This window comes from Perca flavescens, chromosome 3 (genome assembly GCF_004354835.1).
Source record: "Perca flavescens isolate YP-PL-M2 chromosome 3, PFLA_1.0, whole genome shotgun sequence".
Classification (NCBI taxonomy): Eukaryota; Metazoa; Chordata; class Actinopteri; order Perciformes; family Percidae; genus Perca; species Perca flavescens.
In genome coordinates, this window is record NC_041333.1 from 42360604 (window position 1) to 42432692 (window position 72089).

Below are 72089 nucleotides of genomic sequence, written 5' to 3' on the forward strand. Positions count from 1 at the left end.
CCATCGTGGGGGCTGTTCATCAGTGGAGTCAGTGATAGGGCACGGCAACACAGCGCTCTCTCCCAGTGAGCCGTAGATTCTCTCAAACCTGTTAACCTCCAGGTCCAAATTTACATCGTAACTGCTAACACACTGCTGTTGGTCCATCACCAGACAGTTGTACCATGTAAAGTCTGTTGCTGTGACGTTGGAAATACGAAGAGCTGATGTGTTTGTCACCACTTGGTATCTTCCTCTAACATTGTCCATCACTGATGTCGTCTTGTCCCCAAAAACTCTGCTCCATGTTCCATAATCATCATATCTAGAGTCCAGTTTGATCCACTGGACATCCAGATTATCAGCTGCTCCCTCACATGGCAGGTCCACTGGTTCTCCAAGTCTCGCTGTGATAAATGTCCAATCTGTTGAAGAACAAACAGTAATAGTGAAGTTGTTGTCATGCGTCACGTTGCCCTCAGTCCAACACTCCTCTCGGTACCGGCCGGAGTCTGAATGGGTCAGGTGGAGGATGGTGTAAGAAGAAGTTTCCACCGAGCTGTCAAGTCGTTGTTTCAGGTGTTGAGGTACTGAGGGCTGTTGGACCAGAGGTCAGAGGTGTTCCACAGGACAAGCTTCTCCTCACCAACACATCTGGAGATCAGGCAGGAGTTGGTGTTCTCGGGGAGGTAGAAGGTGTGAGAGTCTCCTTCCTCTCCGATGATGATCCGTTCTTGAGCATGGATGTAGTTGATGAGAGCAAACAGCAGGAAGGAGAGCTCTGTGACTGCAGCCATTCTGCTCCGAGGTCGACAAACACTGACACCACTCAGCTCATATACTCTCTACACCTCTAACCCTCATCAGCTGCTGCTCTTTATCTGGTATCACACATGACTTCTTTATCTCATCATGAGAGGAAATGTTCCAGCATCAGCTCTCTATCCAGTAATCAATGTCCTCTACATGACTCTAAAACCACAGAGGCTGACTGGTCCTCATACACACATTATTCAGAGATAAGTGTGCTTGTCTGTTTCTGTGTCTGTGTGTGTATCTGTGTGTGTCTGTGTGTGTCCTTGTGTGTGTGTCTGTTTCTGTGTCTGTCTGTGTGTGTGTGTGTGTGTCTGTGTATATGTGTATGCATGTGTGTATATGTGTATACATGTGTGTATATGTGTATGCATGTGTGTATATGTGTATACATGTATGTATATGTGTGTGCATGTGTGTATATGTGTATACATGTGTGTATGTGTATGCATGTGTGTATATGTGTTTACAAGTGTGTACATGTATATACATGTGTGTATGTGTATACATGGGGCTGTGGCTCAGTGGTAGAGATGTTGCTTGCCAGTTGGAAGGTTGGTGGTTCAATCCCTTGTATGGCACCCTTGGCCACAGTGTGTGAATGGTTCCTGTACTATGTAAAATCACTCTTTTCTAGTCGTTATATATGTGTGTATAGAAGTATGTATATGTGTGTGCGTATTCCAGTTTTTTACAACCCTAAATCTTTACATAGTGAGAGGTTTCAAAAGTCATGTTAGGCCTACACCCCCCAATCTCCTAAACCAGGAGTTATTTATCATACTGTCACTCAGTTTTCAATCGCATCAAACACTTTTTTTTAATTAATTATCAAATAACAATTCTCTACCTAAGACACAAAAATCTAACAAGAAGTGATTTGCTTTCCTTCTCCAACACAGCCAATCACAATGCAGCACTTATTCACCAGGTCACCCCTCCCCCACTCCTAGAGATGGGAGATATGGCTGACGTTAGTTCGTGGTTAGTTTCAGTTCCAATGAAATGTTATCACATCAGCTCATTCAAGGCCGTCAGATCACCATGCCAACCGTCATCAGCAGCTTATCTTTTTCTTTTTTTAACAAACATGACTTCTTTATTTCATCACCAGAGGAAACGTTGCAGCATCAGCTCTCTATCCAGTAATCTATGTCCTGTACTAAATCCTACCAGAAATACCAGGAGGAGAAGAGAAACAGGCCCTTTTTGGACAGCTGCTGTCCTCACATTTCTTACACAACACACACCATTCTTACACAGGATGTTCAGCAGGGTGTTATGATATCTGTCACAGTATTGAAGATTAAACGATAGGAGTTAGGGTTTTTGAGCCAGAAGCAGGACTATCTAAGGTGCGCTAGAGTCTCATCTCTGTGAAAACAGTGAGGCCTGAAGTCGGTTAGGAGTCAGTCAGTTGGTCAGTTAGTCCATCATGACATCATGTTAGCTGACAACATCTCTTCTCTTTTCTTTATCTCCTCTCCTCATCCTTTCTTCCTCATCTCTTCTTCTTCTGTGGCAGTATGTGTTGCTAAAGTGATTTGTGCACTGAAGGAGTGGAGGAGGGAGGGGGAGACTGTATGTTTGACAGGTCAAAAATGTCCATTTAATGATGATTATACCTCTGAAGTTCGTTCTTTAATTCAAAAAATGGGAAAAATATTATCACCAGAGAGATAAAATTCTGGTGAACGCATTGATTTAGTTTTTATGTTTGTGGTTTTAAATATATGGGACACAGAGCAGGTAACAAACAGGGCACCGTCTGCGTCCTTCCAGATATTTCTTTTCAATGTTTCTATCGGCAGTTGGTATGAACAGAGCAAAAAGTTTAGGTCCGGTGGATTCCATAGTTAAATGTCTGTGACAGCACTATATTTCCTACATTTTGACCAACCATGATGTATGAAGAGTGAAAACTGTAGTGGAGAGAGCAATTTGTTTGGAAATATTTCAGAGAATCATAATGCAGCTTCACCCTTTGTGCTCCCCTCTAGCTCTCAACATTCTGGCCACATACACACACATTGGAAAATCTGAACCGGTCTGAAAACTGGACGATACATAACCTGTGATTTGGTAGAAACCGTGCTTGATATCAGAATGCCCATTCAGCCCAATAAAGGCCAAAGTCTTGTCTTTGGTTTAAACTTTTAATTTTTTTTACATTAAAGTATGGCGATACAGTATGGCCCCAAAGAGGGGTTGTTTTGCGCTATCACTGCACGAAAAGTGGGATTTCCGTCAGTAAGCGGCACTGTAGATTGTCGTGGAACTTCAGGTTTACGACTGTAAACGGCAATTTACAGGCAACACCGAAAACTGCTGTGAATTGTCGGAAATTGACGTGGGCCTTGCTTGGCAGTTGTCCCCCAGTGACCCCCCCTCCCACTAATTCTAGGGGAGGCTTTCACATGTAAATGAAAATGCTGTGAGCTATACAAATGCAAATCTGGGTAGCAGCAGGGGGAGTTTTACCCCAGGTGTCATTTTTCTAAAAGGTGTTAACTTAATTTTAAGAAAATCTCTTATAATAGATCTTTTTATTGTAGATTCTTACATTTTAGCTTGAATTGATTTATTTAATGAAAGTATGCCAGATTAATTACTGTGTATGTTATTAGCAATGACTAATGTTATGTAAAAAAGATACACAAAATAATTTATTTCAACAATTAGTTTTAATCAGGCTTTGCCACAAAGATAAAATGTGCATTCCATGATTCATTCACAGTCTCCCCGAGCTCAACCACTGTGCATAGTGACATGACTACAGTGACATTTCTTTGGTCTTGCTCATCCAACATTGTCTGGTGGAATGGAGACAGAGGCTCCACTGGACAGTTTTCTAAGAGAAGTCTTTCTGATGACACCAGAAGACTGGGCTTCACATAAAGCATATCAGCTGTGTCATTGCATGACAAGGTCCCAACCATTTGTCTTCTTAAAATACTGGCAAATTCAGCACCATATTCACATGTCCATGGCATATGAAGCTGTTGGCTCTGCTGAAATGGCGTCATAATCCAGACTTCAATTGTCCTATTGTTATTAAGCTTTCCCAGTATTCCATTAAAATAAAAAAATGTAATTCACCTCCACAGCAGTGTGTGCGCTGTCTGCGCCCTGCTGGTTGATCTGCTCCTCTTTGTCTTTCTCTATCACTCTGCCCCTCCATATCACCTCCGGGGCTCCGTAAAGATGCGCCCACAGAAAAGGAAAATACAACATAAGTATATGATTATTAATGAAACGGTGAGCTAGTCTGATCTGGGTCTTGGGTGCAGCTGTCGCTACACCCTGCTACGCTCTGCGATTCCCTGCAATGTCCGGCTACATCCTGCCGCGTCCACTGCCCCCACCCACGCTCTGCTGGGCCACGCTACATCCCGTAACGCCCTGCTGTGCCCGGCTATGACATGAACTACTACGACTACCATTGTAGTCACTGTTCCATTATCTTTATTATGACTATTACGCCACTGTTCATCATAACCCCAACCGGCCCCGTCAGACACCGCCTACCGAGAGTCTGGGTCTACCGCCTGAGTTTCTCCTCGCCACTGTTGCAATAGCCACTGCTAATGCTTGCTCTTGGGAGAATTATTGGAATTGTTGGGGTTTTGTAAATTATAGAGTGTGGTCTAGACCTACTCTATCTGTAAAGTGTCTCGAGATAACTGTTGTTATGATTTGATACTATAAATAAAATTGAATTGAATTGAACATCTACCAACAGATAGTGTTGTGGACGGGACATGAAGTGAGACTCAGTGGTGAGTGCTGATTGGCTGATACTCGTCTAACATCTACCAACCAGATAGTGTTGTGGGCGGGACATGAAGTGAGACTCAGTGGTGAGGTAAATGGGAGCAGAGGGAGAGACTCAGAGCTGTAGCTGAGACAAAGTACAACACCTTTTATTTCATTAACTTTATAATAAAACAGATATAGATCATCTGCAAACTGCCAAATATGGACAGAGCCTTTCAGCTGCTGCTCCACGACGGTGGAAGCTGCTGCCTTCACATATCAGATGTGCTCCCTCCATTTCTGTTTTTATATCTGGGATAAAGAGCCATTATAACTCTCTAATCTCTCAATCTGGTCTCATCATGAATATCATTCTGGGTTTGGGAACTGCTGCTTGTTGTTGGCGTTGGGATCTTCTTTTTGGGTTTTGATATTTACATTTTAATGTTCTTTTATACAGCACTTTGGTCAGATTAATGTTTAAATGTACTATAAAAATGAACTTTACTTACTGAAAGTTACCATAAGAAACATTTTACAGACCAAAAGATATGTTGCTTACAATAATTAATCAGAAATCACAATCAAAAAAGTTATTATTAATGATGTTTATTATACAGACGATAGATTATAGATATAGATCAAGAAATAATAACAAGTTTAAAACACTGACAACACAGCAAGATACAACTATTATAAATGCATTAAAGACAATTCATATTCCTTCATATATAATATACAACATCATATAATCTTTAGATTTAAAATACAACATCTGGAACACACAAACACAAACACACATACACACACACACACACACACACACACACACACACACACACACACACACACACACACACACACACACACACACAAACACAGTCAAGAAAAGATCAACCAACTCAATATTTATACAATACATTTACACATATGCACATATTTATGCAATATCATATATATATAAATATATAAAGTCAGTGTATACCAGGCTGTATTAAAGCCAATGATGAAATGATCATATATACATATTAAGTGTGTGTGTGAGGTGAAAGCTGAGCTCCTCTCCGTGTCCTCAGGTTCACAGCGACTACAGCAGCACAGAGCATCAGCAGCAGGACACTGAGCACTGAGCATCGCACTTTGAAGAAGGTGGAGTAAATCCCAAAGGGCTCCATGTACACTAACACAGTTCTCTCGTTTGACACACACTGAAGATCATCTGGGTCATAAACTACACACCAGTACTCCCCTGCGTCTCCCACTGAGATATTAGAGATAACCAGGATACCTTTAGACCAGCTCACTCTGCTCATGCTCTGATCAGACTCTACACTAAAGATTCTTCCCTCTGTTCGGTGTGACTTGATAAACCAAACATGCCAAAAACCCTTTCTCCAATCTCTGCATCTGAGAGTGACTTCTTCTCCCTCTGAGAAGAGCTCTACAGCAGGGGGGCCAAATTTGGGGCACACAAACAGATTATACTGTTGCATTATTGTAGAGGCTTTACAGTAGTATCGACCTGAGTGATTTAACATTAGAGATGAAAACACCAGCGAGTAGTTTTGGTCTACTGAAGGAACAGTCTGGTTTAGTTGTCCTAGGTCAGTGATGGAGATCTGATTATACCATCGTGGGGGCTGTTCATCAGTGGAGTCAGCAGCAGTGCACGGCAACACAGCGCTCTCTCCCACTGAGCCGTAGATTCTCTCAACCTGTAGTCTCAACCTGTACAACAAACTGATAAAACACTTCTGTTCGATCATCACCAGACAGATGTAGTCTGTAAAGTCTGTTGCTGTGACGTTGGAAACACGAAGAGCTGATGTGTTTGTCACCACTTGGTATCTTCCTCTAACATTGTCCATCACTGATGTTGTCTTGTCCCCAAAAACTCTGATCCATGTTTCTTGCTCATATCTAGAGTCCAGTTTGAGCCACTGGATATCCAGATTATCAGCTGCTCCCCAACATGGCAGGTCCACTGTTTCTCCAAGTCTCGCTTTGATATCGCTATCATCTATTGAAGAACAAACAGTAATAGTGAAGTTGTTGTCATGCGTCACGTTGCCCTCAGTCCAACACTCCTCTCGGTACCGGCCGGAGTCTGAATGGGTCAGGTGGAGGATGGTGTAAGAAGAAGTTTCCACCGAGCTGACAAGTCGTTGTTTCAGGTGTTGAGGTACTGAGGGGCTGTTGGACCAGAGGTCAGAGGTGTTCCACAGGACAAGCTTCTCCTCACCAACACATCTGGAGATCAGGCAGGAGGTGGTGTTCTCGGGAGGTATGAAGGTGTGAGAGTCTCCTTCCTCTCCGATGATGATCCGTTCTTGAGCATGGATGTAGTTGATGAGAGCAAACAGCAGGAAGGAGAGCTCTGTGACTGCAGCCATTCTGCTCCGAGGTCGACAAACACTGACACCACTCAGCTCATATACGCTCTACACCAACACTCATCAGATCACCATGACAACCCTCATCAGCTGCTGCTCTTTTTCATTTTTTATCAAACATGACTTCTCAAACCACAGAGGCTGACATGTCTTCACACCTTATTCAAAGAGGAGAGAGAGGGTGTGTGTGGAGAGATCAGAGATAAGAGGGGGGGTTCTGTGTGTTTATTTGTATGTGTGTGTGTCTGTACTTTGTACTTTTTAATGCACATGACAATATACTTTAACTTGTTATGGTCTGTTTCTGCCTGTTTAGGTATTAGAGTTTCCTAAACAACTCATTAAAGGAGCGCTCTAGATTTCGGGGGACTGGCCCGGAGCCTGAGACTCTTCTGCTTGAGGCTGCTGCATGTCATGGTGAGTGTTGATTGGCTGATACTTGTCTAACATCATTTTATATAAAAGTCAAGGTTTCCTTAGGGGGTAAGCGAGCCTCCACAAAGCGTAGCTCCTAAGGCACCATTTTAATGCTAACAAGCCATCACCCCCCCGTTAGCATCCCATTGACTGCCATTCATTTTGGCTCCACTTTGACAGCGAATAACTTTACATCTGAAGCGTTGAAAGTAGTGCTGTCAGTTAAACGCGTTATTAACGGCGTTAATGCAAACCCATTTTAACAGCGTCAATGTTGTTTATCGCGAGATTAACGTTCTTTATGGCCTAGCAAACTTTGTAGTTTTTTCACATGCTGTTGCAACAACTATTAACGTTAGAAAAACTACAACACCACACCAGATCTAGATAGACCGGAAACACAACAGGCACGCCGCACACACTTGTTTGGGCTTGTGAGCCAGCCAAAGAGTAGTACAAACCTGCAAACTAGTCGCTAACTATGGCATTAATGCGATTAATCGCGATTAAATGTTTTTATTGTTTGACAGCACTACTATTTTGTCTTTAAATGTAAGAGGAATGCATGACGCTGTGAAGAGGAAAGCATAATTTTTATTTTGTAATAGAAGCAAAGCAGACATTGTAATGCTCCAAGAGACTCCAGCAACTGAACTGGATGTCAAATTTTGGAGATCACCGTGGGGGAGTAGTATACTACATCCATGGAAGTAATAATTCAGCAGGGGTTGCTATACCTTTTCACAAATTCAAAGGAGAAGTTTTAGAAACCGTGAAATCCTCTGAAGGAAGATGGGTGAAGACAGTCATAAAGCAGGAAAATGGCAATTTTATTATTTTCAATGTTTATGTTTACAACTGACATTCGTCCAACAAATCTTTATTCGCCCAGATATCAAACAATGCCAAATTATTTCTCGACAAATATATTGACTCCTATATTGTCTTTGGGGGTGACTTCAATGAATGTGTAGATTCCAGTGTCGATAGATTCCTCCCAAAATTGAGTCAGGGTCCTAGTGCCAATAATAATAATAAACCCTGGTTGCAAAGAGATTGAAGAATGTTTGGTAGAAGTCTCTTGGTCAAGGCAGGTCTCTCCTATTTTGTTTGTTTACCCCTCTCTCTCATTATTTATCAATGATAAAACACTTAGAGATTAATCAATTTTTTTCTCAACTTCATCTAGAAAAATAAACCTCACGAACTTATAAAGGAGGTTCTTTCTGACTGTAAAGCACAGGGTGGTTTAGACTTTTTGGACTTCACAGACACTGTAAAATCATTTAGAATTGGCTGGATCAGGAGATGTCGTATATATTGCAATTCCATGTGTTTTTTATTCCTAATCATATATTTAACCGAGTTGCTGGTCTTTCCTTCCTTTGATAATGTGACTATGCTCCCACCTAATTACCTGTCAAGTTATAGTTAACAGTGTCTTCTTGTTTGGAAACTCTGTTTCATTCACAACTTCTCGCCTCATAAAACACTTATTTGGAACAATGAAGATATTATAGTTAAAAACAAATCCCTGTTTTTCTCTATATGGTTTGAAAGTTGCATCCATAATATTGTTTCTTTATTTGATAGTTCTGGGGCTATTTTAACATATGAAAATTTTTCATCACGTCATGGCATCCCAGTCCCATTTAGGGAAATTTAACAGACTGATTAAATACTGTGGTAAAGTTGGTTTTATATTGGACATTGGATATTCGACACATTTGAAAAATCTATTATGCAGCTTGCCCTTTTGACCCATTCATGTCAATCCACTTTTGGTGAACTCAGCTAACTCCCCTACACATTGCACAAAGCTTCTTTTTGCAAAAAAAAAAACATCCTTTGATTTTAATCAAAGGGTGTGTTTTTTGAAGAAGAAAAAAAATGTGTGCAATGTGTAGGGGAGTTATCTGAGTTCACCAAAAGTGGACTGACATGAATGGGTCAAAAGGTCAAGCTGCATAATAGATTTTTTGAATGTGTTGAATATCCAACGTAAAATATATAAAACCAACTTCACCACGGTTGATTAAAGCTATCCCCTTAGGGGTTAATCCATCTCATGAAAAGTCACCTGTCTTTTGGTTTGGACAATGTATCACAGCATAAATACATTTTGAATGGGATTGGTGTGATAGACAACAAAAGGGATAATAAACATATTTGTCAGATCTTTCAATTCAGAAAAAGAATAACTCCTAAAGCAGGGGGGTCAAACTCATTTTCCCAGAGGGCCACACTGGAAAATGAGAATCACACCGAGGGCCAGACATGCAGAGATTATTGACGTGCTTTTGTTACTGCATGTCACTTTTTTTTACATTTTGGTAGCTTTTTTCCTCATTTTTGTTTGTTGGTGTTCCGACTTATTTGTGTCTTTCTCAGACATTTCTCAACTTTTTGTAAATTTGTTGCTTTTCCCAACATTTTTGTTGACATGAAGCCCTACAAAAGTCATCAAAAGAGTTCCTTAGCCATCATAGAATTTAATAAATCAAGCAAAACAATCTGTTTCTCAGCCTGAATATGAAAACTCTCTCTCTGCTTCTGGGGGAATATCTGAGTCTCAGAGTCGGCAAATCTGCCATATGTCTGCTATGAATGTCTGGTAATTGCAGTTTAAAAAACACGTTTCTGTGTTTTTGGTTTGGCGCACAACTAGGTGGGCCAAAATGTATTTTAAACACAAATTGATATCTGAGATCTAAATCTGCAAGTGTCCGGATTTGGCCCGCGGGCCTTGAGTTTGACACGTGTCCTAGAGGGAAATTCTACTGGGGCTCTATAATTCCTGATATTAACTGGAAAAGAGCTTGGTTATTACTTAGTAAATACTGCATTACAAATAAAGTGAAGGAGGTTCAATTCAAAATTCTTCATAAAATATACCCCATGAATGTTACTGTAGCCAAATATAATAATAATAATAAGGAGTGCCTATTCCTTCTGTGGTGATGTGGATGAAACACTATCACACCTATTTTTTACACACCACTTAAATAGTCACCTTTTTGATCCACCTTACTCTCTTAGCGTAAAAGATTTTCTTTGTTATAATGATAATCATGATAATAACACTTTGGAATCTGTAGTTAATCATTTTGTTTTGCAAGCTAAGTTTTTTATTCATGAACATAAATGGCGAAAGGGACAGCCTTCCTTCCAGGTATTTAACTTAGAAATAGATTTGCTCCTTAAATCACTTCATATAATTAAAAATAACCAATAAAATGTCTGTGTCTCCTCTACACAGTCTGGAAATCCTGAACAGGTTTCCTCTTTGTTTTGTTTTGTATGGGATTTGTTTTTTTATTGTTGTATGTATCTTGTTTTTGTATGGACAACTGTATTCATACAATGACAGTGTATGATGTTTTGTGTATTTCTACCTATTAATTAAAAAAAATAAAAACAAAACACAAATCTAACTGGCATGCATTGGGTGGCGATCGCCAGTGATCTATTCTGCGGAGATCTGGCTCATCTCGAATGAGCATAATGCCAGCGTAGTTAAGGAGGCGGACTGGGGGTGTGTCTGTGATGCAAGACATGTAGGATCAAAACATATGTACATCCATACATACATACATATGTATATATACATATACATATATATATATATATATATATATATATATATATATATATATATATATATATATACACATGTAGGACCAAACATACATATACATGTAGGACCAAAACATGTATATATGTATATATATATATATATATATATATATATATATATATATATATACATCCGGCTGTGACTGACTGCCTTTGTGCCACTCTTGTGGCCATTTTGTGTATTGTGTTGTGTTTTGTCCTTGTTGCTGTGTTCCATGTGTTCTGTGGTTACCTGTCTGTCATCTGTCTTTGTCTCCGCCCATCCCCTCTGCACTTCCTGTCTTGTTAAATTCCCTCCAGTTCTGTTCTCACCTGTTCCCAATTGTGTCGTTAGTTTCCCTCCGTTTCTACTCTCACCTGTTGCTCGTTACTGTCTTTCTGTTCATTGGTCTGAGTATTTCTACACCTGTGTGTTCCTTTGTCTCGTGTCGGTTCGTCTCTCTCTGTTTGTCCTGTGAGAGTCCTGTTCGGTTGTAGTTGAGAGTTTCTAAGTTGTTGAGTCAATATAAAGTGTGTTTGTTCTGCACTTCTGCTGGAAGAGTCTTGCATTTGGTAGTGGTGGGCAGATCGAGGCTTCGTGAAACAATGAAACTGTTGAAGCAAATGTGCCATATTGTGTCGAGGCTTCGAAACAATCCGACACCCGTCTCAACGAGGACACCTAGTGGTCACTTGCAGGTGTTGATCTGAAACAACCTTGACAACGAGCCATTAAAAAAAAAAAAAAAAAAAAAAAAATATATATATATATATATTATTGTATTTTTCTAATATGTGAAGCTTGTAAGGCTTGTAGGCTCCTCACTGTGCATAATGTTATTTTGGTCATGAAAAATGAACATTAATAAAAGAAATCAAGCCACAATGTCTCACTTTTTTATAGATTTTTATTCCAAAATATGAATTTCTCTGCTGTGGAAGGACTTAGCCTACTTCTTTTTTTACAGATAATTTCTCCAGCCTTTGAAAAAATCCTCTCACAAGGGACACTTGTTGCTGGCATGCAAAGATATCTTTTTAGCAAGGACATACAAATGAGGAAAGATTACTGCTCTCTCTTTCCAGTAAGTTAGGGGATCATGAGTTCTGGGCAAAAAACGCATAGTTGAGGTATTTCTTCACTTCCACTGTGGCATCAGCTGTAGCATTGTGTATCATCTGGGTTTCAGGGATACGATCATCCCATAAACTGTCCTGTGTTTCTACTGGTGTTGATGTTGATTATGAAGGGCCTGATGTTGACATTTGTGGCTCTGAATGAAAATGAAAACGGAGCTTCCATATTTATCTATCTATCTATCTATCTATCTATCTATCTATCTATCTATCTATCTATGTGTCACTGTATGTATACTCTGTCTCTAGCCTGTCAGTCAATGTGTAAATTTAAATGTAAACCCAAATATAACTAAACAAATCGCACTATAGCCTAAATGTCACTATATCACCAAAAATCTGCTATCTCAAAATCAAACTCCTCTCACAAAAACCCAAGAGGTCAACCTGTATTGACTTCACTTTTATACACATGTGCGATTGTGTGATCTGTTCCCTGTCAATCAAACTCTGATTCAGCCATCCCTAGCATTTGGGTCCACCTGCTGAAACCCTTACGGTTACTGTTACTGTTACTGTGCCTAGTAATGGGAACGCTGGTGAGATTGATGCCGCTCCGTCTGGCTTGTTTCTATTCAGTAATTTTACTTTTTCTCGCAAAAATGCACCGACTATTTTGTTTGATTTTTCATGCTGTGTTCATTGGCAAGGTTCAGTGGTTATATGTAGCTGAGCATTTTGTCATCTCTCCGTCGTGTTTTGTTTTGTACGGGGTTGGAGTCTGGCGTGGTGCCTGGTGAGCGCGGGATGCAAGTTAAGACTACTTACCAACAGCAACTTCATGTAAAGGTTACATATGCTGGAGGAAGGATGAAGGAATATAAGTGAACTTTACCGGCTATGGGGGAGCTGTGCACCTTCTGCAGAGCTTCTGTGCCAACACCAACAAATTCTACATGGCTCGCTAGGATGGCAAAATACTCCCGTCTCTGGACTGGTGATCACGGTCATTTGAAGCCTGATCAACGAGTTGACCATACTGTGCTTGCCTGTCTGCCCAGATCGGATATGCAGTCAGTCAACATAATATAAGATCCATCACCGGCGGGGCTTCTCTCGTCGGCAACTTCGTTGTGGGCCGTGGACTGGACTTTCTGTGTCTCGTGGAGGCGTGTCAGCAGAGCAATGATTTCTTCCACCTGAACCAAGCAGGCCCGCATACATGGATTTGTTAACATCTGTAAACCCCGCTCATCCAGGAGGGGAGGTGGTCCCACACTGCTCTATCGTGAGAACTGGAAATTTACAGCCCTGCCCGCTAACTGAGATCCTCCTCAACAGGCCTACTGCAGGTCCCTAGTGGGAACCTCAGCACCTTTTATGAGATGACTATCATTTGAATGTCATTTTTTTGTAAAGTGACCTTGGGTGTCATAAAAGGTGCTTTAAATAAAATGTATTATTATTATTATTATTATTATTATACGTGTATACATGTATACATGTGTGTATATGTGTGTGTCTCTTATAATTTATTTTTATCACGCATGATTTTTGCTTAATTCTTTCCTTGCTTGCTTTTATTTCGCTGTACATTAAGTAGATGAGGATGGATCCACTTATCCAACATTAGATCAGCTGTCAGGGCTGTGTGACGTCACTCAGGCCTGCTGTGTGATTCATATGCAGTTTTCTCTCCGCTAACACACAGTGGAGGAAGGGACGCGTCCCATTCCGCTCACCTGCTGCCTCACTGAGAAAGTCTGTAAATCCTTATTGTTAAAAAAGGAAATCCCCATCACCAAACCCACCAGACTCCATGTAAATAATCAGGAATTTTAGCATCGTAAAACACACTTCACTCAAAAGCCGTCTTGGTTCATCTTTCCACTGTTCCAACAATCACCACTCTGGTTTGGTTGAAATAATCCCTTAATTCACCCATTTACATGTGGAGATATGCTGGCTCTATACACGCTAAAAGTCCTGATTATTTACATGGAGTCTGGTGGAGATATGCTGGCTCTATACACGCTAAAAGTCCTGATTATTTACATGGAGTCTGGTGGAGATATGCTGGCTCTATACACGCTAAAAGTCCTGATTATTTACATGGAGTCTGGTGGAGATATGCTGGCTCTATTCACGCTAAAAGTTCTGATTATTTACATGGAGTCTGGTGGAGATATGCTGGCTCTATACACGCTAAAAGTCCTGATTATTTACATGGAGTCTGGTGGAGTTTGGTGATGGTGATTTCGGGGCTGTTTCATGTTAAACTAAAAGGATCTTACTCTTTAACTAAAAGCTCTATCTCTGTAGGGATCCATCCCATAATGTTGTCAGACACTTAGACACAGACACATGCAGAAATAGGGTCCAGGTCACCCTTTAAAATCCCATATATATTATATTATATATTAGTGCAGCAGGAGGAATCAGGGTGAAGGAGGGCTGTTGATCTGAATGGGACGCGGCAGGGCCGGGCTGCCGTCAGCTGACACTCCGCTCCATCCACCGACATCTTGGCTCAGTCCGGAGGAACCGGAGGACACCGGAGGAACCGGAGGACACCGGAGAGCCCGCTTTTTCACGGTCAAACGTCCGGATGGAGTGACTGCGGGGCGCTCAGCCGGAGATACACAGCCGGTAAGAAGCTAAGCACACCAGTATTTGTGTTTGTTTGTGTCTGCATGCCTGCCTTCCTGTCTCTCTCTCTCTGTCTCTCAGTCTGTCTTTCTGTCTCTCAGCCTGTCTCTCTGTCTGTCTGTCTGCCTGTCTCTCTGTCTGTCTGTCTGTCTGTCTGTCTATCTATCTATATGTCTCTCTCTCGGTCTCTCAGTCTGTCTTTCTGTCTCTCAGTCTGCCTGCCTGTGTGTCTGCACTGCAGCAGCGGAGTCGTCACCGTCTGGTCTTGCAAATAATATTATTCGTCCCTGCGAACGCTGATATTTTAACGATGTAAAGCTGATCAATACCGGAGCTTCCTGTGCAGCTTGTGATTTGTTATCTGTTATTAATCAATAAGGACCACCTTTCAATTCAGCGCATACTAACAGCAGCTGTGTTAAATGTATTGTTATGTTTCATCGATAAATAAGGTTGTTTTTATAGCATTAACGTTACAGCGTAATGTATGTCACTGGGCGGTAACTTCAGCCTCAGTGAAACGTTAAACGTTTAAATCTTAGCGGAATAAGATGTCATGTTTTTTAACTTGTGTCCCGAAAGTACCAGAAGACCCAATATTTACCAACCGGTCAGTGTCCTGTAAGGTTTTAAAAAGTTAAAACCATGCTTATGTTTTGAAAACAATGTACGTTTGGCTTTATCTAGCATGCAGCTAGATCTAATCAACTAACTACACTTAATCAGCATTTGTCTGGCTCACACCTTCTCAAGTTTCTAAAGAATTATTCAATTCAATTCAATTTTATTTATAGTATTAAATCATAACAAGAGTTATCTCGAGACACTTTACAGATTAGGTCTAGACCACACTCTATAATTTATAAAGTTCCAACAATTCTAATAATTCCCCCAAGAGCAAGCAGTGTGACAGTGGCGAGGAAAAACTCCATATTAGGAAGAAACCTTGGACAGACCCAGGCTCTTGGTAGGTCTGACGGTGCCGGTTGGGGGTGTGATGAACAGTGGCAATAATAGTCACTCTAAAGATAAGGAACAGTGACTTCAAATGGTAGTCGTAGTAGTTCATGTCATATCAGGGTGCTGCAGGGCGTTACAGGATGTAGTGTAGCCCAGCAGAGCATGGATGGACGTAGCAGGAAGCAGCAGGGTTCAGCAGGAAGCTGCAGGGTTCAGCAGGAAGCAGCAGGGTTCAGCAGGAAGCTGCAGGGTTCAGCAGGAAGCTGCAGGGTTCAGCAGGAAGCAGCAGGGTTCAGCAGGAAGCTGCAGGGTTCAGCAGGAAGCTGTAGGGTTCAGCAGGAAGCTGCAGGGTTAAGCAGGAAGCAGCAGGGTTCAGCAGGAAGCAGCATGACATTGCAGGGCACCGCTGAGCTCAGCAGGGAGTGCAGCAGGACCACGGCGACAGCTGGAACCAGGATCTTGGTGCCAACGTTCTCCAAGGAAATATGCTGGGGGAAACTTGGAGGACTCCCCTGGGAGGACTCCGGGGAGTAAACTCCTCAGAGCTAGGTTAGTAACAAGCATTTCTGGGACTGGAGCAGCTCAGTGTGTCAATTATCAGGTCATGTCTGTCATTTAGCATAAACGTAGAAGCTCCTTGTCCCCACACAAGGAGACCTATCGTTCAAACAGCTTTGAGAGCCATCCCCTGCTGGGCCAGACTTGATTAGAACAAAAGAAATAAATGCATATCTCTGTAAAGTTGAATAGAATCAGCACTACCATGATAAACGACCTTTGTCTGTGACTTGGAGTAAACCTGAATTCAGAGGTGTGGACTGATACTGGGAGAGTTTTTCATTCAAGGAAACACCCACAATTCTAAAGGAATATAATGCTGAAACGGAGGTTTTTTCGGGGCTGCAAACTATGACCCGACAGGGGAAACATGCTTGCAGGCCGCTGTTTACAGTGTATTGTTTTGTCATGTCACGGGTAAGAGTAGCATTTATATATATTTATATAAAAAAACAATGTAGCTGACGTGTTTCTGTGAGTTAGCTAAATGTTAGTAACGTTATGGCCGTTCATTTCGTCTAATTTGCCCCTTTAACATTACAGCAGCTAGTTAGCAAGTTAGCTTAGATGCCAGCCCTCTATATATTAAATTCAACATGCAAAAAGAGTAATGCTAACATACATACAGCTAACGTTTCTCTCTGACGCTACAGCTTGTGATCGGCATTCAGAACTCCATTAATAAATCAGACATTTTAATGTGTTTTGACTTAACTACACACATAACCGTGAGGACACTGAATATTGGGTAAAGGTCGGTTCTTCTGGTACTTTCGGCTGACAAGTTATCAAACATTACATCTCATATTGCTCATAAACTCTCTTAATATATGTGTGTGTAGTGACGGGATGAAGGCGACATTATCACGTTAAATGTGAATGTTTTTACATTGACTCTGGTGTGGCATCACAGAACCAGATGAAAAGGAGTTTAGTGTTGGAGCTCTTATATATATATATATATATATATATATATATATATATATATATATATATATATATATATATATAACCCTCCTCTTAACAATGTGTGTTATGACGGGATGTAGGCAACATTAGAGGGGTGTGCTCCGTTAACATTCACTGATGGGTATCTTTATGAAAAGATATAGATTTTAAGCGGAGGGATTTACATATCGGCTATTTGTCAGCTTCTTCATCCGTGTGTTGCCAATACGCACATCAGTTAGAATTATGTTTTGATATTTTTTTATTTTCTCTCCCAGCTTACCACTGCTGGAGAGAGAGAGAGAGAGAGAGAGAGAGAGGGGGGGGAGAGAGAGAGAGCTGAATCTGGGGGAGGAGGGGGGGCATATCATAGTGGGGGGGCCTGGGTGTCCTCCCCCAGGGAAGTTTTAAGCATCAACGACTTCATTTCCTGCATTCCGATTTTATGCACCAATTTACGTTAAAAAATAATACCTTTATTCAGCCTATGGATGTTAAGAAAAAAGCAAGGATGACAATTCAAAATGTATCAAAAATATAATGGAAAGTATGTTGTTACTTGTCATTGGGCATTTTTAAGTGGGTATATAGAAATCCTGGAGCTTACTATCACGTAGACTACACCACTAGAAGTGATATTGATAGGATAAGTGTTGTGATTTACGTAAAAAAAGCGTCTGCTTTTTTGCCAGCTTTCCTTCCTGCATTTTGCCTGTAAAACCGTGTTTTTGTTCTTCATATTTATGTAGAATTATAGTTTGCTCTTCTTGTTTAAAATATGCGGCTCTGGTAGATGTTTGCGATTGGTCGTGGTATGCAAACACCGCCTCTTTTATGTGAATGCACGCGCCGCTGGATTGGGAAACACTGGGTTGATTGAACTAGTTGTTAACCATCGTCGTGACACAGGTAATGCTGGATCGCGGTTGTTAGGCTTAGTTAAGCCGGGAAACTGAAAGAAATCCAGGACATGTTGATCTTGATTCGTAGTACGGGCCTCGGATAACGGCGAGTTGTCAAGATACCACTAATCACAACGGAAAGAGCATTTGCTGGCGGTGAGTATAACTGTCATTTAAATCACCATTTCACCATGACGTGCACGTCAGCATTTGTCAACAAGACCCGGGGCCTGTTGCACAAAAGTAGAATAAAGAAATCCAGGATAACTGAAACAGCGCAGCTTGACTTAGTGTGATCCACTCATCGAGGCTTTATCGGTTGCATGTTTGCCGAGCCAGGATAAGTAGGTGAAGCTATGTCAGCCAGGAGTAGATAGCTGGGATAAGTACACGATCACGGATTTCTTAAATAGACCACGGTATCGATCACACATTTACTGATGCAGAGATGGAGAAGACGTGTGCAGCATAGGTTTCACCCGCTGAGCAGCAGCTTCTAATGGAAATTTACGAGGAGGTGAAACATATAATATGCAAAAAGGGAAATACGGCTGTTGTTATCAGAGAGAAAAAGCCCGACAGACAATAGCGGACCGACTGAATATGTATGGATTTAAAAAGATTTACTTACTAGTCACTCCACATTTTTACAAAGTTGTACATTCTGTAATTGCTTTAATATGCTTGTTTTATGTGTTGGTTTTATTGTTGTATCTGTTTTTATGTGCTAAATGTGCTGGTTTTACTGTAAAGTGTCTTTGAGTAGCCTGTAAAGCAAAAATAAATAAAATCATTATTTAGCCTACTTCATAAAAGTGAGCAGAGGGAATTAATGTTCCTCGGGAAATTTACCCTAAGGACTATAGGCTTAATATCAAACCCTTATTCATAATGCGAGAATATGTTTTACAACCATATGCACAAATCTCTATAAGCTATGTCAAATTCTAAATATCTTTCTACAATTAATGTTCATACGGAACAAACATGACTGGACAAAAACTAGAAAAAGAAGTAGCCTAAGTGACTTCAGTACACACATTTATTTATTAAGAAGCTTTGTGGCATTCCAACACATTCCCACTCTCATCTCGTAAAATACAGACAGTTGGTCGGGTGCCATTGTCATCGTTATTGACGCTAAAAGTCTAATTTAGAGTCCGCTGCACGGTGTGGGAGGATCGCCCTGACCCCCCACCTCTCCACGTTGCATGGGGAAAATTTGACGGGGAGAGCAGTGGAGGAAATGCATTGTCCAACTTATCTCCAGTGCAACCATTTCTTACCATGTAAAGAACTGCAATAGTAGGATTTAAGTCAAACTCGTGACAGCAATAGTGACAAGTAATGCATGTTAATACAAATAAAGCAGAACACATTCCGAAGACAACGGAATAACTGTTAAACACGTTTATTTTGGATCAGAGCGGCAGCTGATTTAACACATCAGACTCAGGATTAAGTTTAGCCTGGCTGTTGTTCATCCAGGATAACTTGAATATCCTGGCTTAATCCCTTATCCTGGTTTTGTGCAACAGGCCCCCGGTGAGTGGACTTACCGGAGCATTGTCATACGGCAGGCAGAGAAAAGGTAAAAGGAGATGTCTGTTTGTGCCATTCTGTTCTTCACATCAATGAGGCTTCTTCTCTTGTTTCAATGAAGTGAATATGACGAAGTGACTGGAACTATCCGTCACCTCTCGCACGTGGATTCTCAACATCCCAGCTGTTGCCTGGTGTTGAGACCTCGCTGTTGTCTGTTTGTTTTAATCACTACACGCGGTTCACAACACACGGTTAGTCAGCGTAGTTGACACTACACACAGTGAAATTACATGTCCTGTTTTTATTTCACGCATACTATATCTGCTTTGAGAGAGCGAAGCTATGGGCTGAGCTCTGTTATCTCAGAGCTGTTTGTTTGGAGAAGAGTTGTCAGGCGAAGTGGAAGTGAGCGTGTCACTGAGGATAATGGGGGCAATGCCAGTAAAACTGTTATAGGACTTTTTTTTTTAAATAGGTTAATGAGCTTAAAATTGCACATTGCAGCATTTATTGAGAATGTTGTTATTTGTAAATAATATCTATATATAATCAATATTTAGTGTATTAGTGGGTGTAGTATATAACAGAGTAACACCTGTTGCCTGAGTGCAGTCTGTTGTCAATACCTTAAACCATTTCACATGATGGTAAAACACAATTTGCAGATCTCACTCAGATTTTCATCAAAAATCTAAACACATTCTGCACTCTAATGCACATGTGGCAACAATCAAATACAAACAGAGAACACATGTCATTAATTGAACACAACCACTCAAAATTGATTTCACTTGTTTCAAATGATGTGACACAACCAATATACTCATGAGTTTATGAACCCATGCTAAAGTTGAATGAAAAGAGGAATAAAAAAAAAAAAACATCTTTGGAAATTGATCTTAATGCCTTAATTAAAATAAATGAGGACAAATCCAACCTTTAAGGACACCAATTTTCTTTGTGAATGAATAATGTTTCGTAAACAAATAAATGTTCTTCCTTAAAATACAGGGGGCATAAGTCAGTACAGCCCTATGTTAAATTACCATAGAGGCAGGCAGATGTTTTATTTTTAAAGGCCAGTTATTTGGAATTAAATTAGCCCCACATCATCACATCCCCTTCACCATACCTAGAGATTGGCATGGTTTTCCTAATAGCTGGTCTGAGTTGCATTGAAAGATTATCTTATGGAAAGTACACCATGCCAGTCTCTAGGTATGTTGAAGGGTATGTTCAGAGAGCAAAACAGGTTGTTGAGGGTGGGACAATATTGCTTGTGATGATGACGAAGTGCTCTGGCCTGACCCAGCCCAAAGACGAGAAGAAGCACATTGATCACATGTCATGTCAGGGTTGCAGCAGGTGGACCCAAATGCAAGACTCGTCCAGCGAATGTGCAGAACAAACTCTTTATTTTGACTCACACAACTAACAATCTCAAAACTACAAATAACCAGGACTCACACAGGACAGACAGGGAAAGACGAACCGACAAGAGACAAAGGAAACAGAGAGACTAAATACACAGGGTAACGAGGACTAACAAGGAACAGGAGACACAACAGGTGAAACAAATCAGACAATCACAAGGGCGGAAAACCAAAAGACAGGAAGTAAAACCAGACAAGACAGAAAACCAGACTTTCAAAATAAAACGGGGAACAGAGCAAAACAGACAAACAAGACTACCACAATAAGACAGAACGTGGAACAAAGTATAAAGCACGAAACACAACAAAACACACAAAAAGGCCACAAGAGTGGCACAAAGGCAATAAGTTTCAGCCGGATCCTGACAGTAGAACAGTACATTGTAGGCTGTATACTGTACAATTAAATAATTGTATGGCCCTGAAGATTGTGCTTTCCATTTGTTACTATAACAGTACTGACTGCTAAATTTTGACTGGTTGCAGGTTCATATCAACAAATAAGAATTACAGTAACACAGAGACAAAGGACCAGTTTGTGAGATGCAGAGTCCAGTACTGTAAAAATAGGGGTACCAGGAGGAGTAGTAATTTCTAATCAATTTTGAGCCACTATGATAGAACATGTTTTCGTTCATCTAAAGACAATGATGGAAAAATATGAGATTTGTTTTGAGATTAAAAATGTTCTTCTCCCTGAGAACTATATATGTTTTGAACAATGTGTTTTCTATTTTTTGGTGTATTGTTTACGGACTGCTTGATAGTGCATATATCATTTTGATCACTTTGTTTATGATTTGAGAGCAGTATTGGATTTTGAACACAGGTCAAATTGTTTTGAGGCGAAAGTTTCATTTTGCAAGAGGTTTTGTAAATAGTGCTTGAAGATGAGGTTTTGTGTTTAATGTTTTCAGAAAATGGAGCAAGTTTTCAGAAATTGTGTTTTAGCAATTGAGGAAAACTGGAAACCATCCAGCCTGAGGGATTGGGAGGAGATTGGCTCTGGGGGTTTTGGACAAATCTACAAAGCCAGGCATCATCAGTGGGGCGAGGACGTGGCCATTAAACTGCTTCGTCATGACAACGGGTAAGTGCTTACAAAGGGTTTCCTGTGTATAACTACATACAGTTGTGTGAATTACTCATAATGCAAACAAACACACATAGGAACGAGAAGTCTTTGCTGCATGAGATCAAGATGATGTGTCAAGCCACCAGCCCGCATATTATGGCCGTCCGAGGGATCTTCAAGGGTCGGATGCCCTCCTCTGGCAGGTCAAGACATCTTGGTCTGGTCATGGATCTCATGAAGAGAGGATCATTGGCCTCCCTACAGGTAACCAGGGGTGGAACAACTACTCATATCTTTTACTTAGAGTAGCAATACTCTGTAAAAAATACTCATGCTACAAGTTAAAGTCTTGCATTAACAATTAAAAAAAACATAGAATAAATAAATAATATATAATACATTTGTTATCTGAGTTATATTGTTCTATGTTCAAATAGTCATTATTAAAGAAAAGAAGAACATTAATATAACAGCATATTCGGCTATATGTGTAGCTCACTATCTCCACTATTTGTGGATCTGAAACCATCTTACAGGAAGCATTGAACGGAACTCCACCCTGGCCGCTGGTCTTCAGTCTGGCTCACCAAGTGGCTCTGGGTATAAATTTCCTCCACAGTCTGGGTGTGCTCCACCAGGACCTGAAGCCCCAAAACATACTGCTGGACGACTTTCTCAATGCCAAGGTGAGTCCGAGGCTTTGAGGGCAGGCCAGGCCTCATGTTTACTTTATGCTATTACAATAGTTTGCACACTCTCTGGAGACTAAATGGAGCCTGAAAAACACATATTGTAAACCCAAAAGATACAGACATGGCTTTCCCTTACATGTTGCAACTTGATAATATACGGTAGTAAATAGTTTTACTGTTTTTCAAGAGCCAAACTCCAGGCCTTAACATTGTACAGTATGACATGTTATCAAGATATATGATTTGTTATCAAGATTCATGATTTTGGTTCCAGAACATCCCGTTCTAATTCCTTACTTGGAAGATAGGGATGCTTTTTCAGTGGTTCTCATAGTCAGATAGCGACGCCAAAATCACCCTTGAGCAGGTATATGATAATAGTATGAAGAGCTACAATGGTAATTAGTAGTATTAAATAACAAAATTTCAGGTTGGGAGGGTGGATGGGTAAAAAAAACACAGGACTTTCACCTAGAAGACCGGGGTTCATGTCCTGTTCTTGTCCCGTGGGTCACTTAAACGTACATTTTTATGTACATTTAAGGCCAAATTGGTCCGGACGCAGAGTGTCAAAAAGTGATGCCAAGAGTCCTGAAGCTAAAGCAGATTATTTGCGTTAGTAACAAATGAACCGACCAGGTGTCCCTAATTGATGCGCTGGGAGTGAGAATCTTGTGTGCCCGACCTGGCTCCATGGGCGCAGATCCAGTGAGGGCGGAAGGTCACAGACCGATGATGTCATCAGGACCACATTATCTGCAAAGAGCAGCAATGAGATCTCCAGCTTACCGAACTGCAACCCCTCCCCACTCAATATCAGAACTGGAGTGATGTGATCCACTTTCTTGGTTTTAGTGAGGACTCGAGCAGCAGCATTCTGAATCAGCTGCAGCTGTCTGATTGATTTTTTTAGGGAGACCTGTAAAGACACCGTTACAGTAGTCAAGTCTACTAAAGATAAAACCATGTACAAGTTTTTCCAAGTCCTGCTGAGACATAAATCCTCTAATCCTTGATATATTCTTAAAATGGTAATAGGCTGACTTTGTAATTGTCTTAATGTGGCTGTTGACATTGCCGCTTGAAGCTGAGTGCTGACCTTTAATCGTTTGTTCTTTGCTCCAAAAACAACCACCTCAGTTTTTTCTTAAGAAAATTTGGACCTGGAGAGTAATTTTTTGCCACCTGCGTTCAGCTTTTTCTCTTTTTTTCTGATCGTACAAGTGTGGCATTTATCCATGGAGATCTTTTCTTATCAGAGACAGTTTTTACCTTAATGGGAGCAATGGCATCAATAACATTTGTAATTTTACAATTGAAATTGTCTATAAGCTCAGTGACTGAGACCCCGGAAAGGGCGGGTGTGGAGGAGAAAAGCTGAATGAATGTTTCGCTGCTGTTCTCAGTGATAGACCGTTTTTTGATTACCTTTGTTTGAATAGTTTTTTGTACAGGGATATTACCATTAAAGAAAACATAGGAAGGGTCACCACAACATTGGAAATGTTTAAACCTTTGGAGATAATCAAGTCCAGAGTGTGCCCCTTGTTGTGTGTGGGCTCTGTCACATACTGAGTCAGTCCATAGTTCTCAAAAACACAACACAATTCTTTGGTCCCTCTGTCCTGAGGGATGTCAACATGAATGTTAAAATCGCCAGCAATAACCACACAGTCAAAATCAATACAGATAACAGACAGCAGTTCTGCAAAGTCTTCGAAGAAGGCTGCACAATATTTAGGTGGTCCGAGGGGAGGCCCTCAACTGAAGAGCTACATATTCAAAACTAGCAAAATTTCCATAAGATAATTTTGTACATTGAAATGACTCATTAAACAAAATGGCGACTCCACCTCCTTTCTTATGAACACTATTCTCACTCATAAAGTTGAAGTTAGGAGTAGCTGACTCAATGAGTACAGTAGCACTGTTATTATTGTCCAACCAGGTTTCAGTTCCATCCATCCATCCATCTTCGTCTGCTTATCCGGTGTCGTGTTGTGGGGGGAGCAGCTCCAGCAGGGGACCCCAAACTTCCCTTTCCCGAGCCACATTAACCAGCTCCAACTGGGGGGATCCCGAGACGCTCCCAGGCCAGGTTGGAGATATAATCCCTCCACCTAGTCCTGGGTCTTCCCCGAGGCCTCCTCCCAGCTGGACGTGCCTGGAACACCTCCCTAGGGAGGCACTCAGGGGGCATCCTCACCAGATGCCCGAACCACCTCAACTGGCTCCTTTCGACGCGAAGGAGCAGCGGCTCTACTCCAAGCTCCTCACGGATGACTGAGCTTCTCAAGGTACTTGAACTCCTTCACTTGGGGTAAGGACTCATTCCCTACCTGGAGTAGGCACTCCATCAGTTTCCTGCTGATAAACCATGGCCTCAGATTTAGAGGTGCTGATCCTCATCCCAGCCGCTTCACACTCGGCTGCAAACCGATCCAGTGAGTGCTGAAGGTCACAGGCTTATGATGCCATCAGGACCACATCATCTGCAAAGAGCAGCGATGAGATCCCCAGCCCACCGAACTGCAACCCCTCCCCACCCGACTACGCTTTGATATCCTGTCCATATCCTGGTGGAGGCCAACCCTCACCTGAAACAAGTCCGACTTACTGCCAAGAACCCAGACACAGCTCTCACTTTGGTCGTACAGAGATTGGATGGCCCTGAGAAGAGACCCCCTCACCCCATACTCCCGCAGCACCTCCCACAGTATCTCCCGGGGAACCCGGTCATACGCCTTTTCCAAATCCACGAAACACACGTAAAGTAACCCCGCAAAGTAACAAAGTAACAAAGTAACCCCGGATTGGCATACTCCCAGGCTCCGTCCAGGATCCTTGCGAGAGTGAAGATCTGGTCCATTGTTCCACGACCAGGATGGAATCCACATTGTTCCTCTTCAATCTGAGGTTTGACTATCGGCCAATCCCTCCTTTCCAGCACCTTGTAGTAGACTTTACCAGGGAGGCTGAGAAGTGTGATACCCCTGTAATTGGCACACACCCCCTGGTCCCTCTTTATGAAAAGGGGAACCACCACCCCAGTCTGCCACTCCTTTGGCACTGTCCCAGACAGAAGGCCGAATACTCCGAACTACTGTTTGGTGCATATGCACAAACAACAGTCAGAGTTTCCGCCCCCACAACCCACAGGCGTAGGGAGGCGACCCTCTCGTCCACCGGGGTAAACCCCAACGTAGCGGCGCTCAGCCGGGGGCTTGTGAGTATACCCACACCCGCCCGGCGCCTCACACCCTGGGCATCTCCGGAGAAGAAAAGAGTCCAACCCCTATCCAGGAGTATGCTTCCAGAACCGATACTGTGCATAGAGGTAAGCCCCACCAGATCTAACCGGTAGCGCTCCACCTCCCGCACCAGTTCCGGCTCCTTCCCCCATAGAGAGGTGACATTCCACTTCTTCAGAGCCAGCATCTGCTGCCCGGGTCTGGTCCGTCGAGGCCCCTGACCTTCACTGCCACCATGTGGCAGCGCACCCGACCCCAGCGGTTCCTCCCACAGGTGGTGGGCCCATGGGATGGAAAGATGGGAGCCACGTAGCTTTTTCGGACTGTGCCCGGCCGGCTCTGTGGCAAACTCAGCCACCAGATGCTCGCTGACGCCATCTGGGCCTGGCTCCAGACGGGTGCCCCGGGCTTCCTCCGGGCAGGGTCACTCCATCTCTACCTCAGTCACTCATAGGGTTTTTGAACCATTCTTTGTCTGGCCCCTCACCTGAGACCACTTTGCCTTGGGAGACCCTACCAGGAGCACACAGCTCCAGACAACACAGCCCTCAGGTTCATAGAGACAAACAAACCTCTCCACCACGATAAGGTGATGGTTCCCGGAGAGGAAGTTTCAGTTAAAAACATAAAATCGAGGTTGTGCTTAATAATAAGATCATTGATTAAAAATGATTTACTCGCCAGGGACCTAGTGTTTAGTAGTGTAAATCTCAGTGTTTTAAAGTTATTAGCTGTCTCATTTTTGGTCCTGACTGTGGCTGACAAGAAATGGATACTAAATTCACTGTTTTTGCAGTTAAGTAGTAGTTGTTACGTAGTGGCTTCACCGATTTGTTCTGTCTGTTACTGATTCTAACTGGAATGATAGAGCTGGTCTGTGGATGGACCTCATCTGTGGAAGTGCGCATGAGCACATGTCCACAGTTTGTAAACAGTCAATCAAATGTCTGTGTTTGCAGGGCATGCCGCAAGTTCCCACAGAGCATTTGGTTGCCTCATGTATTTGGATGAATACCATCCCTGCCAAGTAGCAAGCCACGTTCCCAAAATAGATTAAAATTGTCAATGAAACCTATATTGTGAATGCTGCAAGTACACTGGAGCCAGGTGTTAAGTTGGAGTAGTCTGCTAAAAAGGCATGATCCACGACCTAGAGATGGCAGTGGGCCCAAAATAAAAACCAATTTCCCAGTGCTCTTTAAAATGTCAATGAGAAGGTTGAATTCCCGCTTTGTGCTTTCACTCTCCTCACAGGACATGTCATTATGTCCACAATGGACCACAATGCGTTTTATGGAGATCGGGAGTGATGGTATCAGAGCCTTAACTTTGGCGAGGCTCCTGGAAAGCAATGTGTTACGGCATTAAAAAACCGCATACCTCTGGTGATGGAGTCACCAATGATTACTGTGATTGGGGGGAAGAGCAGATGCGGAACGGGGAGTTTGGACAGCCAGCGTCCGAAGGACAAAAGTTCAAAACAGCACGAGATGGATATTGACAAGACAGTAGCCCCTTCCTGCGACGACAGCCAGTGATCCGGCTTTGCAGTGGTCCTTCCCGGCAACGACAGCCGGTGATCTGGCCATGCAGCAGTACTCTCCCACGACGACATCCATTGAGCCGGTCGTGCAGCAGTCCTCCCCCGTGATGATGGCTGGAGAGCCGGCTGCGCACCGGGGCGAGCTCCGGGACCACCGGAGTCATGGGGAACCATGGCAGCTGCTGCCAGGAAGGTTGGGCCGTGACAGGTCGCCATAGGCACTTCACCAACCCCGGTCACCGAGCGCGAGCCGGGGCAGCCAGCCAGGTCGGCATCCAGCTCCGACAAAACACCAAAGTGGTTGGAAAGGCTGAGGGCAGGAGGCGAAGCAGCCCCATCCTCGGCTCTCCTCCGGCCATGGACCACGTCAGTCCAGGAAGGCCTGATGGTTGGCGTTGAGCAGGAGGACGGACGTGGGCAGGTGGACCGATCCCAGGGCACCGTATCCTGGAGGGCGGCCGATAGAGTTGAAATCTGCAGTGACTGATAATGGGCCACATCCAAACAGGCGGTCAGCAGGGTGTCTTTAGTCTTTAACTCCTTGGACATCTGACGAACATCTTCCTTAAGGTCAGCTATTTCCTTAGTGGTATTGCTGAACAGCGATGTTACTTTGCGGGGCAGTGGGGACTCGTCAGGAGGTGTGGATGTAGCCATGGATGTAGCACTAGCTTAGCAATGTTTAGCTCTGCTTAGCTAATGTAGTATTCAAACATTCCTTCCACATTATTTACAGATAAAATCCACAATAAAACCCAGCTGGCGAACATCACAGAAATATAGCGCAGCTTCACGCTAACCACACATGAAAGCGTTTTACTAAAAGGCCAAAACTTTAAGCTAAAGTTCAAAATGTTGGAGAGGATAACTGTTAGCAGCCTCCCCTAGTTACAAGTCTTGTTGGGGTGTCTTATCGGAGTAAAAAAAAACTGTATAGAGCAATATCCTAACTGTACTGTTTAGATATTTGTTTATAGATAACAGACAGGCTGTTTGACATCTTGAACAGTCGCAATCCCAGAGCGAGAGGGTTCAAAGCCCCCCTTTGTTCTAGGAATTGGACAAGCACCAGCTTGTCAAAAGCCAGGGGGTACTTGCTCAATTCGAAGATGGAAGATGGCAAAAAACCTAAAGACTCCTTCATGTTCATGACTGGTTTCATGTTAGTCTTCTGCACACCCCTTCAAATAAATTGTTACCAAATAAAGAACCTCTTCTAACTCCTTCCTCTCTTTGCTAAATCTCTCTGCAGCTTACAGATTTTGGCCTTGCCCGGACTTCCTGCAGCATCACACTGCCCAAGGACGGTGAACCACTAGGAGGGACGCTTAAATACATGCCACCTGAGGCGTTAAAAAACCTAGAATCGTCTGAACCTACCAGAGCCTTTGATATCTACAGGTGGAAGAGCATCCAACCAGCACTTGAATAAAGCGTTTTATTTATCATATAATAAATAATAACTGTAGACGGGATCACTCCAGCTGCCATGCTATCACATGTTCAGTGTTGACAGGAAGTCAAAATATCAGTCGCTTAGTCCTTTTTACAGGAGAGGGAATTGTTTTCAAGTAGGAGGGATACTAATATGACTTCATGCACAGATTTCATTTAATATCCTCATTCTCACATGAACATTAATTTAAAGATGACAACAAACACTAGCCAGCAATCAACCAGGGTGTGATTGTTATGATGTGAATAATAATCCTGACATGAAACTCTCTCCGTCTGTCTTTTAGTTTTGGGATACTGCTTTGGTCCATTGTCACAGGGAAACAACCATATGGAAGTAAGTGACTGTTGTGTCTTTAGCAGTCCCTCCAGGATTTTGTGGCATTTTTTGAGATTGTTACGGCCCAAAATGCCTGATTTTGAGGGAGCTTTTGTAAAAAATGGTGAAAAAAAGCTTGAAAACATTTTTTTGGTATAATTCTTTAAAGATAAAAAGGAAACTTATTTTGGGGAGAATAAAATTACTCTGGGCTGAGTTTTCCTAGTAACCAAAAAGGCTCAGGATGCTGCAAATATTGGTAGCCTATAATATGAAAATTGCTGGTGGATTGAAGAAGAAAATAATAATTCATTGAATTAATCAAATTTGAACATATGTGTTGGTGACTTGTTGATCTTTACATTGTTAGTTTATTTCCTAACCTGACCTGGGACACATTCATACGGTTTGATCAAGTCAAGTTTATGTCATCCATAAAAACGGAAATTACAGTGCTCATACCTGCCTTAATGCCGATAAAAAGATAGAGCATAAATACAATACATAAATACAGTACAGAAATTATTAAAATGTATGTTTAAAGTGCTTGTTGTGCTGTCTGATAGTCTGAGGTATAAAAGAGAGAGCATAACGCTTAGTTTGAGTCACAGGAGGCCTTAGCCTACCACTACGTTCTATAACCCTGCCAGTCAGATTACTACAGGAGGCCTTAGTCTAATACTACGTTCTATAACCCTACCAGTCAGATTACTACAGGAGAACTTAGTCTATCACTATGTTCTATAACCCTACCAGTCAGATTACTACAGGAGAACTTAGTGTATCACTACTTTCTATAACCCTACCAGTCAGATTACTACAGGAGACCTTAGTCTACCACTACGTTCTATAACCCTACCAGTCAAATTACCACAGGAGGTCTTAGCCTACCACTACTTTCTATAACCCTACCTGTCAAATTACCACAGGAGGTCTTAGCCTACCACTACTTTCTATAACCATACCAGTCAAATTACCACAGGAGGTCTTTCTATAACCCTCTTACTTTACTATAACCCTACCAGTCACCTTTAGCCTACCACTACCCTACCAGTCAGATTACTACAGGAGACCTTAGTACCACTACTTTCTATAACCATACCAGTCAGATTACTACAGGAGACCTTAGTCTACCACTACCAACCCTACCATTCAGATTACTTTTAGTCTATAACCCTACCAGTCAGATTACTACAGGAGACCTTAGTCTACCACTACATTCTATAACCCTACCAGTCAGATTACTACAGGAGACCTTAGTCTATCACTACTTTCTATAACCCTACCATTCAGATTACTACAGGAGACCTTAGTCTACCACTACGTTCTATAACCCTACCAGTCAGATTACTACAGGAGGTCTTACTACGTCTACCACCAGTCAGATTACTACAGGAGGCCTTAGTCTACCACTCTATAACCCTACCAGTCAGATTACTACAGGAGACCTTAGTCTACTCACTATTTCTATAACCCTACCATTCAGATTACTACAGGAGACCTTAGTCTACCACTATAACCCTACCAGTCAGATTACTACAGGAGACCTCTATAACCCTACCAGTCAGATTACTACAGGAGGCCTTAGTCTACCACACTACGTTCTATAACCCTACCAGTCAGATTACTACAGGAGACCTTAGTCTAACCCTTCTATAACCCTACCAGTCAGATTACTACAGGAGGCCTTAGTCTACCATTACGTTCTATAACCCTACCAGTCAGATTACTACAGGAGGTCTTAGTCTACCACAGATTACTACAGTTCTATAACCCTACCAGTCAGATTACTACAGGAGGTCCCTACCAGCCTACCACCCTACCAGTCAGATTACTATAGGCCCCTACCAGTCAGATTACTACAGGAGACCTTAGTCTATCACTACTTTCTATAACCCTACCAGTCAGATTACTACAGGAGACCTTAGTCTACCACTTCTATAACCCTACCATTCAGATTACTACAGGAGACCTTAGTCTACCACTACTTTCTATAACCCTACCAGTCAGATTATAACCCTACCCTAGTCAGATTACTACAGGAAGTCTATCACTACTTCTATAACCCTACCATTCAGATTACTACAGGAGACCTTAACCCTACCCCTACCAGTCAGATTACTACAGGAGGTTCTATAACCCTACCAGTCAGATTACTACAGGAGACCTTAGTCTATCACTCTATAACCCTACCAGTCAGATTACTACAGGAGACCTTAGTCTATAACCCTACCAGTCAGATTACTACAGGAGGCCTTACGTTCTATAACCCTACCAGTCAAATTACTACAGGAGGCCTTAGTCTACCACTACGTTCTATAACCCTTACCAGGAGGTCAGATTACCAGTCAGGAGACCTTAGTCTACCACTATGTTCCATAACCCTACCAGTCAGATTACTACAGGAGACCTTAGTCTACCACTACGTTCTATAACCCTACCAGTCAGATTACTACAGGAGAGTCTACCACTACGCCTTAACCCTACCAGTCAGATTACTACAGGAGACCTTGGTCTATAACCCCCTACCAGTCAGATTACTACAGGAGGCCTTAGCCTACCACTACGTTCTATAACCCTACCAGTCAGATTACTACAGGAGACCTTAGTCTATATGTTCCCCCTACCAGTCAGATTACTACAGGAGACCTTAGTCTACCACTATGTTCCATAACCCTACCAGTCAGATTAGTAAAGGAGGCCTTATAACCCTACCACAGATTACTACAGGAGGCTTAGCCACCACTCGTTCTATACCCCTACCAGTCAGATTACTACAGGAGGGAGGCTTAGCCAAACCCTACCAGTCACGGAGGTCTTCCAACCACTAACTCTACCAGTCAGATTATCATGAAGAGGGTGACCCGGATCCCTCGTTATTTTCTGTGTCAGTTTTTCTAGGCATTCATCATGTACTTTATCTACTGTATTCAACTCTCCCACTGGTGATGGCGCAGTGGATATGACACATGCCTTTGGTGTCTTGTGTGGGAGACCCGGGTTTGATTCCCACTGTGATACATCAATCAATGTCTCCCTGAGCAAGACCCTAACCCCTAGTTGCTCCAGAGGCGTGCAGCCTCTATATAGCAATTGTGAGTTGCTTTGGATAAAAGCCTCAGCTTTGCACCAGCAACTTAAACACATTTCTATGTGGCAGATAAACAACCACATGTGAAAATTTGCGATGGATATAATATGGGCAAGATAATAAACTCTCAAGGCAATATACCTTTTATGATTTGACTTTGATTGTCCAAAGACTGCAAGAAGTATGGTCAAAACAGCAACAACCAGCACTTTTTGACATCCATCACAAAGTCTAAAAATAGCGATAAAAAAGTATAAAGTCTAAAAATAGACAGGGGTAGTGTGGTCTGCCACAGTGTGTCTTTTTTAATGGAGAGAACAAAGGAACACATGGAGGAAGCCTGAGAGGTTCTGTTAACCAGAAAGTTAAGGTTGTGGACTGAAAAGCTGGACCCTGAGTTTTGTACTTTGGACTTTTGAGTTTTGAATTTATCTGGAGGACTGTAGTGAAGGATCAACCTTGCTGAGATGGAGCTTAAAAAGTTTGGTTTAATGTTTTCTGACCTTTTTTGTGAGTTACTTGAACAGTGGATCATAGAAAATAGAAGCTCCAGTCTTCTGTGATCACGGTTTGTGCGTGTGCTGATTTTACCCCCACACAACCTCAGAGCTCCACACTTTGAGTCACACACATCTCGTCTTCATATCAGAAACAAGGAAATTAATTTGGTGACCGCTCTCTCCTGCTTTGTCAGTGGCTTTCAGCGTCACATACTGACCCAGCGTCTGGCACGTGGGACTGCTGGGATTGGTTCAAGTTGCGGGAAATCCTGGAGGGAGTAATATGTGAAATAAATAGTTACAGTGCTTTACTTTTCGTTTATGTACAAACAGTTCTTTAGGACAGCATGTCATCTGCTACTGCTACGCATTGCTAGGCCTGAAACACAATGTTTTTACATAATCACAGTTTCTTTGTTTAACCCCAATTAATTGCTGACATAAGCTGAGGTCTTGAGTTATATGCCTGTTGATGGTAATTGTCATGTTTATGTAATTTAACAACACAATACAATGTTTTTTTTTTATGATTATAAACAGGCTTTATAGACTCTGTACTCGTGTTATTATCTGGGTCACATGGCATTGATGTAACAAAAGATGTATCATGGGATTCATTTGTTTCGAAAAGTGATAAATAAATATATTTGACTAAAAGAGACAGTTATTTAGTTAATCGTAATTATTTCTGAGACAATTAATTGTACAGTCAATTTTGGAATTGTTATAGCAAGTGGCAGAGTTGTCCCATTTAGCAGGATTTAATCTGAACCTTTACATAAGCATCAGTCCAGACCGTCTATTCAGGTATTACTTTTTAATTCTTCCTCCAATGTAGATGCACCGCCCGACTTAGTGATGCTTCGCATCCCACTGGGAGACCGCCCACTGCTGGATGATATCAAGGGTGATGCTGAGGGGTTGACAGAGTTGACAGGACTGATGAAGAGATGTTGGGATCATAAACCTCAACGAAGGCCAGGAGCCCTTGGTGAGGAAACTACTTCATTTACCTCTGAAACTCTGAATTAACACAGAAAAATAGCTTGTGGTGCCTGGCTCTAATGTTAAAATGTTTACTCTATGTTGTGTACAACAGAGATTACAACTGAGACAGAACAACTGTTCAAGTTGCACAAACATGAACTCAATAAAGCTGTCTATAAAGTGCTGAAGAAACTGGTGAGGAACAAATCTCTTCATAAACACTGAAATCACACTGAGACACTATAACATTTTGACACAATGCAGCAAATCATTGTTTTTATCACTGTGTAACTGGCTCTTTCTCTTTCTCTTTCCAGGACCAAAAGGAAGAAGACGACATGGCAGCAGGAAAGAAGGTTCGGAGGGATCAAATCGCTAAGGCTCCAGGTCTGTATTTAAAAACATTGAGCAAATGACTATGTTAATGTTTTTTTGACACCGTACTTTGGTTTTACTTTCATTCCAGTGGTGTACTCGCCAGAACATCGGTCAAGTTTTACCGTCCGGCCCTGTCTGTCTTTATTATTTACTTTGCGTGCATACTCTGGCCAATCACAACCAAGTTAGTTAAAGTTGTGTTTACCCCATAGGCTCCACCATAGCTAAATAGTTTTTGAGCGGAATGACTCATTTCACAAAATTAATTTATACAATTCGGTCCGATAACATTTTGGAAAAGTCCAGAAGAGTGGTGATCCTTCTGGTCCTTTCTACTGCCTTTGACACAGAGAACCACCAGATCCTCATTTCCACCTTCAGGATCTGGGTGTCTAAGGCTCTGCACTCTCTCTGCCCACATCTTATCTCAAAGAATTAGGGCCCTATTTTAACGATCTGAAACACAAATATGAAACGCAAAACGCAAGCAGCTTTGTGGGCGGATCTCGGGCGCTGTTGCTATGATACCGGCGGGATAAATGACTCTTGCGCCCGACGCAAATCTAAAATGGGTTGGTCTGAAGTAGCTAGGTGTGGTTTGGGCGTAACGTGCAATAAACCAATCAGTATTATGACGGTGGATTTGCCTGGCGCACTCCAGCGGGAGCTGTCCGAGATGTGGTAAAGTAATAAATGCCCGTCTTGGCCGGGTGGCGATGTTGCTGCTCCTCTCGGGCGCATCTCCTCAAGTCTGGAGAGGATTGCTGCAGCCATGGAGGGTGGGTCTCCAAACGCACCACCTGCTCCTGTTGTGCCCATTCCTCCGCCCCCCCCCCCACTCCATCTCCGTCCACCCGCTCCATCAGGAGCACATCGCGCTTTACTACAGGACCAGATCCCGCCGTAGTTCAACACCACGTCTCCTTAAGTCCTCTAATATTTCCTCATTTAGGTCATCAACACATCCATGATTCATGGAAATGTTGTGTAAATCACAACAAACCACAAAGAATGCTGGGACTTTTTGAGGACTGTACTGTAAAGTTCTTCCTGACCTATCCAAACACCTGAAGCGCATTTTCAGTAATATTTTCCATGTAATTATGTATGGTTTGCAAAAATGGGAACTGCTGCGTCCGTTTAGATGAGAGAAGTGTATGTGCGTTGTGCACACGCTACATTATGGCCAAGCATGCGCCCCTAAAATAGCATCTGAATAACGCGCTACTAGCGCCACTGACCTTAGACTAGCGCCACTGACTTTAGACTAGCACCACTGACTTTAGACTAGCGCCACTGACTTTAGACTAGGACCACTGACTTTATACTAGCACCACTGACTTTAGACTAGGACCACTGACTTTAGACTAGCGCCACTAACTTTAGACAAGGACCACTGACTTTAGACTAGCACCACTGACTATAGACTAGGACCACTGACTTTAGACTAGCACCAATGACTTTAGACTAGGACCACTGACTTTAGACTAGCACTACTGACTTTAGACTAGGACCACTGACTTTAGACTAGCGCCACTGACTTTAGACTAGGACCACTGACTTTAGACTAGCACCACTGACTATAGACTAGCACCACTGACTTTAGACTAGCACCACTGACTATAGACTAGGACCACTGACTTTAGACTAGCACCACTGACATTAGACTAGCACCACTGGCTATAGACTAGGACCACTGACTTTAGACTAGCACCACTGACTTTAGACTAGCACCACTGACTTTAGACCAGGTCTTTCCTGGTCAGTGGCGGAATTGTAGCAGCTGGTATCTCTGCCTGTCTGACTGACATCTCTCTATTATTATTATTATTATTATTATATTCTAATTGGACACACCATTGTAACAACACCAACACTGGCTTGGCCCCGTCATCCTCCATCCTCTCGTCCAAAATCATCACATCTGGTTGCAACAAACCAAGACAGCAACAGCCAAACGGTCAAACTCAAGTCTTGTCAGTCCACTAATTAGGTCCTGTTTGCATGTGTGTGGACTCGGCCAGTGTGTGTGTAATTTTTTAAATAAAAATAAAAAAAAATAAAAATGTAATGTAATGTATCCTCCTTGGATTAATAAAATATGACTTCTTCATCTTCTAGTGGAGGAGATCCAACAGGCCCTGAGAGGATTGGATCTGCCTCCTCTGGACCCTCTCAGGTATGAACACACAACAAGAGCTCTAACTCTGCAGGTGTCTCTAATTTCTTCTCCTTCAGCTGAATAACTTCTTATTTCTGTTCAGTGGAGAGAGTAGACCTGAGTTAGGAAACATATAAAGAAGGTTCCCATGGAAACATCAAAAATTCATTCATTCATCATTCCCATTTTAGTCCTGTTAGCAGCATGGCTCTAGGGATAGTTATGTTGGTCCACCGCTTTGTCCCAGTCTGAAATATCTCAACAACTCCTAAATATGTTGAGATAATATCTTAATTATTAACATTTCTTCCCCAGAGAATTTTTCCATAGTGATCCTCTGAGTGTTCCTCTGGCGTCACCAGCAGGTTTAAACTTTTAGCTTTGAGTGAAAACATCTTATCATCTATTGGATGGATTCAAATTAAATGTGGTTCATACATTAATGTTCCCCATGTGATGAATTGTAGTAATTCTGACTTTTTGTCTAGCACCATCGTCAGGTCAACTTAAAAGTATTTTCCCCATAAAAGACATTTTCTTGAGATGATTAGGTATTATCTTCCTAGATAAACCACAGTCACGTTAATAATTAGAGTAGATGTAGATGGTTCAAAAACCCCAATGAATAAACGAGGTAGAGATGGAGTGACCCTGCCCGGAGGAAGCCGTCTGGAGCCAGGCCCAGACGGCGGGCTCGTCGGCGAGCGCTTTGTGGCCGGGTTTGCCACGGAGCCCGGCCGGGCACAGCCCGAACAAGCTACGTGGCTCCCATCTCTACAGCCCATGGGCCCACCACCTGTGGGAGGAACCGCTGGGGTCGGGTGCGCTGCCACATGGGTGGAAGTGAAGGTCAGGGGCCTCGACGGACCAGACCCGGGCAGCAGACGCTGGTTCTGGGGACGTGGAACGTCACCTCTCTGTGGGGGAAGGAGCCGGAACTGGTGCGGGAGGTGGAGCGCTACCGGTTAGATCTGGTGGGGCTTACCTCTACGCACAGTCTCGGTTCTGGAAACGTACTCCTGGATAGGGGTTGGACTCTTTTCTTCTCCGGAGTTGCCCAGGGTGTGAGGCGCCGGGCGGGTGTGGGGATACTAACAAGCCCCTGGCTGAGCGCCGCTACGTTGGAGTTTACCCCGGTGGACGAGAGGGTCGCCTCCCTACGCCTGCGGGTTGTGGGGGGGAAAACTCTGATTGTTGTTTGTGCATATGCACCAAACAGGAGTTCGGAGTATTCTGCCTTCTTGGAGACCTTGAGTGGAGTCCTGCATGGGGCGCCAGTGGGGGACTCCATTGTTCTGCTGGGGGACTTCAACGCACACGTGGGCAATAATGGAGACACCTGGAGAGGCGTGATGGGAGGAACGGCCTCCCTGATCTAAACCAGAGTGGTTGTTTGTTGTTGGACTTCTGTGCTAGTCATGGATTGTCTATAACAAACACCATGTTCGAACATAGGGATGCTCATAAGTGTACCTGGTACCAGAGCACCCTAGGCCGAAGGTCAATGATCGATTTCATAATCGTTTCATCTGATCTGAGGCCGTATGTTTTGGACACTTGGGTGAAGAGAGGGGCAGAGCTGTCAACCGATCACCATCTGGTGGTGAGTTGGGTCAGGGGGTGGGGGAAGACTCTGGACAGACCTGGTAAGCCCAAACGTGTAGTGCGGGTAAATTGGGAACATCTGGAGGAGGCCCCTGTCCGACAGACTTTCAACTCACACCTCCGGCGGAGCTTTTCGTGCATCCCTGTGGAGGCTGGGGGCATTGAACCCGAGTGGACAATGTTCAAAGTTTCCATTGCTGAAGCTGCGGCGAGGAGCTGTGGTCTTAGGGTCTTAGGTGCCTCAAGGGGCGGTAACCCACGAACACCGTGGTGGACACCGGTGGTCAGGGAAGCCGTCCGACTGAAGAAGGAGTCTTTCCGGGATATGTTATCCCGGAGGACTCCGGAGGCAGTTGCAGGGTACCGAAGGGCCCGAAGGGCTGTAGCCTCTGCCGTGAAAGAGGCAAAGCAGCGGGTGTGGGAGAAGTTTGGAGAAGACATGGAGAAGGACTTTCGGTTGGCACCAAAGTGCTTTTGCAACTAAAACAACAACAAAACTGTTCGCCACCTCAGGAGGGGGAAGCGGGGAACCATCCAAGCTGTGTACAGTAAGGATGGGACACTGTTGACCTCAACTGAGGAGGTAATAGGGCGGTGGAAGGAGCACTTTGAGGAACTCCTGAATCCGACTAATACGCCCTCTATGTTAGAGGCAGAGCTGGAGGATAACGGGGGATTGTCGTCGATTTCCCAGGTGGAAGTCACTGATGTAGTCAAACAACTCCACAGTGGCAAAGCCCTGGGGATTGATGAGATCCGTCCAGAAATGCTCAAGGCTCTGGGTGTGGAGGGGCTGTCCTGGTTGACACGCCTCTTCAACATTGCGTGGAAGTCTGGGACGGTGCCAAAGGAGTGGCAGACTGGGGTGGTGGTTCCCCTTTTTAAAAAGGGGGGCCAGAGCGTGTGTGCCAATTACAGGGGTATCACACTTCTCAGCCTCCCTGGTAAAGTCTACTCCAAGGTGCTGGAAAGGAGGGTTCGGCCGATAGTCGAACCTCGGGTTGAGGAGGAACAATGCGGATTCCGTCCTGGTCGTGGAACAACGGACCAGCTCTTCACTCTCGCAAGGATCCTGGAGGGAGCCTGGGAGTATGCCCAACCGGTCTACATGTGTTTTGTGGATTTGGAGAAGGCGTATGACCGGGTCCCCCGGGAAATACTGTGGGAGGTGCTGCGGGAGTATAGGGTGAGGGGTCTCTACTCAGGGCCATCCAATCTCTGTACGACCAAAGCGAGAGCTGTGTCCGGGTTCTCGGCAGTAAGTCGGACTCGTTTCAGGTGAGGGTTGGCCTCCGCCAGGGCTGCGCTTTGTCACCAATCCTGTTTGTAATATTTATGGACAGGATATCGAGGCGTAGTCGGGGTGGGGCTGGGGATCACATCGCTGCTCTTTGCAGATGATGTGGTCCTGATGGCATCATCGGCCTGTGACCTTCAGCACTCACTGGGTCGGTTCGCAGCCGAGAGTGAAGCAGTTGGGATGAGGATCAGCACCTCTAAATCTGAGGCCATGGTTCTCAGCAGGAAACCGATGGAATGCCTTCTCCAGGTAGGGAATGATTCCTTACCCCAAGTGAAGGAGTTCAAGTACCTTGGGGTTTTGTTCGCGAGTGAGGGGACAATGGAGCAGGAGATTGGTCGGAGAATCGGCGCAGCGGGTGCGGTAGTACATTCAATCTATCACACCGTTGTGACGAAAAGAGAGCTGAGCCAGAAGGCAAAGCTCTCGATCTACCGGTCAGTTTTCGTTCCTACCCTCACCTATGGTCATGAAGGCTGGGTCATGACCGAAAGAACGAGATCCAGGGTACAAGCGGCCGAAATGGGTTTCCTCAGGAGGGTGGCTGGCGTCTCCCTTAGAGATAGGGTGAGAAGCTCAGTCATCCGTGAGGAGCTCGGAGTAAAGCCGCTGCTCCTTTGCGTCGAAAGGAGCCATTTGAGGTGGTTCGGGCATCTGGTAAGGATGCCCCCTGGGCGCCTCCCTAGGGAGGTGTTCCAGGCACGTCCAGCTGGGAGGAGGCCTCGGGGAAGACCCTGGACTAGGTGGAGGGATTATATCTCCAACCTGGCCTGGGAACGCCTCTGGATCCCCCAGTCGGAGCTGGTTAATGTTGCTCGGGAAAGGGAAGTTTGGGGTCCCCTGCTGGAGCTGCTCCCCCCGCGACCCGACAACGGATAAGCGGACGAAGATGGATGGATGGATGGTAGATGTAGATTGCGTTGTGTTTATGAATGTGTCTACTACTATTGCCAAGCAGCTTGCTTTTCTTTACCTCCTCCCTCGACTTCTTCTCTACTACTTACTTATTCACAGATGATGATGTTGTTTGTATGCCCCCGTGATGTTTCAGAGAGCAACAAACAATGTGATGAGCAGAAATGTCTCCGTACATTTTTCACATTGTGTTTTATCATGTGGGAGGAGATTAATGAAACCAGAGCAGATCAGTGATGTCTGTGTCTCTTATTATTTATACGTTATCTTCCCATTCCTCTGAGATACCAGAGACCAGTTAACTGAGATGAGTTTCTCTGTCTCTCTGACAGACTGAGGAACATCATGTCTAACAGCAGTTAGGACTCATGTTGATAGAAAATCATTCTGACTCTGTTTCTTCCTCCAGGGTCCAGAGGAGTGATCTGATGAGATGTAAGTCTGTTAGTTTCTCTTTAAATACACAGCTGATAGTTTCTCTTCATTACAACATTACTGACAGTAACAGTGGAGGATCTAGAATATTTTACATGGGGTGGCAAAGGGGAAGTGAGACATCTTGGCAGGGTGGTAGGGGAAGACGGTACATTGGAACCCCCCATATGTAAACACTCTGCTACACCCCACAACACCCTGCTACACCCTGCTACACCCTGCTATGACCTGCTACACCCTTCTACACCTTGCTACGCCCTGCTACACCCTGCTATGCCCTACTTTACACTGCTATGCCCTGCTATACCCTGCTACACCCTGCTATACCCTGCTATACCCTGCTACACACTGGTACATCCTGCTACACCAGTGGCGCAAAAAGTGGGTATGCGCTATATGCGGCGCATAGGGGCGCAGCACCGTGGGGGCGCCAAAGCGATGGTAGAAAAGAAAAAAAAAAATTTAAATATTTGTTTTGGTGTTTTCTATATGTAGCTGCTTTTGTGCGTTTCTAAATCATTTCTGCATTTCCTCAATGTTATTATATAACATTGTAGAGGACTAACAGGCTTGAGTAGGCGCCCTATCTCATCTCATCTCAGATTCCATCATAGATGAGAAGAGGGAGCAGGGGGGTGCTCCTATTTATATATGTCAATGGGCGCTCCCTACTATGGCCACGCCAAGACCCGGGCTATTGAAGGGCGGGCCCGGTCTTGGCGTGGCCATAGTAGGACTCGTAATATCGCGAGTGGGGGCGCCGTGAGTGCTGAGCGAACAGGTACAGTAGTGAGTTGTCGTCTGTGGAAAAAGTTGGATAAAGCAAAAAAGCTGTCGGGGGCTTAAAAGAAAGAGGGAAAAGGAGATAATATGTCAATGGATGCAACAGCAGTTAAATACGTGGACGGTGAAAGGCAACAGGTAGGATTTAAAGTGTGACGTCTGTGCTTGGAGGCTTGCAAATATTCATGTTAACAGACTAGCTAGCGTTAGCTAACACTGGGAATGTAGCAGCCAAATATTCATGTTAACAGACTAGCTAGCGTTAGCTAACACTGGGAATGTAGCAGCCAAATATTCATGTTAACAGACTAGCTAGCGTTAGCTAACACTGGGAATGTAGCAGCCAAATATTCATGTTAACAGACTAGCTAGCGTTAGCATACACTGGGAATGTAGCAGCCAAATATTCATGTTAACAGACTAGCTAGCGTTAGCTAACACTGGGAATGTAGCAGCCAAATGGGAGTTTACAGCTAGCTTAGAATATGCAGAACTGAGGTTGCTGAGCTGAAAACTGGAAAATATAAGGTAGCATGTACAATAAATGACAAGAATCTGGAAAACATAACTAATGCTATAACTCTGGTTTACCATGGAATCATTAATAGATTTTGTGTTACCATTAGCTGTCAGACATACAGGCTAGGCCTATAGTTACATCTGTTGGGTGACATGGAAGCTGTAATTACATCTCTCTTTCTCTCTTTCTCTCTCTCTCTCTCTCTCTCTCTCTCTCTCTCTCTCTCTCTCTCTCTATTTAAAGGTCTCTGTGCTAAGTGGCTCTCCATATTTGTACTTTTTTAAATCCAAAATGTGAATGTAATTTCAACAGCAGCACAACCTTACTGCATAATAGTTGTCTTATCTAATACCATCACTCGGCTGATTTAAGAATTGAGTTTAGGCTGCTTTATTTAACAGTGGGTTCATTTCATTCAGGTGTGAGGATGGTGGACCAGGAAAGACAGGGGAAGGCAACAGGTAGGTCTAACATTAGGGGGAAGTGTAGGGGGAGCCACTTGATACCAAAAGATTCATTTCTTAATATTAATATGGAAAATCAATTACATAATGTTTGTTTGACAATATGTCTTAGTGGAGGAGAACACAGGCAAGGAGTGAATGAGACAGACATGAGGTGGGCAATGGCATCAGGTTGAGATGAGACCAGTGATGACATCAGGTAGGAGTATTAGTTAGACCACACAAAACTAAATGTCCAGTATGGTTTGAAGTTCTGTTGACCAACCTATTCACTGTGTCCTTTATGGGGAAGAAAATAGTGCAGACAGAGATGGAAATATAACAATTAGCCTATGTCTGACAGTGGGGACGTAGTAAACAAATCAGAATGGGGGGCACACTTATTTATTTATGTTTTTTGTGGGGGGTGGGCGCCAAAATTGTTGCTGCATACCCCTCTGACACTGGGTAGTTGCGCCCCTGTGCTACACACTGATATGCCCCACAACGCCCTGCTACGCCCTGAACTGCTACAACAGTTATTTCAAGTCATAGTTCCATTATCTTTAATGTGACTATAATTGCCACTGTTCTATAATTATTAGGAATCATAAATCTCTATATCTGTACATCTGTATCCCAACCTGCAGCAGCAGATGGCTGCCCACCAAAAGCCTGGGTCTGTCCCAGGTTTCTGTTTAAAGGAAGATTTCCCTCACCACTGTTGCACCAAAAGCTTGCTCTTGGGAGAATTTCTGGACTTGTTGGGTCTTTGTAAATGATAGACTGTGGTCTAGACCTACTCTATCTCTAAAGTGTCCTGAGAAGAGTGAACTCTTTTTATGATTTGATACTATAAATAAAACTGAATTTAGCTGAAGTTGAATTAAATGGCTTGATCATATTTACTGATACAGACAAATAGAACAGAATGTGTCTTATTTGATCAGTAATTATGATCAAACAAAAGATCAAACAAATGCTATGATAGAAAACTGTAAACCATCATTAGATAATCTATGTATATATGTAAATATTTACATATCTAACCCTATAACATATACAACCGAATAGAAATAGCCAAAAACTGAAAACTTGTCATTTCACTGAAAACATGACATGTAATGCTCCTGTACTGCAATTAATATGGAATGAGAATATAAACATACCATATGATCCAGGTTACTGCAGGCCTCTTCCTCCCTGTCATCTTCATCTTCCTCCTACTGATGACTCTCTGCCTCTGTCCCTCTCTCTGAATCTACAGCCTCCTCTTCCTCCCTGTCATCTTCATCTTCCTCCTACTGATCACTCTCTGCCTCTGTCCCTCTCTCTGAATCTACAGCCTCCTCTTCCTCCCTGTCATCTTCGTCTTCCTCCTCCTGATCACTCTCTGCCTCTGTCCCTCTCTCTGAATCTACAGCCTCCTCTTCCTCCCTGTCATCTTCATCTTCCTCCTCCTGATCACTCTCTGCCTCTGTCCCTCTCTCTGAATCTACAGCCTCCTCTTCCTCCCTGTCATCTTCATCTTCCTCCTCCTGATCACTCTCTGCCTCTGTCTCTCTCTCTGAATCTACAGCCTCCTCTTCCTCACTGTCATCTTCATCTCTCTGTGTTGTAACGTCGGCGAAACGCCGTCCCTCTGTAAACACTGTGTGTGAGTGTGTGTGTGTATGTGTGTGTGTGTGTGTGTGAGAGTGTGTGTGTGTTTGTGTGTGTGTGAGAGAGTGTGTGTGTGTCTGTATGTGTGTGTGTGTGTGTGTGTGTGTCTGTCTGTGTGTGTGTGTGTGTGTGTGTGTCTGTGTGTGTGTGTGTGTGTCTGTGTGTGTGTGTCTGTCTGTGTGTGTCTGTCTGTGTGTCTGTGTGTCTGTCTGTCTGTCTGTGTGTGTGTGTGTGTGTGTGTGTGTGTGTGTGTGTGCACTCAGCATGTTTATAATCTATAAACATGCTTTATAAACCAGTTATTAATTATTAATTATTAAGTAACTAATTATGTTATTAATAACTGCAGCTGTGTTGTGTCTCCTTCCCTCCGTCAGATTCCTGTGAACTCACACTGGACACAAACACAGTGAACAGAAACCTCAAACTGTCTGACAACAACAGGAAGGTGACATTAGTGGAGGAGGATCAGCCATATCCTGATCATCCAGAGAGGTTTGACTACTGGTCTCAGCTGCTGTGTAGAGATGGTCTGACTGGTCGCTGTTACTGGGAGGTTGAGACGAGAGGAGGGGTTTATATATCAGTGAGTTACAGAGGAATCAGGAGGAGAGGAGACAGTGATGACTGTGTGTTTGGATGGAATGATCAGTCCTGGAGTCTGATCTGCTCTGATGATGATGGTTACCTTGTCTGTCACAATAACAGAGAAACATTCATCTCCTCCTCCTCTGTCTCTGGTAGAGTAGCAGACATCTCCTCCTCCTCTGTCTCTGGTAAAGTAGCAGACATCTCCTCCTCCTCTGTCTCTGGTAGAGTAGCAGTGTATGTGGACTGTCCTGCTGGCTCTCTGTCTTTCTACTCAGTCTCCTCTGACTCACTGATCCACCTCTACACCTTCAACACCACATTTACTCAGACTCTCTATCCTGGGTTCTGGTTCTGGTCTCGTGGTTCCTCAGTGTCTCTGTGTCATCTGTAGGAGGAAACAACTTCCTGTCCTGTGGGTTAAATATTGGTGGAGGACGAGGCTTTACTTTGTCTCTCTGATTGTGTCTTTAATCTTCTTCTTCTTCTTCTTTAGTAATGATGAAATGATCTCCTCAGGGATGATCATTAGTTGTGTATGAACTGTGTTGACTTTAATTTTCACTGTAATCATGTTTTATTGGAGCATGTTCACCTGTTATTTCCATAAATGTTTAAAGATTAAAAAGACTCAAAGTTTGAACATTAAACAATAAAGATGTTTCCTTCATTACAACGTGTTTTATTCTTTTTCTGTGTATTATATAATGAATCTTATTTCCATAAACAGAATATGTTTTGTATTAAGACGTGTGTAGTCTCTGACTCCTCCTCCCATCCTCAGTCCATGAACACACTAAACACATTAATGAAGTCAAGAATGTCCACAGCCTCTAAAATAGTACAATGGAACAACTTCACATTGAATTCACTAATGGAGGGAATCCATCTCTCTGCTCTCTGTTGGTTGAGTCTGAAAGGTGACAAAAGACAACGGAAAAGGTGGAAAAGGCGACAAAGAAGGCGACAAGAAAGGCGACAAGAAAGGCAACAAAAAAGGTGGAAAATGCGACCAAAAAGGCCACAAGAACAAAAGGCGACGAAATGCAACAAGAAAGGCGACAAGAAAGACGACAACAAAAAGGAGACAAGAAAGGTGACAAGAAAGGATACAAGAAAGGCGACAAGAAAGACTACAAGAAAGGTGACAAGAAAGGCGACAAGAAAGGCGACAAGAAAGGCGACAAGAAAGACGACAAGAAAGACGACAAGAAAGGTGACAAGAAAGGTGACAAGAAAGGCGACAAGAAAGGCGACAAGAAAGACGACAAGAAAGGTGACAAGAAAAAGGTGACAAGAAAGGTGACAAGAAAGGTGACAAGAAAGGAGACAAGAAAGGAGACAAGAAAGGTGACAAGAAAGGCGACAAGAAAGGCGACAAGAAAGACGACAAGAAAGACGACAAGAAAGGTGACAAGAAAGGTGACAAGAAAGATGACAAGAAAGGTGAGAAGAAAGGCGACAAGAAAGGTGACAAGAAAGATGACAAGAAAGGTGAGAAGAAAGGCGACAAAAAAGACGACAATAAAGGTGACAAGAAAGGAGACAAAAAAGGTGACAAGAAAGGTGACAAGAAAGGAGACAAGAAAGGTGACAACAAAGTGGACCAGGGTCCTACTTGCAGACAGAGGCTTCCTAGTAAGAGAAGAGTTGGTGAGTGTGAGAGCAACTTTAACATACACACGTTTTTTTTTTCAACTGATAACTTAACTTACATACCCAAGTTCAATGAAAACATACATTTTTAAATAGTCAACCCAATGAATAAATGCAAGTTTAACTTTCAATAACTCATAAAGTTGAGTTCAAAATCCACAACTTGTATAAGCTCGTTCAGTTAAAAATAAGAAATAAGTGGACAAGGAGAAAGACTTTCGGACGGCACCAAGGTGCTTCTGGAAAACTGTTCGCCACCTCAGGAGGGGGAAGCGGGGAACCATCCAAGCTGTGTACAGTAAGGATGGGACACTGTTGACCTCAACTGAGGAGGTAATAGGGCGGTGGAAGGAGCACTTTGAGGAACTCCTGATTCCGACTAATACGCCCTCTATGTTAGAGGCAGAGCTGGAGGATGATGGGGGATTATCGTTGATTTCCCAGGCGGAAGTCACTGTAGTAGTCAAACAACTCCACAGTGGCAAAGCCCCGGGGATTGATGAGATCCGTCCAGAAATGCTCAAGGCTCTGGGTGTGGAGGGGCTGTCCTGGTTGACACGCCTCTTCAACATTGCGTGGAAGTCTGGGACAGTGCCAAAGGAGTGGCAGACTGGGGTGGTGGTTCCCCTTTTTAAAAAGGGGGACCAGAGGGTGTGTGCCAATTACAGGGGTATCACACTTCTCAGCCTCCCTGGTAAAGTCTACTCCAAGGTGCTGGAAAGGAGGGTTCGGCCGCTGCTCCTTCGCGTCAAAAGGAGCCAGTTGAGGTGGTTTGGGCATCTGGTAAGGATGCCCCCTGGGCGCCTCCCTAGGGAGGTGTTCCAGGCACGTCCAGCTGGGAGGAGGCTTCGGGGAAGACCCAGGACTAGGTGGAGGGAGGTCCAGCTGGGAGGAGGTCTCGGGGAAGACCCAGGACTAGGTGGAGGGAGGTCCAGCTGGGAGGAGGCCTCGGGGAAGACCCAGGACTAGGTGGAGGGAGGTCCAGCTGGGAGGAGGTCTCGGGGAAGACCCAGGACTAGGTGGAGGGAGGTCCAGCTGGGAGGAGGCCTTGGGGAAGACCCAGGACTAGGTGGAGGGAGGTCCAGCTGGGAGGAGGCCTCGGGGAAGACCCAGGACTAGGTGGAGGGAGGTCCAGCTGGAAGGAGGTCTCGGGGAAGACCCAGGACTAGGTGGAGGGAGGTCCAGCTGGGAGGAGGCCTCGGGAAGACCCAGGACTAGGTGGAGGGAGGTCCAGCTGGGAGGAGGCCTCGGGAAGACCCAGGACTAGGTGGAGGGAGGTCCAGCTGGGAGGGGGGGCCTCGGGAAGACCCAGGACTAGGTGGAGGGATTATATCTCCAACCTGGCCTGGGAACGCCTCGATCCCCAGTCGGAGCTGGTTAATGTTGCTCGGGAACGGGAAGTTTGGGGTCCCCTGCTGGAGCTGCTCCCCCCGCGACCCGACACCGGATAAGTGGACGAAGATGGATGGATGGAAATAAGTGGACATAACTAAATGGGTCTGTAATATTGTGTTGTGTATATTGTGTATATATGTGTATACATGTGTGTGTATGTGTATACATGTGTGTATGTGTATGTCACCTTTCTTTTTCTTTCCTTGCTTGCTTTTATTTGGGAGTACATTAAGTAGATGAGGATGGATCCAGTTCTCCTCCATGAGATCAGCTGTCATGGCTGTGTGACGTCACTCAGGCCTGCTGTGTGATTCATATGCCGAGTTTCCTCTCTCCTAACACACAAGGTGTTTCTCAATGTCAAGGAAGGATTCTTCGAAGCCAAAATTTCGAGGATGCTATGTCATCGACGTCCGTCGAAGGACCGTTCCGATGTCGAGGATCCTCCGAATTCTACCAAGGACTGAGTCCTTCGTTCGGAGAAATCCCCATAGATGGCAAAGGATGCATATGTGTATCCTTCGCGCTCCCATATCACCCACAATCCTTTGCGCGCGGCTTTGCCGGCTTGTTTAAAAAAATTAAATGGCGGACCTAAGCGGGAGTTGGAGCGGCATCGCTGACGCCGAAATAATCATTTAAACGTAAGTATCTTTAGTGTTTGTCGTACATGTGTCATCACCGTTAATGTTTTAAATCAATGTAAAGCTTAAACCTTTAATGCTGGTACAGATTGCTATAGTAATTAGGTAAATACACCCGAGCTAACGTTAAGCTAACTGAACCTATCATTAACATTAGGCTGTTAGCTAGCTAGCTAGCGGTCGTTTTGTGCGATTTGTGTTTTGAAAGTTTAATGTCCGGTGGCATTTTCATCTCTTTTATATGTTGTTACTCTATATGCGTAACGTTAGCAGAGATTTAGAAATGTGTGTGTTTATCAGTTGTAGCTGCAGGGTGGTAGGTAACGCTGCACCTTATTTACTTCACTATCAACGTTACATGAAGGCTAAAATGTATGAGTAGTTTCCCATGTAAAAAGTATAACGTTACGTTATAGCATTCATAATGGTAAACATATTTTTCTTGTGTTTTGCTGTCTTTTAACAGGGACAAACGGAGGCGGTAACTGAGGATGGGAAAGCAAAAGACAAGCAGGGAGACAGAGGCCAAAGAGAGATGTTGAATAGCTAGATTATTTGCTAAAGCCTTTTAGAGATTGACATTCTGAAAATAAATGCATTAAATTAACTGGTTTGTCTGTGTCATTACGTTTTTGGGTGTGTATATAATATAAACTGTTTTTCAATGTCTATTTCTAACTGAATAATTATATTCAGATGGTACCTGTTTCAATAACTCGTAAGGTATAGAAGCTCTAAAAAGACATTAACGAAACGTATCTTTTATTATAACATTTATTCAAACATTACTATATACTGTACACAAGTATATTCAACATGAAGCGGCGATCAGACTCAGCTGCTGATGATGGTGTTTCCAGACTGCAGACAGAAGGAGAAAGCTTTAGGTTAGTCCAGTAGTTATCCAACCCGTCCTGGTAAGATTAGAATTGTATCACAAATATATGTAATCATACTGTAACATTAAGGTACTTAATGTAACTGTGTAGTGGTCTCCATTATAGTCTTAACTGACAACTGTTGACCATTTAACACACTTACACCTAGCTACCTTTACGGTGTTAGTGGGTGTTTATCAATGGTGTTGTTATGACTTTTCATATGTTGGTTGTAGCCTTGTAGCTTGTGTGTCTATAGTACTATTTAACCTTTCTCACTTGCAGTTTACTGCATATCATACTGCCTGTGGTAGCTCATTTTCTGGTAGTGTTTACCTTGTAGTTGCTGATCATATTTTGCACTGCATTTGTTTGAAAGCTAGAAGCTACTGGACATGCAGTAAACTACAAGCTATTGTAAACAACTACTGTAAGCTTAATGTAATTAAGATTAATTAATTCAATTCTCCTTACAAGTTAAGTGTTATGACAACTACAAACATGAACTCCCACAAATTTTTAATTTTATTGACATGGGATAAATAAGAGAAAACGACTATACATTAAAGCCTATCAGTGTCGGTAACGTTACCTACCTTGGCACGTTGCGGCAAAGTTGCCGACAGAATATTCTCCTCCTGCAAGCAGATTGACGCTGATTCAACTTCTCAACAAAAAAATTGAACTTCACAGTTCCACATCCATTTCGCATTGACATTTAGTCCAGTGTTTTGAAATGCAGCGCGGAAGTGAAGGTGGCGAAACATTTTCAATGACGCAAGCACGCAACAACGTGCACTTGCTAGCCTGTTCCAATGTACATGCTCTCCGAATGCTCCGAATGCCTGGCCTAGCCTCTGAAGGATCCTTCCTTGGAAGGACTAGTCCTACCAAGGAAGGATCCTTGACATTGAGAAACGGCTAGTTAATCAAAAACTGCGGGAAACAAACAATGCCAGGAAGACAAGTGAAGTGAATGAAGACAAACAGTGGATTTCAAAATAAAACAGGAAGTCCATGAAAACAGAAAACATGAAACCAACTAAAACAGAAACTGGACAAAACCATGACACCTAGTTTTTATACATAACACATATTCTGTTTATGGAAATAAGATTCATTATATAATATACAGAAGAAGAAAGAAGAAGAAGAAGAAGAAGGAAACATCTTTATTCTTTGACTATCAAACTGAACAGATTTACATTTGTTAAAACATGTTGAACTCATCGAGTCTTTTTAATCTTTAAACCTTTATTGACATGAATCACTAACAGCTGAAGCTGCTCCAATAAAACAAGATTACAGTGAAAATCAAAGTCAACACAGTTTATACACAACTAGTTTTCATCCCTGAGGAGATCATTTCAACATTACTAAAGAAGAAGAAGCACATTAAAGACACAATCAGTGGGACAAAGTGAAACGCCTTCGTCCTCCACCAACATTTAACCCCCAGGACAGGAAGTTGTTTCCTCCTACAGATGACACAGAGACACTGAGGCCCCAGACCAGAACCCAAACCCAGGATAGAGAGGCTGAGTGAATGTGGTGTTGAAGGTGTGGAGGTGGATCAGTGAGTCAGAGGAGACTGAGTAGAAGGACAGAGAGCCAGCAGGACAGTCCACATACACTGCTACTCTACCAGAGACAGAGGAGGAGATGGATGTTTCTCTGTTATTGTGCCAGACAAGGTAACCATCATCAGAGCAGATCAGACTCCAGGACTGATCATTACATCCAAACATACAGTCATCTCTGCCTCCTCTCCTGCTGATTCCTCTGTAACTCACTGATATATTAATCTCTCCTCTCATCTGGACCTCCCAGTAACAGCGATCAGTCAGACCATCTCTACACAGCAGCTGAGGCCAGAAGTCAAACCTCTCTGGATGATCAGGATATGACTGATCCTCCTCCACTAATGTCACCTTCCTGTTGTTGTCAGACAGTTTGAGTTTTCTGTGCACTGTGTTTGTGTTGAGTGTAAGTTCACAGGAATCTGACGGAGAGAGGGAGACACAACACAGCTGCAGTTATTAATAACATTATTAGTTAAACTTTAATTAATCATTATTATTCTGTTAATGGTATTTAATAATTAATAACTGGTATATGGATTATAAACATGCTTTATCAACCGTTAACAACTAATTAATCGTCAGATACAAATTTATAATGACATCCAAACAATGTTCATTGATACAATTATAATAATAGTAACTATTAATTATCATTTTGTTAGTTAACAGTAAATTAACTATGAATTCATCATTTAATAATGATGTCGTCATTAATCAGGGGCAGATATACAGGGGGTTTAGAGGGGGGCAGACACACACACACACACACAGACATACAAACACACACACAAACACAAACAGACAAACAGACACGCACACGGACACACACACAAACACACACACACACACACACAGGGTACAACCGGGACGATTGAAAGGGAGGACGAATGAAACATTGCAGTTATCCCGAAAACCATACACGTTGCAAATGTCAAATTTCGTCAGCACATACAGCACGCAAGCTCTACCAGACCAGGAGAGTTGGCGTCATGACGTCATGCTGCTACAAAGTTAGACCCGCCAACCCAATTTGAGTGCGGTACGTAAAATGTTTGATGAGGTAATTTGTTTTTTAATTACAGGTTGTATTTATTGTTTCATGTACCGTTGTCATGGTCATACGACAGATGAATTAGTGTTTTAAAATGTCCTACAGTGTGGACTGTCAGAGTTTTTTAGTTTAGGAGCAAAATAGGTTTAAATGTCAGTTGTTGCTGTCGGGACGACCAGGCAGTAAACCGCATGTATTCTAAGTAATTGCACACATATCTGTGATTATACTATATTTTATGCAGGTGAGACACAGAAAAGTAGTTTTAGAAAGATGTAAATATATTTGGGGCTATCAGGTAAGGGGTCGAGTTTTGCCATTTTATCCTATGGAGATTGATAGCCTGTGGGTCGTTAAAAGAACACAATAATCAACATTTCTGTAAATGCGCCAGTGTTAGCCAGTCAGCTAATTTTCAACTGTATTCCTAGTATGCATGTCTTTATGGTGGGAGGAAACCAGAGCACCCGGAGGAAACCCACGCAAACACGGGGAGAACAAACTCCACACAGAAAGGCCCGGAACGACCTGCGTTAGAACCCTCAACCTTCTTGCTGTGAGGCAGAACTGAGCGACCGTGCTGCCTCACGGATGTGCGGTGGCCTACCTACAGCAGAACAGAGTGAAATAACATTTTGAATTATAGAAACATTATATAATTGGAAACATGTTTTATTCTAGCTATGTAAATGGCATAGTGCATGGTATTTCCATAACTGCGGTTTTGTTCAGAACTGAAAATGCGACTGTAAGATTTAGGTTGCTAGCGACAAAATATTAGCTTTCAGTGTTTTACGATGTCTTTGTAAATGACGTTTAATCTTTGTAAAAAACTGTTTCATTCGTCCAGGTTCTTCCCTACTCACACACACACACACACACACACACACACACACACGCACACATACATTCACACACTTTAAATACAGCTGTGTATCTAAAGAGAAACTAGACTTACATTTCATCAGATCACGTCTCTGCGCCCTGGAGGAAGAAACAGAGTCAGAATGATTTTCTATCCAACATGAGTCCTAAGTGCTGTTAGACATGATGTTCCTCAGTCTGTCAGAGAGACAGAGAAACCCTGTCCCTGGTCCCTGGTTAGATACCAGTAACCAGTTAACTGGTCCCTGGTATCTCAGAGGAATGGGAGGATCATGTAGAAATAATAAGAGACACAGACATCACTGATATGCTCTGGTTTCATTAATCTCCTCCCACATGATAAAACACAATGTGAATTAAAGCTGCGAGCAGCGATGGACGGGCCCTCCCGCCTCGGTGCGCGTCGGGGTTACCGGCGGATTCCGCTCCTTGCGACCGTACATTTGCGCGGCACTCAGACGCCGCAAATTGTCACCAATGAAAAGGGAACTCCCCGCCGAGTTCAACGATAGCTCACACAAGACGCTACATTATACGGTTCATTAGCTGTGAAAAGGGGCGTGGCTAATGCATAGGGGGCAGGTCCAACCATCACCAATTAAAAATGAAGCCTCTGCTTAGATGAATGATACCTCACACAAGACTCTACCTTAAATGGGTCAGCATGTATGAAAGGGGGCATGGCTTAAACATAGGGGGTGGGCCAAACCATCACCGATGAAGAAGGAAGTCTCTGCTGAGTTCAATGACACCTCACACAAGTGTTTACATCAATCGGGACATTAGTAATAAAAGGGGGCGTGGCTTAGACATAGGGGGCGGGCCAAACCATCACCAATGAAGAAGGAAGTCTCTGCTGAGTTCAATGATACCTCACACAAGGGTATACCTTAAACGGCTCAAATGTTATGAAAGGGGGCGTGGCTTATGCATAGGGGGCGGGCCAAAACATCACCAATAAAGAAGGAAGTCTCTGCTGAGTTCAATGACACCTCACACAAGACTCTACCTTAAATGGTTCAAATGTTATGAAAGGGGGCGTGGCCTGCGTAAGTGGGCGTGGTCATATTATAGGTGGCAGCTCAGTATCACACGTAGACCACACATTCTGAGTTTCATGCAAATCGGATGATGTTTGTCATATAAGGCAGATTTCCTGTTGCCAGCGGGGGGCGCTATGACCAAAAGTCAATTTTGGCCTGTAGGTGTCCTCAGGCCTGGACACTTGTCAATCGTGAGAAATTTCGGGCAGATACGACAACGTACACTCAAGTTACAACAACTTCTTTGTTCATCGCTAAACACTCAAAATGGTTGCCACGCCACGACCACACCGTCTGACGAAAAGTTTTTCTTTTAATAACTTTTCATCGTTAAGGTGTTGGGATGGTACAGAACAATTTTGAACTCCATCGGATGAAATCTCTAGGAGGAGTTCGTTAAAGTATAGCACCTTGACTTTTAGGCCTACTTCCTGTTGCCACTAGGGGGCGCTATGACTTTAAGTAAATATCGGCCTTTATTTGTCCTCAGGGTTGGACTCTTATGAATCCTGAAAAGTTTCGAGGTAATCGGACAATGTACACTTGAGTTACACCCACTTCCTGTTTCGGCGGCGAAACACACAAAATGGCCGCCCCGCCACGGCCACGCCCTATGACGAAAAGTTTTTCTTTTAACAACTTTTCATCTTTAACGTCTTAAGATGGCACAGACCGAGTTTGAAGTTGATCGGATGAAATCTCTAGGAGGAGTTCGTTAAAGTACGACATGTGGAAATGGCCAAAATCGCACTAATTTCGAACTATTTTTTGTGCGCCTATTCCCGAAACCCAGACTTGATGCGACCGCCAAATTTGGTGAGTTTTTGAATATATTAAGCCCCTCAAAAAGCCAATTCATTTGACGGGAAAAAAGAATAGAAAGAAAGAAAGAAAGAAAGAAAGAATGAAAGAAACAATAATTCCTTCAGTTTTAATAGGGCCTTCGCCGCTGTCGGCGCTTGGGCCCTAATAAGTAAGTAGTAGAGAAGAATTAAAGAATAACATTAATGTCTGAACCATGTTGGAACCTAACAGTTATGATCAAGACTATTCTGTGAGGCCTGAAGCTTCCCCTGAGGCCAAAGAGTGGCCTGTAGGGAAGTCCACTCACTCCTAACAAAGAATTCCCCAAAATGGAGGATTTACCTTCAAGACACGAGGAGAAATGGCAGACTGGTGGAGGGCTTGAGAACTGCAACGACGAGTTCTCACACTTTCGTTGAGTTCGGGATTTCTGATTGGCTGCGGCTCCTTGAACGCACCTCTCACCGCCAGCAGGCGGCGGAGGGGAGATAAAGGTAGCCGGCGGTCACCGCCCGGGATTCTTCGTGGTAACCCATGGCCTCAAAAAGACACATCGTTCAGCGCTGTTCGAGAATCAACATTGTATCATTCGCTGGTCGACTGAGACGTTTGTATCGTTTGTGATACAACAGGGTCCCGGTGAATACGAAGCCCGTATTACACCAAATCTGCAGAGGGGTAAATCAGCCCCGTCTCGAGGAAAAGGAGACAACGCGTTTTCTTTGCAAGTCGACTGGACCATGTTTCCGCGCCACTGCCCTAGACGGTACGGGTCGATAATCTCTGGCCAGAGTTAACTCAGTTCTGTTCACCGGCTAAAAATCCGCCGGATAAGCTAACGGACTGCACACCAGAAGTAAGAGGCTTTCATTTCTGGGCAGACTTGAGAACTAGGGGGTTTATTAATGAGTAAAAGTTATTGCTACTATTTGTTTACCATTAATGTGTGATTGGACCGCTGCGTCATATGTATTGTTGTGAAGAATATCAGTGATCAAGATATCGTTGAAAGTTGTGTTGAACTGTAGCTGATAACTCCCGCCGAGGAGGAATTACTGTACAAGTGGAGCCATAGTCCTGTTTTGTCACCCCACTACGGTGGTACTATATCTAGACATTGTGTCATATCCCTGTGGATGGGCTGAGCGTGAGCTGCTCGCTCACAGTATGTAGCGGAGAAAAAACGCTCTTTACCGTTAAAACAAACCTCAGATTCTGCTGTAACGCCACATTAAGTTAGAATCTCGAGTAAAACCACAGATCAAGGTTTTAAGTGTTTGTTTCCATAAATCGTTTTTTCCCTCCATTTTTCTCTCTCTTTTCCTACTAAACCCACATACAAAAACACACGCGCACACACAAGCATCTATGCGCCCAGTGTTAACAGCTGATTCCCCCACCCCCTCCTTTTCCTTTCCTTCCTCTTACCCTACACACACAAACACACACACACACACACACACACACAAGGTGGATTGCTGTTTTGTTTGCTGTAACTGTAACCGGTAACTAGAGTTGTGACGATTAGAAGCTTATTGAATGAACATCCGTATTTTTAGCTAAATCAACTGTTATATTTTAACTAGTGGTTGTCTCTGTTATTTGTATATTGTATTGTAATAACAGCTGGATTATACAGGTCAGTGCTCGATAACTCACCCTTCCCTCTGCTCATTTAAATAATACCGGATAAATTAACCAAGTTAAGGTCTGTAATTTAAAGGGACACCACCTAATAAGACTATTTCACAGTTTTATCATTGGTCCCTGCCTCTGCAGGGTGGTGCCCCGTTTGATTGTTTGATTTAATAAAGTTATTAATAACCATATTCATAACTTTATTAATATTGATAAAACATCTTTGATAATTCGCCAATGATTTAATCTGTACCCTACGAGTACCCAACAACCACATTTCATTAGAATCCATCTAATAGATGATAATATGTTTTCACTTATAGCTAAAAGTGTAAACCTGCTGGCGACTCAGAGGAACACTCAGAGGATCACTATTGATCAAACCTAAATGGGAATGATTTTTGATGTTTCCATGGGAACCTTCTGTATCTGTTTCCTAACTCAGGCCTACTCTCTCCTCTGAACAGAAATAAGAAGTTCTTCAGCGGAAGGACAAGAAATTAGAGGCACCTGGAGAGTTAGAGCTCTTGTTGTGTGTTCATACCTGCGAGGGTCCAGAGGAGGCAGATCCAATCCTCTCAGGGCCTGTTGGATCTCCTCCACTAGAAGATGAAGAAGTCATATTTTATTAATCCACGGAGGATAAATTAAATTTTTCACTCTGTTATTTTAAACATTACAAACACACTGGCTGAGTCCACACACATGCAAACAGGACCTAATTAGTGGACTAACGTTTGGAAGACTTGAGTTTGACCGTTTGGCTGTTGCTGTCTTGGTTTGGTGCAACCAGATGTGATGATTTTGGACGAGAGGGTGGAGGATGACGGGGCCAAGCCAGTGTTGGTTATGGTGTTGTTACAGTGGTGTGTGACATCCAATGAGAATATTATAATAATAATAATAATAATAATAATAATAATAATAATAATAATAATGATAATAATAATAGAGAGATGTCAGTCAGACAGGCAGAGATACCAACTGCTAACTTTGGGCAGCTGTGGCTCAGGTAGTAGAGCAGTTACTTACTAATTGGAAGGTTGGTGGTTTGAATCTCTCTCTCTCTCTCTCTCATGTTCACACTCAGCTCTGAGCTGTTCCTTAAAGGAGCCTCCCCATTCTTATAACACAAAGATATCCTGTCAGAGCTTTTTGTATTTAGTCTGAAAGTCCGAACCATCCAAAAAATGCTTTCACACTAGAAAAGAATCGGACCATGGTTCAGCTTGCCTATCTGTTTTGGTCGGACCAAATTTGGATGTGGTCTTTGAGGTAAGATGTGAGCAGAGAGAGTGCAGAGCCTTGAGACACCCAGATCCTGAAGCTGGAAAAGAGGATCTGGTGATTCTCTGTGTCAAAGGCAGTAGAACAGTCCAGAAGGATCAACACTCTTCTGGACTTTCCAAAAAGTTATCGGACCAAATTGTATTAATTATTTTTGTGAAATGAGTAATTCCACTTAAAAACTATTTAGCTATGGCGGAGCCTATGGGGTAAACACAACTTTAACTAACTTGGTTGTGATTTTCCATCTGTAAATACAGACCTAGAGCCTTAGCGATTTGATCCCTCCGAACCTTCTTTCCTGCTGCCATGCCTTCTCCTTTCTTTTGGTCCTGGAAAGAGAAAGAGAAAAAGCCAGTAACACAATGATAAAAACAATGATTTGCTGCATTGTGTCAAAATGTTTTAGCGTCTCAGCGTAACTTGAGTATTCATGAAGAGACTAGTTCCTCACCAGTTTCATCAGCACTTCATAGACAGCTTTATTGAGTTCATGTTCGTGCATCTTGAACAGTTGTTCTGTCACAGTTGTACACTCTGTTGTACACAACATAGAGTAAATAATTTAACATTAGAGCCCGGTATCACAAGCTATTTTACCGTGTTAATTCAAAGTTTCAGAGGTAAATTAAGTAGTTTCCTCACCAAGGGCTTTAGGCCTTTGTTCAGGTTTACGATCACAGCATCTCTTCATCAGTCCTGTCAACTCTCTCAACCCGGCAGCATCACCCTTGATATCACCCAGGTTTGGGCGGTCTCCCTCCACTGGTTATGTAAAAACATTGTGTTTAGATGAGGCCTAGCACTGAGTAGCAGTATGGGATTAGTTTTGTGACTTTAATTCAATAAAATAATAAAAGAGACTTCAGATACAGTATTATAAGGCCTATATAAAAAAGACTTCAGATACATTAGGGGACCACTAAGTCAAGTCCTATATAAGAGCATCCAAAAAGCAACATATCATAGGAACTTTAAGACAAAAAATAGTAATTTATTGAATGAATCAAATTTTAACATATGTGTCAGTAGCTCGTTGATCTTTACATTGTTAGTTAATTTCCTATCCTGGCCTGGGACACACATTCATACGGTTTGATAAAGTAAATATTGGACTTTAACTTATCATTGCACTTACAACGAGCGTAGCTGTCCTAAATTTAGGTCATTCTGTATGTCTCATCTCTGGTTTTTCCTGCATTACCGTGTTTGTCTGTGTGTGTGTCTGTACAGCAGCAGCTTTCAGTGACTTTACAGTAAAATTGTTAAAAGCCTACATTGATGTTAAAATGTATATAGGTTGGCAGGATGGTCTTTCGTTGTACGTTTTGTTGGTAAATGAGAGATGTTTGAGTCACACACGTCTTGTCTTCATATCAGAACAAAGGAAATTAATTTGGTGTGTTACGTGTATGTCGACCCGTTCTCACTCCTTCTTGGTCAGTTGCTCTCAGAGTCGCGTCCCCTGCTGGGATTGGTTGAAGTCATGGAAAACTCCAGTTATTGGTCAAAGTTGCGGTGATTGGTCAAAATTGCGATTCGCACCAAATTCACTGGGATTGATGGAATTTGCATGAATTGTTGCAATCACAACATTGCGAAATCCAGGATGGACTGATTTAGATTCTCTCACTGCTCATAATATCTACCTTTATCTTAGAGTTTTCTAATTTGAGTGTTTTGTTAGCATACTTACACGTGGTGTAAGAACGGCAGGACACTGTAAGTGTAGATGGCGCTGCCTGACAGCAAACGTCACTGTGGTGCTGCCGAATGGGATTAGTTTTGTTACTTTAATTCCGTGCCAAACTTCTCAAGTATCAAACAAAAAACACTAACGCAAGCAAAAAAATTGTCACCTCAAAGGTAAAACTTAAACCTTGCAAGCAAAACATTTGTTTAGTTGTAAACTATTGGTCTTTTATTTGTTTGATATGATGTCCTTTTGTTTCCAGTTCCCTCTGCTTCTTTCTCAATGATCAGTCTTTTGCTCTCTCCATCACGTTTGCAGTCATGCGTGATGAGTGTTAAGGGGGAAAGTTTGAGTGACAGCTCAGCCTCACTGCAGGTAAACTAACGTTAGAGACTCAGAGTCTGGTCTGGAGGACACACAAGCCACTGCTCAGGGGATTCCTACAAGATTAATAAAGTGTAAGTATTGATTGTATATATATTATCTGTGATCTACGTTGCAGCATGGTTACTAGACATTTGTTGTTTCGTTGTGGTAAGTTACTAGCTAGCTAGCTAGTAAAGCTTTTTTAAGTTAGCATTTAACGTTAGCTATACTGCTAACGTTATCTAAAACTTGTAGCCACCGGCTACCTTACTGAGCTAATTTACCATGGGAATCATGTATTCTTCGTGAGGCCTTACTCAATGGAGCTGTATTAATTATCGTCTGCTCGCTGTAGAGACCTTCAGGACCCGAGCACAGCTACGATGCTCTCCCAGGTAACCTTAGGTTAGTAACGTAGCTATATTATGGTCTATTAGGAAAAATGATTATCCAGCTAACTACTAATTGTTGTGGTTGCTATTGGCCTGATAATACACAATGCTAGGGTATTGGTTAAGTTGTATAATGTAGAAGCTGTGAATGTAATATATTATACATAAAGTTCGACACATACATTAGATAATGTTCCATCTGTACACACTGTTTCTTCTTTCTTTGCACTACTTTAAGATGGCAGATAACGGACGTATTTTTTGTATTTTTTAGCGCTGTAAATGTCAACAATATTTAGAATTAATGCATAGTGTTACTACTGTCCAAACTATGTACTTTAACTAACACACCAGGCCCTTGACAAATACTTTGATTAGTGATCCTTATGGTTTGATGTGATGTGCATGTGTCCTGGTGGCTGGCCATATCTTACTTTACACATGTAGTCAACGTGGAGGTAGGAATCTAGAAAGTGTGATCAATAATATTCCAGAAATAAGTGTCCCAGTAGTGTTCAGAAAAGCTTGAAAAATGTTTCTAAAGTGCAGGCTTTATTACAATCATTTATTATTGAGCTAATTTCAAACACTTTTTATCATCCAATAAGGTACTTCAAGCTTTACAATAAGAAGTCAAGGAAGTGAAGGACTACAGCCACATCCCAGCCCTTCAGAGAACTGTCCTGCAGAAAAGGCTGTGGTCCAGACTGGAGCGGTGAGCCATCAGTGAGCTCAGGAGACCAGATGATCCCAGGAGACCAGGAGTTGTGTGTGATATTCCTGCACCACCCTCAGACGTGTTGTTGCAGACACAAGTCAGCAGAGAAATACAGCTTGCCTTAGGTGAAACTGAATATGTGAAATATATACATAACCCAATTACTCAGTATGTTTGTGTCTTGTTGGTGATGAAAACTGACCCTGCCCTGTGATTTACTGCAAATAATGACTGACACTGAGTTCCAGCTTCTTCTACCACCGGGGCCCCACCAAAATATGTTCAAATATCCATTATGTATGTGAAGTTTTATATTGGACTAAAAATAAAGCATTATAATAGTCTCAACCTTATTTCCTGTTTTATATAATGAACCAAACAGACAAGGGTGAATGAAAAAAAATGTTTTCATATATTATGTGCATTTTAAAATATAATTACAGTAAGACAATGTAAACACAAATTAAATTACAGGACAGTATACTGTAGTAGGATATATTGACATACAATGGACTAAGAAACTACAAGTACACCAATGAAAAATTAAGAAAAAGGTTATTGTAAGTGTTAATTGAGTATCTGAGCAAAATATGATCAATACATACGCTATTGGTCTACACCCTGGCTGTTTGAAGCCTTCACACACAGTGTTTCCTCCACAGAGAGACCGAAGGCTCCTCTCCCTCTGCTGCTCCCACGTCCTCCTGGTTGGTCGGCCTGCTGCCTGATGCGAGCTGTGATAGAAAATTATAACAAAGTTTCTTACACAAATCAAATGGTAACAAAGTTCTTACTGATAACTGAGGCTTCCAAGGTTGTGTGCTTTACAATTAAAATAACTTGCTTTTCAATAGCCATTAGCAAATGTGTAGGCTTTAAAAACACTATGAACATTTTCCTTATGCTGACCTGCTTGCAAATGCAACAGAAGACATGTAATTAGAGTTAGGATAGCCAGTCTTTGTCATAACTAGGAAAGTATAGATGAGCACAAAACTATAAAGTGCTAACACTGCATTTGTACTGTACAGTATGTGTCAACCTCTAGATATAATACATTATATTCACAGCTTCCACATTGTACAACTTAACTAATACCCTAGCATTGTGTATTATCAGGCCAATAGCAACCACAACAATTAGTAGTTAGCTGGATAATCATTTTTCCTAATAGACCATAATATAGGTATATATATATGGTAAATTAGCTCAGTAAGGTAGCCGGTGGCTACAAGTGTTAGATAACGTTAGCAGTATAGCTAACGTTAAATGCTAACTTAAAAAAGCTTTACTAGCTGGCTAGCTAGTAACTTAACCCAACGAAACGACAAATGTCTAGTAACCATGCTTGCAACGTAGATCACAGATAATATATATACAATCAATACTTACACTTTATTAATCTTGTAGGAATCCCCTGTGGAGTGGCTTGTGTGTCCTCCAGACCATACTCTGAGTCTCTAACGTTAGTTTACCTGCACTGAGGCTGAGCTGTCACTCAAACTTTCCCTTAACTTTCCCTTAACATTTATTAGCCAATGGGGACGCACCCCTGTAAGACCCGCCCACGCGAGATGTTTGTGTCAGAATTGCAATAGTGATGGGACAACCGACTCTTTTACGAGAGTCGGTTCAACCGGACGGTTGTTGGTTGGCCTACCGAGTTAATAGATTCGGTCACCGGTTCGCGTGCCCTCGGCGGCGGCGGTGGCGGGGGTGGGGGGATGATCGCGTTTAACTTTACATATCTATCAAGATAACATTACGTGTATTTGTATGTGATATAGGCCTAATACTTTCCCGTTGGTAGTATAGCATATGAATTTCCATGAACACAATTCTAAAATGCACGAGACATAAAGGCTTCTGCTATCGATTGATAACTCAAACTTGCCGAGAACCTAGACACCCGTTTGATTACATGACTCATGCATTAGGCACGGTTACGGTCTTGTTCAGTAGTCTGGTGCACAGTCTCCTGGTGACAGCCTACCTATCACATAACAAACATTTAACTTAACATAACTACTAAGATAACATGACGTGTATTTGTATGTGATATCCATCAATAATGTAATCTATTAATTTGTATGTACACAATCATCTAAGATGCACGAGAAATAAAGGCTTCTGCTATTGGTTGATAACTCAAACTTGCCGAGAACCTAGACACCCGTTTGAATATAGAATCGTGCAGTACCCTCAGTTACGGTCCTTACGGTCTCGTTCAGTAGCCTGGTGCGCGGTCAGTAGCCTTGTGACAGCCTAGCCTAGCTACCACGTAGCAACATTCACTTCTCTAACATTTAACTTAACATAACTACCAAAATAACATTCGTGTATTTGTATGTGATGTACTGTACTTCCCTATCGATAATGTGTGAATTGCCGTGAACACAATCCTCTAAGATGCACCAGAAACAAGGCTCGGTTAATAACTCAAACTTGCCGAGAACCAAGACACCGCTTGATTACATTAGAGTCGAGCAGCCGGCCGGTTGCACGGTTACATTAGAGTCGAGAGGGCCGGCCAGTTGCACGGTTACATTAGAGTCGAGAGGGCCGGCAGGTTGCACGGTTACATTAGAGTCGAGAGGGCCGGCAGGTTGCACGGTTACATTACAGTCGAGAGGGCCGGCAGGATAACTCAAACTTGCCGAGAACCTAGACACCCGTTTGAATATAGACTCGTGCAGTACCCTTGGTTACGGTCCTTACGGTCTCGTTCAGTAGCCTGGTGCACGGTCAGTAGCCTTGTGACAGCCTAGCCTAGCTACCACGTAGCAACATTCACTTCTCTAACATTTAACTTAACATAACTACCAAAATAACATTTGTGTATTTGTATGTGATGTACTGTACTTCCCCATCGATAATGTGTGAATTGCCGTGAACACAATCCTCTAAGATGCACCAGAAACAAGGCTCGGTTAATAACTCAAACTTTGCACGGTTACATTAGAGTCGAGAGGGCCGGCAGGTTGCATGGTTACATTAGAGTCGAGAGGCCGGCCAGTTGCACGGTTACATTAGAGTCGAGAGGGCCGGCCGGTTGCACGGTTACATTAGAGTCAAGAGGGCCAGCCGGTTGCACGGTTACATTAGAGTCGAGTGGCCGGCCGGTTGCACGGTTACATTAGAGTCGAGCGGGCCGGCAGGTTGCACGGTTACATTCGGTCTCGTTCGGGTCTAGGCATTAGTAGCTCATTTCCTGATTGATTCTAGCACCACCACTCCAGTCCAGTGGAGGCGCTAATGAGTTAGATTACAACACACACAGTAGCAGAAGAATACCAGCTACACAACGGCCAACCATTGACATATATATAATGCCAACGGCACGAATGAAGTAAAAGAAAAAAACAGGAGTGAGTCGGTTCATTGACGTATGGCACTCGATTCTCCCGGCTCAGTGACACAAGTCGGGTTAATTAACTGGCTCTTCGGTCAGTTCGTCAACACTAAATTGCAAGCAAAAACTCAGGGAGCGCAAAGGAGAAAGCTGGGAGCATGACTGCAAACGTGATGGAGAGAGCAAAAGACTGATCATTGAGAAAGAAGCAGAGGGAACTGTAAACAAAAGGACATAATAATAAACAAATAAAAGACCAATAGTTTACAACTACACAAATGTTTTGTTTGCAAGGTTTAAGTTTTACTTTTGAGGTGACAATATTTTTGCTTGCGTTAGTGTTTTTTGTTTGATACTTGAGAAGTTTGGCACGGAATTAAAGTAACAAAACTAATCCCATTCGGCAGCACCACAGTGACGTTTGCTGTCAGGCAGCGCCATCTACACTTACAGTGTCCTGCCGTTCTTACACCACGTGTAAGTATGCTAACAAAACACTCAAATTAGAAAACTCTAAGATAAAGGTAGATATTATGAGCAGTGAGAGAATCTAAATCAGTCCATCCTGGATTTCGCAATGTTGTGATTGCAACAATTCATGCAAATTCCATCAATCCCAGTGAATTTGGTGCGAATCGCAATTTTGACCAATCACCGCAACTTTGACCAATAACTGGAGTTTTCCATGACTTCAACCAATCCCAGCAGGGGACGCGACTCTGAGAGCAACTGACCAAGAAGGAGTGAGAACGGGTTTGGACATACACGTAACACACCAAATTAATTTCCTTTGTTCTGATATGAAGACAAGACGTGTGTGACTCAAACATCTCTCATTTACCAACAAAACGCATAAACGAAAGACCATCCTGCCAACCTATATACATTTTAACATCAATGTAGGCTTTTAACAATTTTACTGTAAAGTCACTGAAAGCTGCTGCTGTACAGACACACACACAGACAAACACGGTAATGCAGGAAAAACCAGAGATGAGACATACAGAATGACCTAAATTTAGGACAGCTACGCTCGTTGTAAGTGCAATGATAAGTTAAAGTCCAATATTTACTTTATCAAACCGTATGAATGTGTGTCCCAGGCCAGGATAGGAAATTAACTAACAATGTAAAGATCAACGAGCTACTGACACATATGTTAAAATTTGATTCATTCAATAAATTACTATTTTTTGTCTTAAAGTTCCTATGATATGCTGCTTTTTGGATGCTCTTATATAGGACTTGACTTAGTGGTCCCCTAATGTATCTGAAGTCTTTTTTATATAGGCCTTATAATACTGTATCTGAAGTCTCTTTTATATAGACCTTAGTGGTCCTCTAATACTGTATCTGAAGTATCTTTTATATAGGCCTTATAATACTGTATCTGAAGTCTCTTTATATAGGCCTTAGTGGTCCCTAATGCTGTATCTGAAGTCTCTTTTATATAGACCTTAGTGGTCCCCTAATACTGTATCTGAAGTCTCTTTTATATAGACCTTAGTGGTCCCCTAATGCTGTATCTGAAGTCTCTTTTATATAGACCTTAGTGGTCCCCTAATACTGTATTTGAAGTCTCTTTTATATAGGCCTTAGTGGTCCCCTAATACTGTATCTGAAGTCTCTTTTATATAGACCTTAGTGGTCCCCTAATACTGTATCTGAAGTCTCTTTTATATAGGCCTTAGTGGTCCCCTAATACTGTATCTGAAGTCTCTTTTATATAGACCTTAGTGGTCCCCTAATACTGTATCTGAAGTATCTTTTATATAGGCCTTATAATACTGTATCTGAAGTCTCTTTATATAGGCCTTAGTGGTCCCCTAATACTGTATCTGAAGTCTCTTTTATATAGACCTTAGTGGTCCCCTAATGCTGTATCTGAAGTCTCTTTTATATAGACCTTAGTGGTCCCCTAATACTGTATCTGAAGTCTCTTTTATATAGACCTTAGTGGTCCCCTAATACTGTATCTGAAGTCTTTTTTATATAGGCCTTATAATACTGTATCTGAAGTCTCTTTTATATAGACCTTAGTGGTCCTCTAATACTGTATCTGAAGTATCTTTTATATAGGCCTTATAATACTGTATCTGAAGTCTCTTTATATAGGCCTTAGTGGTCCCTAATACTGTATCTGAAGTCTCTTTTATATAGACCTTAGTGGTCCCCTAATGCTGTATCTGAAGTCTCTTTTATATAGACCTTAGTGGTCCCCTAATACTGTATCTGAAGTCTCTTTTATATAGACCTTAGTGGTCCCCTAATGCTGTATCTGAAGTCTCTTTTATATAGACCTTAGTGGTCCCCTAATTGTATCTGAAGTCTCTTTTATATAGACCTTAGTGGTCCCCTAATACTGTATCTGAAGTCTCTTTTATATACTGTATCTGAAGTCTTATATGGTCCCCTAATACTGTATCTGAAGTCTCTTTTATATAGACCTTAGTGGTCCCCCTAATACTGTATCTGAAGTCTCTTTTATATAGGCCTTAGTGGTCCCCTAATACTGTATCTGAAGTCTCTTTTATATAGACCTTAGTGGTCCCCTAATACTGTATCTGAAGTATCTTTTATATAGGCCTTATAATACTGTATTTGAAGTCTCTTTATATAGGCCTTAGTGGTCCCCTAATACTGTATCTGAAGTCTCTTTTATATAGACCTTAGTGGTCCCCTAATACTGTATCTGAAGTCTCTTTTATATAGGCCTTAGTGGTCCCCTAATACTGTATCTGAAGTCTCTTTTATATAGACCTTAGTGGTCCCCTAATACTGTATCTGAAGTCTCTTTTATATAGGCCTTAGTGGTCCCCTAATACTGTATCTGAAGTCTCTTTTATATAGACCTTAGTGGTCCCCAAATACTGTATCTGAAGTCTTTTTATATAGACCTTATGGTCCCCAAATACTGTATCTGAAGTCTCTTTATATAGGCCTTAGTGGTCCCCTAATACTGTATCTGAAGTCTCTTTTATATAGACCTTAGTGGTCCCCTAATGCTGTATCTGAAGTCTCTTTTATATAGACCTTAGTGGTCCCCTAATACTGTATCTGAAGTCTCTTTATATATAGACCTTAGTGGTCCCTGAAATACTGTATCTGAAGTCTCTTTTATATAGGCCTTATAATACTGTATCTGAAGTCTCTTTTATAGTTAGTGGTCCTCTAATACTGTATCTGAAGTATATTTTATATAGGCCCCTATAATACTGTATCTGAAGTCTCTTTATATAGGCCTTAGTGGTCCCTAATACTGTATCTGAAGTCTCTTTTATATAGACCTTAGTGGTCCCCTAATGCTGTATCTGAAGTCTCTTTTATATAGACCTTAGTGGTCCCCTAATACTGTATCTGAAGTCTCTTTTATATAGACCTTAGTGGTCCCCTAATGCTGTATCTGAAGTCTCTTTTATATAGACCTTAGTGGTCCCCTAATACTGTATTTGAAGTCTCTTGTATATAGGCCTTAGTGGTCCCCTAATACTGTATCTGAAGTCTCTTTTATATAGACCTTAGTGGTCCCCTAATACTGTATCTGAAGTCTCTTTTATATAGACCTTAGTGGTCCCCTAATACTGTATCTGAAGTCTTTTTTATATAGGCCTTATAATACTGTATTTGAAGTCTCTTTATATAGGCCTTAGTGGTCCCCTAATACTGTATCTGAAGTCTCTTTTATATAGACCTTAGTGGTCCCTAATACTGTATCTGAAGTCTCTTTTATATAGACCTTAGTGGTCCCCTAATGCTGTATCTGAAGTCTCTTTTATATAGACCTTAGTGGTCCCCCTAATGTATCTGAAGTCTCTTTTATATAGACCTTAGTGGTCCCCTAATACTGTATCTGAAGTCTTTTTTATATAGGCCTTATAATACTGTATCTGAAGTCTCTTTTATATAGACCTTAGTGGTCCTCTAATACTGTATCTGAAGTATCTTTTATATAGGCCTTAGTGGTCCCTAATATCTGAAGTCTCTTTATATAGACCTTCTCTTTTATATAGACCTTAGTGGTCCCCTAATACTGTATCTGAAGTCTCTTTTATATAGACCTTAGTGGTCCCCTAATGCTGTATCTGAAGTCTCTTTTATATAGACCTTAGTGGTCCCCTAATACTGTATCTGAAGTCTCTTTTATATAGACCTTAGTGGTCCCCTAATGCTGTATCTGAAGTCTCTTTTATATAGACCTTAGTGGTCCCCTAATACTGTATTTGAAGTCTCTTTTATATAGGCCTTAGTGGTCCCCTAATACTGTATCTGAAGTCTCTTTTATATAGACCTTAGTGGTCCCCTAATACTGTATCTGAAGTCTCTTTTATATAGGCCTTAGTGGTCCCCTAATACTGTATCTGAAGTCTCTTTTATATAGGCCTTAGTGGTCCCCTAATACTGTATCTGAAGTCTCTTTGTTATAGACCTTAGTGGTCCCCTAATACTCTATCTGAAGTCTCTTTCCTGGAATTTAGCCTTGGTGCAGAATTACAGCCTCTAGAGCCAGTCCCACAATAAGCTTTGCTTAGGATGTGCCATTTCTATGTCTGTAGCTTTAAATACTATTGAGGAGGAGGGTGGGGGTGTGGCGTTGACCAACTGGCACTTTGCTCGTTTGAAAGTCATGATGCCTCTCTCTTTCTCATGGGCGGGCCAAATTCTCTGGGCGGGCAAAGCAGAGAAAGGGGAGGTAACCTTTGTCCTTATGACCTCATTACGTGGAGGTGGAGACACCTATCTCCATTTCTAGCCACTGGGGGACCATAGCCAGGCTGGTTTTTTAACGCCAATGTTAAAAAAACCTCATAAAGTGACATTTTCATGTCATGGGACCTTTAAATCCACCAGCCATTTTCATATTATACCTACATTTGCAGCATCCTGAGCCGTGTTGGTCACTAGGAAACCTCACTAGTAACTTACTAGTAATTTTATTTTCCCCAAAATAAGTTTCCTCTTTATTTTTTAGAAATATACCAACAAAAATGTTTGCAAATTGGAAAATTTCACTGTGTCACTTCACTGCCACAAAATACAAAAGATGTAACAACTTTTTTTCGTAATATTTTACAAAAGCTCCTGCAAAATAAGGCATTTTGGGTCGCAACAATTTCAAAAAAGGCCGTGAAATCCTGGAGGGACTGGTAAAGACACAACAGTCACCTACCTTCATGTGGTTGTTTCCCTTCGGCAATGGACCAAAGGAGTATCCCAAAACTAAAAGACAGACAGAGAGAGTTTCATGTCAGGATTATTATCAATCATAACAATCACACCCTGGTTGATTGATGGCTAGTATATAGGGTTTGTTGTCATCTGTAAATTAATTCTCATGTGAGAATGAGGATATTCAATGACAATATGGAAATCTGTGCATGAAGTCATATTAGTATCCCTCCTACCTGAAAACAATTCCCTTTCTTGTTAAAGGACCAAGCAACTGATATTTTGACTTAATGTCAATACCGAACATGTGTTAGCATGGCAGCTGGAGTGATCCCGTCTCCAGTTATTACTTATCATATGATAAATAAAACACTTTCATTCAAGTGCTGGTTCGTTGCTCTTGTACCTGTAGATATCAAAGGATCTGGAAGGTCTGTATGATCGGTTAAAAGCCTCTGGTGGCATGTAGTAAGGCGTCCCTCCTCGTGGTCCATCGTTCTTGGATACCAGTGTGAAGCTGCAGGAAATCCGGGCAAGGCCAAAATCTGTAAGCTACAGAGAGAATTAGCAAAGAGAGGAATTAGGCAGATGAGGTGCTTTATTTGGTAACACTTTATTTGAAGGGGTGTGCAGAAACAGAAACCCGTCATGAACATGAAGGAGTCTTTATGAATGTTCATGATGGTTGTAATTAAGAGTTTTTTGGTAAATAATGACACTAATGCTAAGTTAGCAGTGTTCGACATGTTTGTGTTATGATAACTTGACATTAACCTAAACAACATAGCCTGTCATATTTCATAGCAGGCCTCACTATCAAACTTTAAGAAACTATTTAGCTTTATGTGTTATCATTACATTAAACTGTCATTAAAGCTTTAGTGCGTAATTTTTTTATATTAATGAACGTCCGTTCCATTCAAGCCAAATGAGTTGCTAGGAAGCTAATTAAGACTATCAGCTCGACACAACTCTCTCTGGGGGTTGGTTTATACATTGGCCGTCATGAGACTGTTAGGTTTAGACAAAGACCTCGACACACAGGTAGTACAGGTGAACTGGGAATGTCTGGAGGAGGCCCCTGTTTGAGAGATCTTTAACTCACACCTCCTGCGGACCTTTCTGGCTTCCCTGTGAAGGTTGGGGGCGTTGAACCTACGTGGGCAATGTTCAAAGCTTCCATTGCTGAAGCTGCAGCAGGGAGCTTTGGTCTCAAGATTTTAGGATTCTCAGATTGAAGATAAACAATGCAGTTTATATCCTGGTGGTGGAACAATGGACCAGCTCTTCATTCTTGCAAGGATCCTGGAGGGGGCCTGGGAGTTTGCCCATTTGGTCTACATGTTCTTTGTGGATTTGGAGGAGACATATATCCAGGTCCCCCAGGAGATACTGTGTGAGGTGCTGCAGGACTATAGGGTGACGACTATCCAATCCATGTATATCCAAAGCGAGAGCTGTGTCCAGGGGGCTCAGTAGTAAGTTGACTCTGGAGCCAGGTTGGGCACACAAGATTCTCACTCCCAGCGCATCAATTAGGGACACTTGGTCGATTCATTTGGCGGTTGTTTCTAACGCAAATAATCACTTTTTGACGCTTTGAGTTGGGACCAATTTGGCGTTAAATGTAAGTAAAAATGTACGTTTAAATGACACGCGGGACAAGAACAGGACATGAACTCCGGTCTTCTAGGTGAAAGTGCTGTGTTGTTTGATCCATTCACCCCCACAACCTGCCTCCTTACAAGTATTTTGGTATTTAATACTATTCATTACCAATGTAGCTCTTCATACTATTATTGCAGAGCGTAGCGGTAGAGCTGCTGTTCTGCCCGCTGCGTCCCATACAGATGCTTATGGGTGATTTTGGCATCACTTTCTGACTATGAGAACCACTGAACAAGTGTCCCTATCTCACAAGTTAGGAATGAGAAAGGGATGTTCTGGAAACAAAATCATGAAGAGGGGCATTTCAATCAGGAGAGACTGGCAATTATGAACATATTTATTGTACAGACAAACATGTAAATGTACGAGTCTCTGGAGATTGGACTCCATCGAAACCAAATGTCATAAAGGGTTAATGAAACCCAAACATATCCCCCGATGGAGTCCAGACACTGGAGTCCTTATGTTTCTTCTAACAAGAAGATTCCCTGCAATGCCCAGCTGCGTCCTGCTGCATCCTACTGCATCCGCCGCACCCACCCATGCTCTGCAGCGCCACGTTACATCCCGCAACGCCCTGCTGTGATGTTCATACGCACAGAGTAGTCAGGATCCGGTATAGGAGACTGCACTACTCAGTAAGAAAAAATATTCCCTGCTATGACATGAACTTCTACAATGACCTTCGAAGTCACTGTTCCATTATCTTTATTGTGACTATTATCGCCGTTCATCACACCCCCAACCAGCCCGGTCAGACACCGCCTACCAAGAGTCTGGGTCTGCCGAGGTTTCTTCCTAAAAGGGAGTTTTTCCTCGCAACTGTCGCAACAGCCACTGCTAATGCTTGCTCTTGAGGGAATTACTGTAATTGTTGGGGTTTTGGAACTTATAGTGTGGTCTAGACCTACTTTATCTGTAAAGTGTCTCGAGATAACTCTTGTTATGATTTGATACTATAAATAAAATGTAATTGAATTGGTGGTGGCGATGAAAGAGCAGAAGAACCATCGACAGCCAAGTGCAGACGACACCCGAGGCCGAGACCACCGGTGGCGGGACGCACGCTATTCCTGAAACGACAACTGCCAATCGTGGACAAAGCAGATATAGAGCAGGATG

At 42.7% G+C, this 72089-nt stretch overlaps 1 protein-coding gene across 1 annotated transcript; it reads left to right on the top strand.

Annotated features, from left to right (window-relative positions):
• The first annotated feature begins 14516 nt into the window (after positions 1 to 14516).
• LOC114553058 (receptor-interacting serine/threonine-protein kinase 4-like) lies at positions 14517 to 48932 on the top strand. Its single transcript, XM_028574153.1, has 12 exons — positions 14517 to 14699; positions 21963 to 22135; positions 22216 to 22384; positions 22657 to 22806; positions 28859 to 29007; positions 29349 to 29398; positions 33810 to 33962; positions 34071 to 34153; positions 34276 to 34345; positions 36458 to 36515; positions 40727 to 40752; positions 48910 to 48932. Exons 1-12 carry the CDS (start codon positions 14517 to 14519, stop codon positions 48930 to 48932), a joined length of 1287 nt encoding a protein of 428 aa, XP_028429954.1.
• Positions 48933 to 72089: the final 23157 nt, after the last annotated feature.

Bases quoted from the DNA above. Each gene is read 5' to 3' on its own strand.
- LOC114553058 (XM_028574153.1), top strand. From the start codon at position 14,517: ATGGGACGCGGCAGGGCCGGGCTGCCGTCAGCTGACACTCCGCTCCAT. The intron at 29,399-33,809 runs GTAAGTGACTGT...CCTCCAATGTAG, and splicing joins AGGGAAACAACCATATGGAA to ATGCACCGCCCGACTTAGTG. The intron at 36,516-40,726 runs GTATGAACACAC...TTCTTCCTCCAG, and splicing joins CCTCCTCTGGACCCTCTCAG to GGTCCAGAGGAGTGATCTGA.